Source organism: Halichoerus grypus, chromosome 6 (genome assembly GCF_964656455.1).
Source record: "Halichoerus grypus chromosome 6, mHalGry1.hap1.1, whole genome shotgun sequence".
Classification (NCBI taxonomy): Eukaryota; Metazoa; Chordata; class Mammalia; order Carnivora; family Phocidae; genus Halichoerus; species Halichoerus grypus.
Window position 1 is genome coordinate 5,563,481 of NC_135717.1, and position 71,591 is coordinate 5,635,071.

The 71,591-nt window shown below is 48.1% G+C and overlaps 1 protein-coding gene across 1 annotated transcript; it reads left to right on the top strand.

The window, feature by feature from the left end:
* Positions 1-26,869: 26,869 nt before the first annotated feature.
* NPTX2 (neuronal pentraxin 2) lies at positions 26,870-38,469 on the top strand. The gene is made up of 5 exons (XM_036064891.2): positions 26,870-27,501; positions 29,099-29,315; positions 33,882-34,126; positions 35,986-36,165; positions 37,018-38,469. Exons 1-5 carry the CDS (start codon positions 27,076-27,078, stop codon positions 37,243-37,245), a joined length of 1,296 nt encoding a protein of 431 aa, XP_035920784.1. The 5' UTR covers positions 26,870-27,075; the 3' UTR covers positions 37,246-38,469.
* Positions 38,470-71,591: the final 33,122 nt, after the last annotated feature.

The following is a 71,591-nucleotide window of genomic DNA, read 5'->3' on the forward strand; positions in this document are numbered from 1 at the left end:
ACACACTGTCATTTGCTGATCTAATTCTCTCTTCGGCTTGAAATGTTTTCCCTAAGCTCACACGGAGAAATCTACTAAGAGAGAAGAGAGTTCTCTCACCTACAAAACTCAATCTGGATTCAAGAGCAGACGGATAACACTAGTTCTTCTCAAAAAGGCCCTTATTACTGATAGGATTCTTTCCCCACCCCCTTCCTGCGCTCACCAGAAGGCTCTATAGAAAGTCTCCATAATTTGCTCCTTTGTGTTTCTCATTAGGGCCTGAGAGGAACCCTATTGAGCTTCCCTGACATTATCTCCGTCCACCTGATGCCTGGGTGTTTTGAAATGTCATATTGTTTGAGGGATAATACCAGCCCTGATTATGTCAGTCACAGAGCTAGGCATGGAATAAGTAAGTGAAGAGGGACTACAAGGAAGAAAGTCAAGGTCATTCACACACCTTGAAGAAACTGGGCCCTCCATACTCTCCAGGACGTTTGGGGGCCAAACTGGCATTAGTGATGCAATCCTAGGGTGAACTCTATGTATGCAATTGGCAAAAGGCTTCTTGGCCCCAGTAAGAAGTAAGTTTGAGCCCCTTCATCACAAAGAGGGGGAATCAGGGGCATTGAAGCCTCGTAACTATGACAACCACAGACAGCAAAAGAGAGCAGTGAGCTGGATCTATCGAGGTTGACACCAGCACAGTCAAGGCTGATCTGCTCCCAGGGGAATGGGTTTGAAGACTGCAGGCAGCTCCCACTTGCCTCAGTGGGTAACTGCAACTGTAGACCCTGCCAAAAAGTACAGGCACTTACTTCTGCTGGTTGCTGATGCTTCCTTCCCATAGCGTGCTGACCATTGCTCACAGTCTGTGAATGAGAGTAGAGCCTCGAACCCACTTCCACCTTCCCAGCCAGAACTCATCACTGCTTCGCCCTCCTTGGCACTGTGGACTGGGCACTACTGGGCAAGGCCAGCCAAGTGTCTATGATCCCAGGACACTAAGAACATGCAGGGCCAGCAAACCACTCCAGTTCTCTCACCTACTCTGCCCTCCTAGGGTCTCGCATCTCCTCATGGGATTCCAGGGGGAAAAAAACACAATTGACATGGGTCTCAGAGACGATTTAATCCCAAATCTGCAATCTCAAAAGCCTGCTGAGATATGTGCCAGGTGAGCATGTAAATGTGTAAATCAGGCTTACAGCAATAAGGAGGTGTGGTCCCAGTGTCTGAACTGGTCATCTTAAAGGAATGCAAATTTAATACAACCCCCTGAAAAAACAAATCAAAACAAAACAGTACAGCCTCAAAAGCAAACAAACAAACAAACAAAACACACCTGTGGGCTCCCAGGGTCCCACAGGCCACTAATATGCAATTCCTAATCTGGTCTATGCCCTCTTCTTATGGATGGAGAGACCGAGTCCCAGGGGGAAAAGTTACCTGTTCCTGGGAAGGGCTAGAACCCAGGCCACCTAAATTTCCATCTATGGCTGGTGACCTCACAAGGCCTGCCTCATTATTTGCTGGGGGCCGGCAATGGATATTGCCAGGCTTCCAAGTCCCAAACCTTCAGATGTGTGGACACCAAGCCCTGCCTGAGCAGGACAGCCTGGGAAAGGCTGAGCCGGCCATTGTGGACAGGGTTCCCACACAGACTGGATGGCCTCTGGCTCAGTTTCTACATATGTAACCTGGAGATGAAGCTTCTCAATTTGTTTACCTTCTGTCATGAGAGGTTTCTTACCATTTAGCTTCCTCGCCTGGAGGATGGGGGTTCTTCAGTCAAGGCTGCTGTGAGGATGTAATGAGCTGACCATGGAAAGTCCTGAGAACAGTGCTTGATGCACAGTAATTGCTCATTAAGTGTCTGTTAACATTGTGGGGTTCTTGTATTGGTGTTATTATTTGATGTGGTCTAAAACGCCATTGGTAGATAAATGAATAAAGAAGATGTGGTAATTATACACAATGGAATATTATTCAGCCATAAAAAGGAATGAAATCTTGCCATTTGCAACAATGTGGATGGAACTAGAGGGTATAATGTTCAGTGAAATCAGTCAGAGAAAGACCAATGCCATATGATTTCACTCATATGTGGAATTTAAGAAACAGAACAAATGAGCAAAGGAAAAAAGAGAGAGAGAGAGAGAAACCAAGAAATAGACTCTTAATTATAGAGAACAAACTGATGGTGACCAGAGGGGAGGTGGGTAGGGGGATGGGGGAAATAGGTGACGGGGATTAAAGAGTGCACTTGTGATGAGCACTGAGTAATGTACAGAATTGCTGAATCACCGTATTGTATACCTGAAACTAATGTAACTCTGTATGTTCACTATATTGGAATTAAAATTTAAAAATAAAGAAAATAAAAAATAAAACACTGTTGGTAAAATTGAAATGTTACCCAGACGCCTAACTAACAGGAAATGACTCAAAAGATGCTTCGTATGTGATTCACACAGCATACCAAGGAAAATTACAAGGAGAGAAATTACATGGCCCAGCCAGGAAAATAGAATAATGAGAACCAAGTAGTGATGCTATCCAGAGTAAAACTTTTCACCAGCCAGGAAGATAAGAATTAAGCAAATTTGTTCTCAAGAAAGATATGGCAGAGAGCTTTCTCTGAAAAAGAAAAATTGAACAACCTGCTTACTAAATTCTCTTAGGAAAGAAAATTTATTTCATACTTCATATTCAGAATGATCATGAGCCACAAAAGGCATTTTTCCTTAAGTGAACTGAGGGGCATTTTCCTCAAGTGAGCTGAGATAGAGTTTCTTGTAAATTAAAAACTTTCCAAAAAAAATGGAAAGTGGAGGCAAATTCATTTTGAGCTATTAAAATGAACGTACCTTCCTGACCGTTTTAAGCTGTTTGTCGCAGCCGAGTTGCTGTGTGCAGGACGTGTACTGGGGAGTGTGCACTTCCAAGCCTTTGACTCTTTCTTCCTCCTCTGCCACAGTGGCTCAGACGTTTCTGCTTCACTTGATGTGCACCAGTGATCTCTCCAAGCGTCCATGACCCGTCCTGGCAGCATGCTGGACCTTCTCCAGGGGTTGCGTGTGGTATATGGATATCGAAGTGCTTCCACATCAACAAACTCTCCCTCGTGCCATCTTGTACCCCTCTCCCTGGGTGGTCCAGACCCCCAGGATCCTGTCCCTATGTACTCTTCTCCTGGGGACAGTCACCTCCCTCCTTTGGCAGGCCTTCCACTTCCCCAGCTGGGTTGTATTAAGACTTGACCCCTGATTTTGGTCCAGTGCTGGGAGGGCAGGCAGGGGCACATCCTGAGAGGGGTACACATTGCCTTGAAAGGCAACCCCACTTCTGCATGGTCTTCCAGCTGAGGGGGTGGGCCACCATTGCAGGGTCATGGGGTTTCAAGGGATCTGGGGCTTCAAGGTTTTCAAGTGCATCCACCAGAATGACCCCATCTCAATCCTCAGGGTGCCTCCATCCCAACTCATGTCCTGAGTTGACAAAGCAGACTTGCTGGGGTTGAGAACTCAATCCATTTTGGAGGACTGGGGCTACTCCCATGACAAAGTCCTGAGCCTGACTTTTCCTGTCTCATAGATGCAGGAGATAAGAGTCTCTTTCTATGCTGTTGAGGAGGCCCTCTGACTTTCATACTCTGCTTTTTATAGTCTTTCTCCAAGGCATCAATGGCCCCCATTAAAAAGCATCTCATTTCATTGGGATCATTCATTTCACTATAGTATTATTTTAGGCCCTTAACCTCTCAAGAGCCAGAGATATTGGCCCTGCCAGGACTCCTTCCCCCATCCCAGCCCCATTCTCCTTCACGAGGGTCTCCCAGTTTTACCACGACAGCACATCAGGACCAGCAGATCTCCACCTGCCACTGATACAGCCTTAGGCCACCCCGCCGGTGGGTGACTAAGGGCCAAAGTCCCACTTCAGAGTCTTCTTCCTTGGACCACTCCTGATCCCAGCTGTCTTAGGTGCAGTTCCTCAGGGAACAGGCTCTGAGACTCTGAGATTTGCAGTCAGGAAGTTTACTGGGGAGCCTCAGAGTCCCACACATGTGGGGGACTGTAAGATAAAGGAGCTGAGCTGTGATGTGGCCACAACAGAGGCCTCAGCCTATTCCACAGGAGTTCTGGAGCTGGACAGCCCTTCACAGTCATCCTAACCTGCCTTGAGACAAGGCCCGAACCCTGAAACTGTCCCATTGACCAATCACTGGATGTGGCTGCCCTGGGGAGCAGTGTGACTTTAGATGAGTCGATTGAGGACAGACCCCAGAGAGGTTCTCGGCTGAGAACTGAGGAAGGTCACCTCCCCGAGCAGCTGAGGGACAAGTGTCTTAGCCCTAGGGGACCGGAAAGGTGCATACACAGGAGGTACACACATGGCATACACTTCTTTTTTTTTTTTTTTTTAAAGATTTTATTTATTTGCAAGAGAGAGAATGAGAGACAGAGAGCATGAGAGGGAGGAGGGTCAGAGGGAGAAGCAGACTCCCTGCTGAGCAGGGAGCCCGATGTGGGACTCGATCCCGGGACTCCAGGATCATGACCTGAGCCGAAGGCAGTCGCTTAACCAACTGAGCCACCCAGGCGCCCTCTTTTTTTTTTTTAAAAAGATCTTATTTATTATTTATTTGACAGAGAGAGAGAGAGAGAGAGAGACCACGAGCAGGGGGGAGGGGCAGAGGGAGAGGGAGAAGCAGACTCCCCGCTGAGCAGGGAGCCCAATGTGGGACTTGATCCCAGGACCCTGGAATCATGACCTGAGCCAAAGGCAGATGCTTAATGGACTAAGCCACGGAGGCGCCCCACACCCTTCTTTTATTAATGCAGATGGTGTCTCATCACCTCCCTCCTCCCTGGGCCCCTTCACACTGCAGCCAGAGACCTTTCCAAAATGCAAATCTGATCACATGATGGCTGACCTGCCTAAAACTCTTTTATGGCCTCCCAATGCCCTCAGAATAACGTCCAGTTGCCTTAACATGGCTCATAAAATTTTGCATGATCTGACCTCTGCTTATCTTCGTGGCCTCATCATTTTTCAATGCTTCTCTTGAATGTCTTGCTTCTGACCTTAGGAAGGTCTTTTAATTTTATGGCTGCACCAGGCCTGTGCATGTGTGTGCGCACATGTGTGCCCGGGGTTGGGGGAGGTGAGGGGTGTCTGTCTGGGACACTCTTTCTGCCCCCACCTCCTCCCTTCCCATGACCACTCCCTCAAGCACCTCTGACTGGCTCACTCTTCCTTATCCTTTACTCCCTACTCTCACTTTCTCTTAGAAGTCTTCCCTGATCCCCCAGTGTCAGTTAGGTGTTCCTCTTCTGTGTTCCTCATACTTCCTGTACTTCTCCAGCAACCATGCGGCTCATACTGTTTTAATTGTTTGCTATTCAGTCTCCCTGAGAGGACAATGACCATGGCTGTCTTGTTCACTGTTGTATTTCTAGATCCTTGCAGGGTGCCTGGAGCATAGTCTCCTAAACAAATGAATAAATATATGGCAGCCAGAGTGGGGGGCATGTGGACCATTTAACAGAAAGAAAAGACAGAAATAAACCACTGAAAGTAATTAAACTTTGGTCAAACGGGCTTAGAGAGAGAATGGAACTAGTTTTCAGTGTAGGCTCTCTCTGAGCATGAAGGCCTCTGGTACCTAACAAGCATGCGAGGAAGGTGAACTCACCCAGCAGAAATGGGATTCAACACTGACCTTTACAGAAGAGCTTGGTACCATTCTGGATGCAGGAACTCAGGGGGAAGAGGCCAGGGATCTGGAAGGAATCTCAAAGAAAGCCAACCAAGTAGTCAGGGAATTGAAGTGATTCCTGCAGAAGAAAGAGAGACTGGACAGGTTAGGACCCTAACTTAGAAGGTTTAGACCAAAGGGCACAGGTTGAAGTCTCCAGAAGAATACAGGGTATGAACACAGACTAATGCATGGTGGCTGAAACATTGGAATTAGAGGTATCCTGGGGCCTACATGACACTGACATACAGATGTAAGGAAACTTCACATGGCAGGAAGCAGATACATAGACTTCACTTCCAAGAAGTGCCGGAGGCACAAATGCGCATGCCCACTGCTTTGAGAAGGCCTGGATAGTCAGAGCACTATCTTGCCTCTCCAACAAAGTGGGAGGCACGGAATGGAGGGATCATCCTTCTCTCAGTGGAGGTGATCCTCACAATAGCCCCACATAGTCAGGGTTGCATCCAGCGTAGGCATCTAACTGGTGTTTGCTAAGAAGTCCTTCAGTTACTAAAAAGACACAAATAATTTGGCAAAGTACCTTGGACTTTAGTAGAAAAAAAAAGAAACTCTAAGTAGGAGTTTAGAGCACAGAATGCCTTCTGAATGTAACATAACCTCTCTGGATAGCTATCTATTGTTTCGTACCTGTTTCCTTCTCTGTAAAATTGGACTGTGATGAGGATTAAATAATTTACTATACGTAATAACACAATCTTGGCCAGCCATTTACCTCTCTGGCTTCTTCATCTGTAAGAAAGAAAATGGTGATGCCCCACACGGGGTTGTTATGGGTATCAAATGACAAAGCACCTAAGAAATTTCTGCAGGTGTTTTAAAGTGCTGTCTGTGAATTAGAAGATCAGGGTGTGTGCGTTTGGGGTGGGGGGAGTTGTGGGAGTATATGTGTTCCTGTAAGCAGTTTATGTTGTATGTCTGTGTCTTTTAAGAATAACCTCTCAACACTCGAGCGATGTCTGGTATGTGTTTCCCAAGAGGGGATGAGTGGGTGGTGGAGATGCCAAACTGGTGTGGATGAGTCCATGCACAGACCCCGGGGTAGGGGCAGCATTTCCACACCCTCTGTGGAACAAGGGCATAGAAATCTATTAGAAGAGGAGGGATATCACCTCTCTTGTCTGTCGCCACTCCCAGCCCCTCAGGCCCTCACTGACCCCCACCCGAGGACACCAGCTGTGCCCTGTCATGTGCCTCTGTTCTGACTGACATGGAATCCTTCTCTTCTTACACCAGGGTGCCAGATGCCAAGCAAACATAAAACCACACGCTCAGATGTGCTCACTCTTATTTGGGGTGTTTTTGTCACCTCTTGAAAACAGACGTTTGTACCTGAATTGCTTCTACAACATTAACCAGGTATTTTACCTGAGATGTTTCCATGTTGCAGTGCAGTAAAAGACAAAGCCATGAATTGCCGTGAATGTATAGGATCATCTCCTAACTCAGGCTCCCTCTCTGCTCCTCTCTTAATATATACGCCTAGTATAGACAAATCACGCCTATAAACTGTGTACTTGAATCTTTTCGAGATGCCATAAGTACGATGTTAACAATGAGAAATAGAAAGAGAAGGCTTTCAAACCTCGAAGCTGTGTTTCAGAAATAGTTACAGATAGAGATATAAGCTATTAGGCCTCTTCCTAAGAGAACATGAGTAGAATGAAAAATCTATCTCAGTATAGATGAAAAAATATATATAGGTTGTTTTTTGTCTTTTTTTTTTGAAGAGTATTGGTATAAAAGGGGCTAACTGAACCCTGAGCATGTATACATCTTTAGCATTTATGAACTACCAAATCCGAATTGCTCAATGACATCACTTTATTAGACCTCTTTATTTTATTCCTACCACTACTAGTACTAGTACTAATATTACTATTACTGCTAATAATTAATGAGTGTCGCTCTGTACCAGGCACCATGCCCTCCACTTAACATAGTAATTCATCTAATCCTCACAACCACCTCATGAGAAGATAGTATCCATCTCATTTTACAGGAGAGGAAATTAAATCTCAGCAGTTAGGTAACTGGCCCCAAGTTACAAGAAGGTGGTGATACCACTAGGATTTGAACACAGGCTACGTGATCTAAAGCCAGGATTCTTAAACTCTGTACAATGCCACTGCTGGCTGAGGGCTTTCTTTTTCAGGATCATGTTCATGATTTAACACAGTTATCTTTTTTTAAGATTTGTATTTATTTATTTTAGAGAGAGAGAGAGAAAGAGAGCAGGGGGAGGAGCAGAGGGAGAGGAAGAGAATCTCCAGCAGACTCCCCGCTGAGCAGGAAGCCCACCACAGGGCTCGATCCCAGGACCCTGAGATCATGACCTGAGCTGAAACCAAGAGTCGGACACGTAACCGACTGAGCCACCCAGTTACTTTTCACATTACGAGAGGCGCTGGATTCATGGAGACAGAAAACAACAGAGTCCCCCTGAGAAGTGGAGGTGAGCCACTGGCGGGTCCCTCCAGCTAGCAGACTGCTGTGCACGGGCTTCAACGTGAGCATCAGTCACACTTCTGCCTTAATAAAGCGAGATACATAGTGTTATGGACTTTCAGAGTAAAGTTTTTGTCTCCTCATTCACTTGGGCATTAGCCAATGGGTTTCAGCCATTCTTCATCCTTATGCTAGGTAGAGTTCCAGGCTGGAAATAATGTTTTCCTCAGAATTCTGAAGGCAATGCTTCACTGCCTTGTAGAGTTAAGTGTTGCTGTTGAGAAGTATGATGCCATTCCAATTCCTGATCCTTTGTGTGTGAATTGCTTGTTTCCTTGGGAGTTTTGCTTCTAGGGATTTCTCTTTGTCTCCCATATTCTGAAATTACATGATTATGTGCTTAGTGTAGGTCTATTTCTGCACTGGGCTCTTGGCGGTCCCCTCAATCTGAGCACTGAGATTTCTTGGGACATTTAGAAAAATAGCTTTATTGAGATATAATCTACATACCATAAAATTCGCCCATTGAAAGGATACAGTTCAATAGTTTTTCGTATATTTATAGAGCTGTGCAGCTATCCCCATAATCTAATTTTGGAACATTTCCATCACCTCCAAGACAAACCTTGTGCCCATTTGCAATCGTTCCCTGGTCTCCTCCATAGCTCTAAGTAACCACCCATCTACTCTGGGGGCCATTCTTTTGAATTATCACTTTAATAACCGTCCCTTGATTGTCTTTGTTCTCTCTTTCTGGAACATCTACTACTCAGGTATTGGATCCCTCGGACTGATGTTTTATTTCTTACATTTCCATCTCTCTTTTTCTGTTCTGCTCAAGGGATATTTCTTCAACTAAACCTCCACACCCTTTATGGAAAATTGTATTTCCACCAGAATATTTTTAATTTGTGAGAGCTCTTTTTTTTTTTTAATTCTCTGATCATTTTTTTTTTTTTTTTGGAACATCCTGTTCTTTTTTTCATGAATGGAATATCTTCTTTTATCTCTGAAGATATAATTTACAGCTTTTTTGAAGTCTTCTTCTGCTCTTTGCATCATTTATTTCCTCTGAGTTTTTTCCTTCTGTTGTTTCGGTCTCTGACTTTCATAGTAGAGCTTCCTCAGACATTTGGTGACTGCCAACTCATACTTAGGAGTGAGGCACTCAAAAGTGTTTCTGTGTGTGTGTGGCTATAGCTTATTGACTGGTGATCTGCACTAGGAGTGTTTCTCACCCCTCGCTGTATGTTTTCATCACCTAGGGGCCTTTAAAACCAATACAAATGCCAAAGCCACACTTCTGAAGCATCTGATTTAATTGGTTGAGACTTTGTCATTCATATTTTTTTTTCCAATATTTTATTTATTTATCAGAGAGAGAGAGCACAAGCGGGGGGAGCAGCTGAGGGAGAAGCAGACTCCCCGCTGAGCAACGAGCCCGATGCGGGGCTCGATCCCAGGATCCCGGGACCATGACCTGAGCCGAAGGCAGACGCTTAATGACTAAGCCACCCAGGCATCCCTGTCATTCATATTTTTAAATGCTCTCCAGGTAATTCTATTGTACAGTGGGGAGAACCTCTGCAGAGGGCGGCGGGGGGGAATGATCCCTTCACTGGGGAACCCTCAGCTACCAATATAGGATATATTTTTCCTCTGGGGTAATCAGATCCCTCAGAAAAGAAACGTGCATCTTTCACTTTGCGGGCTAGGCATCTGGCTGCTAGCATCCTGGGACCCTACTAGAAGAAGGGGCTGAGGGTCTCCCAGTCAGTATGTAAGTACTCATATAACTCTTGTTTTCTGTAGAGTGGTTGCACCCTTAACTTTGCCCTGTGTGCCCATGTCTGGAATCAGAGAGGAAATCTCTAGTCCGGTGGTTCTCATTGTATAGTGTCCAGATCATAGAAATTTGTTAGAAATGCAAATTCCCAGGCCCCATCCTGACCTGCTGCACCCGAAGTTCTGGGAGTGGGACCCAGCAATCTCCACGGGATTCTGATGCCTGCTCACACTTGAGAACTACTTCTCTGGGCTTCTGTTGGGGAGGGGGGCCACGCGGTTGTTCAGAGTGGGGACGGGGATCTAATGATCCAGGAGCTCTTGTGCAGGCTCTCATCCTGTCTCGGGTGTCTCCCGCACATTCTCTTTTAGAAGTACCTGGGCCCCTACCTCCGCAGCCTGAGATTCTGAATTAGAAAGCAGTGGTTTGGGGACTTTCTCCGATCTCCAGTTTTCCTTGTTCTGGTTTCCTAAGACATTTGCAGCTCCTCCATTTGCTTTTCAGTTCCCAGATTTTATTGTTCTCTTCTCCTTTGCTGTGCTCTTTATCCTTGCAGCTCATGTCCTTTTTCGTCCCTTGGCTGCCATTTTAAGTGAGGTTGCAGGAGGGTATTTAATCCACCAGGCTTAACTGAAGTCTCATGATATAGGTTAAGTGAATAAAGCACATTGAGGGTGGAAAAAAAAACCCAAAAAACCCCTAGTTTCTGTATTAACAAAGGAAGGAAGAAAAAAAGAACAAAACCATGATATATGAGCTCATATATTTGTATGTGCTTGTACGTGTATTTTAATACATGGTATGGATGGATATACTTCCAGCTATTAATGTTACCTCAGGGGAATTGTGTTAGGGAGGTGGGGAAGTGGAGACAGGAGGATCACTATTATATTTTTATTTATTTACTCCTGAATTATTTGAGTTATTACAAAAAACAAGTATTACTTGTAAATTTTTTTTTAATGTTGAAAATGTATTTGCTTTGCACTAACTGACCTTTTCAAATTTACACAGTGACCTGTGTGACCCATCCAGTGGTTGGAAGGCCTGGGTTTCAGGAAAGAAGTAGCCCTACTCCCAGATGTTCTCTTAGATTTAGGCTGGGCCTGAACAAAGTCACCAAGATCCAAATATTAAGTCCCTGAAGTACCTGCTTCTATCCTTATATTTGGCATGGAATAAAAGAAGTGTTCTCACCCCTAGCTGCATATTAGACTTGCCTGGAGTACTGAAGAATGGGAGCACAGCAGAAAACAACAAAACACCTCACTGCTCCTCCCTTGCACTAATTAAATCCCTAGGCGATTCTAATGTATAGCAAGGGTTGAAACTCACTTATGTAGATATGATTTTAATCCCTTTTTAAAATCAGAAGGATCAGCTCTCTAATGTCACTCAGATCTTAAAAACAGGTTGCTTTACTAGATTTCTTAAAACTCTTCAGCTTTCTGACATCACATAGCACAACACCAGGGAAGTTTTTTAGTCTGTGTCTTAAAATACTGCCTAGTTTCGGCTTTGCTAGAACCACAGTGATAACTGAGCAGTATATCTCATAGCATTTGCAAGCTGGATGCTCTCTCATGGGCCTTAGAGATAATGCAACTCTTCATTTTACAGGTGAGGAAATGTCACCCAAAGGTATTCCTTTACAAATTTACTGTATTGGGGGGGGCGCGGGGGGAGAAAGAGAGAATGTGTGTGTGTGTGTGTATGTGAGAGAGAGAGAGAGAGAGATGGAAAGTGAATGTTGTAAAAGACTTGTATTACTTTTACAAGTTTATGTAACTGGTTTATTCTATATTATGATAGGAACGTTCTCTATGGATCAGTTTTACTTAACCTTGAAAAAAATCAGTCAAGGTCCAAATGAATTGAGAATTCCTCATCTATTCTTCCTTGTAGATTTGTACGAACTCAAGTCCTGGCCTTGGCCTCTTGCAGAAAACAAAGAATAATTTTCTTTAAAAAAATTCTGTATCTTTACCCAATGTGCTTCTCTAAGCTTCTTCTTTGCAGCTTTACTGAAAGTATTTTGTTTCAGAGAGAAATCCTCTTGGCTTAACCTGCAATGTCCCAGAACAAATGGTGGCTATGTGAACAAGGCATTAGATTGCCAGCTTCCATGTCTGAGAGCCATGGAAGGCTTGAGGTCAAAGTGTTTTCCTTATTGAGGTCAAAGTGAGTAAGAAGACAAGATAATTCACAGAAGGAAACTGGTTACTCATGTCATGAGCCAGGACCCTAAGTCCAGGAAGAAGGAAGGAAATTCACACTCACTGGATGAAAATTTATTCTTGGGTTTTCCTCTATTACATTACGTTTCCACGATGGGCCATTACAAATGTTCTATCATGGGATATGTTATCTGAAATGTACATTTATGGTTTTTCAGGTATGTCTGTTAACCTGTATACTTATTTTTCAGGTATGTCTGTTAACCTGTATACTTATTATCAGATGCTTGCACTATTTAGATGTACATATTCCCACATGTACAAAAGTATGATCTCATGGACGTGATCTCACGCACGTGATCTCACTCGTACATTTATTTGTGTTGCATCACATGTATACACGATCATTGGCATATTTATTTTTTATTAAGTTTTACTGAGGTATAATTTTCATGAAATAAACCTCATGTATTTGAACTATACAATTTGGTGAGGGTTTTTTTGTTTTGTTTTGTTTGGGGGGGGAGGGGCAAAGGGAGAGGAAGAGAGAGAGTCTCAAGCAGGCTCCATGCCCAGGGTGGAGCCTGACTTGGGGCTCGATCTCAGGACCCTGAGATCATGACCTGAGCTGAAATCAAGAGTCGGACGCTTAACCCACTGAGTCACCCAGGCACCTCTGGTAAGTTTTTACATATGTATACACCCATGAAACCATTACCACAATCAAGATAATGAAGACATTCATTATTCCCAAGTTTCCTTTTGACCATCTGTAATCCTTCTCAGCCCCTCTCCACTCCAATTCCCCTTGCTGACCTGTTTTCATTTTGCATTTTGTAGAATTTATTATAAATGGGATCATGAGTATTACTCTTCTTTCTCTGGCTCCTTTCAGTCAGCCTAATCATTTTGAGATTCATCCATATTGTTACACATATGGATAGTTCATTCCATCTTGTTGCTGGGTATTTACCACAATTTATTTATTCATCCACTTATTGATGAACATTTGGATTGTTTCTACGTTCTGGCTATCATAAAGCCACTACAGACATTCATGTACAAGTCTTTGTACGAACTCAGCTTTAATTTCTCTTTGGTAAATACCTTGAGGTAGAGTAGCTGGTTCATAAGTTAGGCATAAGTTCAACTTTCTAAGAAACTGTCAAGCTTCCCCACAGTGGTTGTACCATTTTATACTCCTAGAGCAGTACCCGAGAGTTCACCCTTGCCAACACTTGGTATGGTTAGTCTTTTTTAATTTTAGACATTTTAGTGCATGTGTAGAGGCATCCTCTGGTTTAAATTTACATTTCCTCAATGACTAACTGTGTTGTCTATCTTTTCATGTGCTTATTAGCCATCTGTATATCCTCTTTGGTGAAGCATCTGTTTAAATCTTTTGCCAGTTATTAATTAGGTTGTTTGTTGTCTTATGATTAAGTTTTAAGAGTTTTTATATATTTTGGATACAAGGACTTGGTCAGATCTATAATTTGAAAATATTTTCTTCAATTCTATGGCTTTAAAAAAATTCCTTTAACAGTGTCTTTTAAAGAGCACAAGTTCCTAATTTTTGTGAAATCCAATGTATTATTCTTAAAAAATGGATTGTGCTATTGGAGTCATATCTAAGAAATCTCTTCCTAATCCAAGGTCACTAAGATTCTCTCCTATGTTTCTTCTATAAGTTTGACAGCTTTAGGCTTTACATTTAGATTTATGATCCATTTTGAATTACTTTTTAATATGATGTGAGATATAGGTCAAAGTTCATTTGTTTGGGCATAGATATAAAATATTTTTTAAATTTTTTTAAAGATTTTATTTATTTGTCAGAGAGAGAGAGAATGAGCAGGGGGAGCAGCAGGCAGAGGGAGAAGCAGGCTCCCCGCTGAGCAAAGAGCCCAATGCGGGACTCGATCTCAGGACCCTGAGATCATGACTTGAGCCAAAGGCAGATGCTTAACCAACTGAGACACCCAGGCATCCCAGGTATAAAGTATTTTGTAAAAGACCTTCCTAGAGTGCCTGGGTGGTTTAGTCGGTTAAGCATTGGATTCTTGGTTTCAACTCAGGTCATGATCTCGGGTAATAAGATCAAGCCCCGTGATCAAGCTTAAGTTTCTCCCTCTGTCCCTCCCCTCTCTGTGAGTTCTAGCTCTCTCTCTCTCTAATAAATAAATCCTAAAAAAAAAAAAAAAAAAAGACTTTTCCTTCTCCACTAAACTTTGCACCTTTGTCAAAAATCAATTGACTATATATGTGGAGTCTTTTTCTGGACTATCTATTCTCTCCATTGATCTATTTGCTTATCTTTACTCCAAACCACATTATCCTGATTACTATTGCTTTCAAATAAGACCTGAAATCACATAATGGAAGTCCTCCAACTTTGTTCTCTTTTTCAAAAAAAGTTCTTATTTCACAACCAGAAATTCTTAAGCCATATTCCCTAGTCCTTCCACAGGTAACTAGAAAAGATAGCCAATATCGTTAGCCAGGCTCTCCCCTTCATTCTGCCACTTACTTACCCAGTTGCTTTCATTTCTTCCAACAGTAAGGCATGTTGTGAAACTGAGTTGCAGAATCATTCTTTTCCAATCCGTCAGCTCAGATACTAAACATGAAACAGGTCAATGTGTTAGCTTTTAACAAAGCATTTCTGTTTTAGGTTTGTCAAGATAGCCTCCTGAAGGCATGTGTTTATAATGATGATTGATGGATGATTCAACAAAACTTCACTGGGGTCACTTCTATCTCCCAGTTGCCAATATTGGCCCACAGGGTTGGGGGGAGGTCATAGAAATAACTCCTGTTCAACCCAGGTCAACCCAAAGATTCCCCAAGTGCTGTGCTTAAAGTAAACATTATAGCTCTAGAATTATGGCAACCAGGATATAAGCAATGCTGGAGGTAAATGTTCTCATTCTTTTGTTTTGCATTTCCAAGATTCCATTTACAATGTCTGTTACATGTGCATCTATGTGGTTTAGATGATGACTGACGTTCCATAAGGCGTGTTAATTGTAACTGATGTAGAGAGAATAGTTGAGGCTTATCCCAGTGGAAAAGCCTTTTCAGGCCTGTTCTCTGTTTTCTGCTCCTTCTCCTCAAAGGATGTCCTTTTATAGTTTCCATTCTCTGGACAAGGCTATTCTTCCATTCTCTAATTCCCCAAGAGGCAGTCAAAATCAGGAGGGCTTCTGTTTCTGCCGTTTATCCTAGACTCACACATTTCCAATGTATAGTTAAAACTGCAATATAGTTGTCTCGCCTGTAATTTTCAGAAGCAAATTAAGCTATTAATAAACCTCCTGGATCAAGAAGTTAGGAGTCTTTTACTCTAAATTGGTATACCACCTATTCATGTGAATGATGTTTGTGAGACATAGAGCCCCTCTACAACATACATCTTTCACAACAAATACTGACCATTTACAATGTGCCAGGCACTAGTCCAGAGCTAGAGACACAGAAGTAAATAAAAACAAAGTATTTATCCCTTATCATTATCAGTTGAGATAATATTTCCTGGTCAGTTTACTCTGTGAATATAATCTTCAGCAAGACTTGAAGCATTGTGAATTACATTTATGTAATAATTTGAGGATTAACATTGAATTCAATTGCAGAGGAAATAGCCATCTTCCCACTTCACTACCCACCCCGCCATACCACCTAGCAAACACATATATTCTTTATACTTCCTGGTTTAGGTGCTTTCCAAACCGGGACTCAGGCTACTGCTTATTTGTTTAAAAATAAAGATTAAACATCAAAACATTAGCTGCAGTTTCAAGTAGCATACTCAATGCATATTTATTTTGTTATAGGGTTTGGAAATTGAGAGAATTCCTTTTAGTGCCCAAATAGCAAAGAAAAATATGAAACACAGTAAAAAGAAGGAAGTCTAAGCTTTGACCTAAAATGCTACACATTAACTCCAATTCTTTTTGCTTTCATATGCCATGAGAGGTTTTTTCTTTTTTTTTTTTTCTTTTGGCATTAAATTGACCTTATCTGTCAAATCCAAAGGCTCAAGGCTGCAATACAGCATTATGCCTTTGTTCTTTTTTTTTTTTTTTTAATTTTTTTATTGTTATGTTAATCCCCATACATTACATCATTAGTTTTAGATATAGTGTTCCATGATTCATTGTTTGTGCATAACACCCAGTGCTCCATGCAGAACGTGCCCTCCTCAATACCCATCACCAGGCTAACCCATCCTCCCAACCCCCTCCCCTCTAGAACCCTCAGTTTGTTTTTCAGAGTCCATCGTCTCTCATGGTTCTTCTCCCCCTCCGATTTCCCCCCCTTCATTCTTCCCCTCCTGCTACATTCTTCTTCTTCTTTTTTTCTTTCTTAACATATATTGCATTATTTGTTTCAGAGGTACAGATCTGAGATTCAACAGTCCTGCACAATTCACAGCGCTTACCAGAACACATACCCTCCCCAGTGTTCATCACCCAGTCACCCCATCCCTCCCACCCCACCCCCCACTCCAGCAACCCTCAGTTTGTTTCCTGATATTAAGAATTCCTCATATCAGTGAGGTCATATGATACATGTCTTTCTCTGTTTGACTTATTTCGCTCAGCATAATACCCTCCAGTTCCATCCACGTCGTTGCAAATGGCAAGATCTTATTCCTTTTGATGGCTGCATAATATTCCATTGTATATATATACCACATCTTCTTTATCCATTCATCTGTTGATGGACATCGTGGCTCTTTCCACAGTTTGGCTATTGTGGACATTGCTGCTATAAACATCGGGGTGCACGTAGCCTTTCGGGTCCCTACTTTTGTATCTTTGGGGTAAATACCCAGTAGTGCAATTGCTGGATCATATGGTAGCTCTATTTTCAACTTTTTGAGGAACCTCCATACTGTTTTCCAGAGTGGCTGCACCAGCTTGCATTCCCACCAACAGTGTAGGAGGGTTCCCCTTTCTCCGCATCCCCGCCAACATCTGTCATTTCCTGACTTGTTAATTTTAGCCATTCTGACTGGTGTGAGGTGGTATCTCATTGAGGTTTTGATTTGGATTTCCCTGATGCCGAGCGATATTGAACACTTTTTCATGTGTCTGTTGGCCATTTGGATGTCTTCTTTGGAAAAATGTCTGTTCATGTCTTCTGCCCATTTCTTGATTGGATTCTTTGTTCTTTTGGTGTTGAGTTTGATGAGTTCTTTATAGATTTTGGATACTAGCCCTTTATCTGATATGTCATTTGCAAATATCTTCTCCCATTCTGTCAGTTGTCTTTTGGTTTTGTTGACTGTTTCCTTTGCTTTGCAAAAGCTTTTTATCTTGATGAAGTCCCAATAGTTCATTTTTGCCCTTGCTTCCCTTGCCTTTGGCGATGTTTCTAGGAAGAAGTTGCTGCGGCTGAGGTCGAAGAGGTTGCTGCCTGTGTTCTCCTTTACGATTTTGATGGACTCCTGTCTCACATTGAGGTCTTTCAACCATTTGGAGTCTATTTTTGTGTATGGTGTAAGGAAATGGTCCAGTTTCATTCTTCTGCATGTGGCTGTCCAATTTTCCCAACACCATTTGTTGAAGAGACTGTCTTTTTTCCATTGGACATTCTTTCCTGCTTTGTCAAAGATTAGTTGACCATAGAGTTGAGGGTCCATTTCTGGGCTCTCTATTCTGTTCCATTGATCTATGTGTCTGTTTTTGTGCCAGTACCATACTGTCTTGATGATGACAGCTTTGTAGTAGAGCTGGAAGTCTGGAATTGTGATGCCGCCAGCTTTGCTTTTCTTTTTCAACATTCCTCTGGCTATGCGGGGTCTTTTCTGGTTCCATACAAATTTTAGGATTATTTGTTCCATTTCTTTGAAGAAAGTGGATGGTATTTTGATGGGGATTGCATTGAATGTGTAGATTGCTCTAGGTAGGATTGACATCTTCACAATATTTGTTCTTCCAATCCATGAGCATGGAACGTTTTTCCATTTCTTTGTATCTTCCTCAATTTCTTTCATGAGTATTTTATAGTTTTCTGAGTACAGATCCTTTGCCTCTTTGGTTAGATTTATTCCTAGGTATCTTATGGTTTTGGGTGCAATTGTAAATGGGATCGACTCCTTAATTTCTCTTTCTTCTGACTTGTTGTTGGTGTATAGGAATGCCACTGACTTCTGTGCATTGATTTTATATCCTGCCACTTGACTGAATTCCTGTATGAGTTCTAGCAGTTTTGGGGTGGAGTCTTTGGGATTTTCCACATAAAGTATCATATCATCTGCAAAGAGTGAGAGTTTGACTTCTTCTTTGCCAATTTGGATGCCTTTGATTTCTTTTTGTTGTCTGATTGCTGTGGCTAGGACTTCCAATACTATGTTGAATAGCAGTGGTGATAGTGGACATCCCTGCCGCGTTCCTGACCTTAGGGGGAAAGCTCTCTGTTTTTCCCCATTGAGAATGATATTCGCTGTAGGTTTTTCATAGATGGCTTTTATGATATTGAGGTATGTACCCTCTATCCCTATACTCTGAAGAGTTTTGATCAAGAAAGGATGCTGTACTTTGTCAAATGCTTTTTCTGCATCTATTGAGAGGATCATGTGATTCTTGTTTTTTCTTTTGTTAATGTATTGTATCACGTTGATTGATTTGCGGATGTTGAACCAACCTTGCAGCCCAGGGATAAATCCGACTTGGTCGTGGTGAATAATCCTTTTAATGTACTGTTGGATCCTATTGGCTAGTATTTTGGTGAGAATTTTTGCATCCATGTTCATCAGGGATATTGGTCTGTAATTCTCCTTTTTGATGGGGTCTTTGTCTGGTTTTGGGATCAAGGTAATGCTGGCCTCATAAAATGAGTTTGGAAGTTTTCCTTCCATTTCTATTTTTTGGAACAGTTTCAGAAGGATAGGTATTAATTCTTCTTGAAATGTTTGGTAGAATTCCCCTGGGAAGCCATCTGGCCCTGGGCTTTTGTGTTTTGGGAGATTTTTGATGACTGCTTCTATTTCCTTAGTGGTTATAGGTCTGTTCAGGTGTTCTATTTCTTCCTGGTTCAGTTTTGGTAGTTGATACATCTCTAGGAATGCATCCATTACTTCCAGGTTATCTAATTTGTTGGCATAGAGTTGCTCATAATATGTTCTTATAATTGTTTGTATTTCTTTGGTGTTGGTTGTGATTTCTCCTCTTTCATTCATGATTTTGTTGATTTGGGTCATTTCTCTTTTCTTTTTGATAAGTCTGGCCAGGGGTATGCCTTTGTTCTTATAACCCTTTTACTACCTTATGTAGCTTTCAGGAAGCTAGACTTAAAAACCAATCGTAACACAGTATCTCTTTCCACCAAAGATTTTTCCTTCATTTTAAGAGTTTTTAAATATTTTGTGATGAATTCCAACTGGGATTCATTTGAGCTGGGCAGTGAAATAAAGATCACTTAACTGGCTCTTGTTGAAGAGGAAAGAAAATCTTAGTAGAATTTATTTATTTAGGCTGCTTGTATTTAAGGGAAATGTTCTCCACCCCCTTCCACTCAGATGGGCTGTTCATTAGCTAGACTGAATCACATAGCAAAAGAAGAAAGAGTCTGGTTGGAATAAGTTGCCACCTCGGCAACAAAAGCAGCGACGTACATGAAGGGTTTAATTCACTTCATGTGGTCGCAGGCTGAGTGGAGATGGCAATGGGATATCTGGAACACAGATGAACATATTCCCTGATGGAGGCTGGTAATAGTGCAATTCCTCTCTGATTAGCAATCTAAAACATGCAGTCTCTTTGCACCTTTCATTCAGCTAAGGTGAGGCTGTTCCAGGTATGAACATCAAGATTCCAGGGGGAATAAATAATTCAGCTGAGATGAAAGAAGCAATAAGAATTTTAGCTCAAAGCTCAAGGAGGCACTGAACCTAACATGGTGAGAATAAACAACACTGGAGAACTTGTTTTGGCTCTGGCCCTCTATTATCAATTGGTCTTAGGGCTCAGACGTCTGATAGTGCTAAGAGAGAGGTTCATTCTTTTAAATTTCACCTTAACCCCCACCAAATGGTGTTACAGAGCCAGCAGAAAAGAAATGCTAACCCTTCCTCCACCATTTCTGTAACACTTCCATCTGGGTATCCATCTGGGAGAATTTCAGAAAGTCTGGAATGTGTAGACATTTCAGACACAAATTCCCACTTCCCTTTGCTCAATTAAAAACTGAACATTGTTACTACTTACACTTTGTTCATTCTTGCAAGTAGCTACTCTGGTCACCTGGCCAAAATAATGACCCTGTCTTTCCCTATGGAGGCTAGGTGAGTGATATCTTCTACCAGAAATGAGATAAATTTATCTTAAGGTATCCTTGGAAACAGAACAGATTTGGAATAGAGGACTAAAAGTCAGACATTACTAACTGCATATCTTGTTTTTCTCCAATGGCTTCGACTTTTCCTTCTCTTGCCTGCTCCTTCAATACCCACCCAACATTTCCTATCAAGTACACCTTCCACTATCTTCTCTTAGGGCCAATTTAATTCCCAACTTCTACATGAAAATGTCCCCTGCCAATCTAACATAGTGACTTTCTTCCTGCAAAATCACAGAACAAATCATACATTGAGCAAAATCTTCTCTGTTTCTCTTCCACAGTGCTATCACTGTTGTGTACATCCAACAAGATATTTTTTGAAAGGAGAATGTACACCAGACCTAGGTGTTGCTCTCAATGAGCTTGTAGTCCAGTAGAGAAGATAATTATAATACAGACTGAAAGTAGTAAAAGAAATAAAGAATGCAAAGATACACTACTGTCCTTGACTATGTCGTTTCAGATTGAGCAAAATCAGAGTAAACTTTGTGAAGAAGGTAATATGTATGCACAGCTGTGAAGGATGAATGGGTTATGTGGTTCTAGAATTGGCAGAAAGATCATTCCAGATGTAGGAAACAACGTGGGCTCCAAATCTGGAGGATGTAAAGTGTGGATCATGTGTGAAGAGCATCGAATACCTTCCTTGGATCAGTGTGAAGTGATCAAGAAAGATAATAGAAAATGGGGTTGGATAGGAAACTGGGGGGGGGGACACATAATGGAGACCAAAGAGTTACAAATTTGCATAGGGAAACATGGAAGTTTTCTGAGTAGAGAAGCTAAAGGCTTCACAGTTGTGCTTCAGGAAAACTGACATGGCAACAGAATATATGCTGAAATGGAGAAGGTAGAGTTGGGGAATTCAGCTAGGAAGCAGTTGTATAGTTTAGAACAGGAGTCATGACGTTGTAGCAGTGAATGTAGAGTTGACAGGTTGTAGAAGTACAACTGGAACTTAGAAACTGACTAGAATTTGAATGGACTAGGAGGGTGGGAGAGGAGACACAGGTAACTCCAAAGTTTTCAATTTGGATGATTTGGAAAGCATTAATATGTCACAACAGGGAATACAGGAGGAAGGAAGGAAAGAGGGATGAAGAAGAGAACAATGAATTTAGTTGAGGACATACTGAGTTAGAAGTCGTGGTAGTACTTCCTTGACATGTCTGTCCAGCATGCAATTGGTTTATTATGTTCTGGACCTCTGTAGAGATCAGGGATAGAGTTATTAACCTAGAGATCATAGCTAAAAACATAAAATTTGTTAAGGTAGAAAGAATAGTGGGAGAAAGGAGAGAGATAATGACAACTCAATTTTGGGCACATGTATTGAGGGGGTAATGGAAAAAGACCCAGGGAGGAAAGAAAGAGAAAGAGAGAAAGAAAGGAAGAAAGTAAGGAGAGAAAGAGCTCTGAAAGCAAGAAGAAAGCCAGAAGAATGCAATATCATAGAAACCAACAATGGAAAAGTTTTAATTAAAAAAAAAAAAGCCATAGCCAACAATGTTGAATGTTATAATGAGTTCCAGGAGAATTACAGAAAAATGATCATTGGATCTGGTGTGGCAAATTGTTGATTTTTAAGAAAGTTGTTTTTGAAGAGGTCAAGCATTTTAAAGGGTTAATGAGTAAGTTAGGGAGCAGTACAGAGGAAAGAGCCCTTGACTGGGAACCAGAGAACCTGAGTTCCAGCTCGGTCCCGCTGTTAGGTAGCCATATGACTTATTAACCCCTCTTAAGCTATTTCCTAGTCTTCAAAATTCTATAAAATCTCTTCTGACTCTCACTTTCAAAGATTCAAGCAAGCTAACGGTGTGCCTAAACTATATGGAGATAGTGAGCTACAAATTGGCTACAGGTCAATTTCACTACTTGTGAAACTTGTGTAAAAGCAAGGCACTTTCCAAGTGTTTCCTAATATAGAATAATTCAGACTATATTCTTCAAGTATTTTCTCCACGCAAACCTTCCTCCACCCTCCTCCCACCCCCAGTCTACTAGTCTTTACTTTTAAAAATGGAGCAAAGATAGTATTCCTAGTTTATCCAGCAACTTGTTCTATTGCTTGAAATCAGAGGGTGCCACCAAAAGTCTTTTTTGTTCATTGAAATCTGTTGGGTAGCATTATCAATCAATCCCCAAATCATGGCTTTCCAGCCACATGTGATCATATACTCGTATAGGAACACTGTCTGAAACTCAATGTCTCCTATCACATACTCCCCAAATTAAACCAGAAATATGTTATTCAAGAAGAACCCAGATGCACTGAAGAAAGAACATTTGCTTTATTTGGGGGCCTTAAATCTATTGGGATCCCATAGCTATACAAACTCAGAGTCACTGAAATGTTAAAGACTACAAATCTTTTAGTTGGGTTCAGGCACATGGTCTAGTGATATGTTAGTACAGGTGTGAAATAGTTTGGCTGAATCCTATAATTAAGCACAATGCCTTATTTTAACACGCACGCAACATGCACACACACATACACACGCACTAGGATAGGATAACTTTCTCTGAGACACCAGGAAATTTTCCTGAAGTTCTCAACCCTTGCCTTTCCTCCAAAGAGGTTGGCCTGTTCTTTCTCAAGAATTCTTGCTTTCATTTAATTCCAAATGGATATTGTAGAAAATAAAGGAAAAATTTAAACTTTGTTTCTGAAAGAACTTATATAATTCAGCTCTGAATTCAGTGGAGAAAAGGAGAAGAAAAGGACAATTATCATCTATTGTGCACCTGCTATATGCCAAACATGTTCACATACATTATCTCACTAAGCCTGACAATAATACTTTGTAGTAAATTTAGCTTTGGTGTTAGAGATAAGAAAAATGAGGCTCAGAGAGGTTAAGCTATCCTCTCAAGGTCAAATGGCAAGTTATAAAACTAGGATTGAAACAAGAGCTGAAACAAGACTCCAAAGCTCAAGCATTTTCTACTCTACCATGCAGTTAGTTCAGTCTAGTGAAAAATTCACTCTCGAAAAGGTCTTAGCATTTTAGGCATAAAAGAATATTTGGTACAATTCACTAGAGCCTACAAATTCTGTTGTATCTGCACTGAATCCTACAAAAAAGAGAAAAAAGAAAAACAAACAAAAACACCCCAAAAACATCACACACTCTTAGTTCCTCTCCCAATTGAAATTCAGCAGTGAGGACAGTTACTGAGTCATGTTCACAGAAAGCTGTCCTTGGATTCTGTTATTGAGCTCACACCCCCATTCTTGACTTCCCAAGTGGCACTGAGAAAGAGAGGAGGAAATGTAAGAAAGTATAAGATGGGATCCTCTGACACCATGGTGGAAATTAGCACATTTCCCAGAAGACCAAGATAAAAATGCATGTGAGAAGAACAAGGGAACCAAACAGATGGGGCAATAAAATGGAGGCGGAATGAGCTCATCAGGATTTCCAGCACACGGCTGAAGTCCATACTGGGCTCTCAGCTGACCTGGGAGCCAGGAGACATAGTGAATGAGTGGGTGGTTACTATGCTGCAGCATCAGTTACGCTAAGAGATTAGGTGGAGCTGATTCACTGCAGCAGATCTGCACGACTTTTCAAGTGGAGGAAAATCTGTGGGCCCTGGTCTCTGCCACTCACATAACCATCCTTATGGATAGCATGAGTCAGATATGTAGGATCCTTCAGGTAGACAATGTGGTTGTGCTGTGAGTAAACCAAGGACAAGCTTTCATGTCGTCGAGACCAGGTTTCAACCACAGCTACAGCATATCTTTGTGTGAAGGTTTACCTGCTGTGTACACAAATACCCCACCTTCCCAAACTCATCATTGGCTACAGGTAGTTCATAACACAAACAGAAAGGTCAAGGCTCTGGAATGTTCATCACACTGAACAGTGATTCTTTTTCAAACTATCAGCTCTTGAGCATAGCCAGAAGGGTCTCTGGAGAATCTAGTCTAACCCCCTTATGTTATACACAGGAAACTGAGGTCCAGGAAAGAGAAATGACTCGCCCCAAACCACTTAGCTAGTGACAGAGCTGGCATTAGGACTCGGTCCCTCTCTTTCTAAGCCAGCAGACTTTCCCACTGCACCAGGAAAACAAAATCCAACCCTAAATGGCCTATAATACCCTTGTGAGCTAAGCCCTCTAATTACACTGCCTCCAAAGGAAATAACATCTTAAATGCCTCCGTCTCTCCATCTTTGGCAATTTCACCGACCATTTCTCATATTGCAATCTCTTTTGAGAAATTTAAGAGTAATTATTTTGGGATATATGCTTTGTTATTTTTATGTCTCCTTATACACTGCTTTCTTTGTTCAGGAGAAAATTAGAATTCTGGAAATACACTTGATTTTATTTAATTATTAAAGGAACAAGCATCTATTTCAAGTAGTTGCAAATATAAATGTATCAGCCTGTGTCTAGAATGGATATATGGAACAATATAGGCTATGTTACTCTATTTTCACATTCAATTAAGATCCACCTAGGTCTCAGTAAAAAAACAAAAACAAAAACAAAACAAAACAAAAACCATCAGACCTATGAGTGAAAGTTGAAAAGTGAAACCCTTATCTGGGTAATTCTGGACATGTTTGGATTTGGTGCCTTACGGAATCATCTAAAATGATATTTTATAACATGCTTTGCAACCTTACTGCCTTCATCATTGCAATTTGTGTATATAGGGGCTCACTGGAACTTTTGGAGTTTTCAAGGAGCTGAAGTAAGGGTGTAGGAGGAACGAGCCTGTTCAAGGTCATATTTACTTTGTGAAGCGGACACCTCCTGGTGATGCGGACCAACAGTGGCATTAGCCCATTACCCACTTCCCTCCATCCCCACCCCGTATCTTTCCTACCAACGAATATTCTTACCTGAACCACTTCCACTGTCCTCTGCTTTAGGTGTTGTATAGACCAGATTTTCTGTCTCTGATGTTTCTCCATGAAGAGATTTTCACGAATAGAACTTTTCTTGTAATTTAGTTATATTGTCCTTGAAAACCCCACAAGTATTTACATAACAGAAGCTATTGTTTTAAGTGCAAAGCAGGTCAAAATTTGGTTTCTGGAGATTAATCACTGCAGTCTATTTTATATTATCATAATAATTTCATTTATTTTGATACAATTTGTTTTCAGAGTCAACCTCAGCTTCTGTGCACAAGCGACAAATCCATTTGTTTCTCGTATAATGGATAATGTGATTAATGACCTTGCCACAGGATTTCTTAAAAACACAGAGAAAAAATAAAGTTTCCATTTATAATGTGCAGTAACCAGCTCGGTCTGCGGCTGTGCATCAAAATCTCTCTGAACTTGCTGGCAACCCACAGCCAAGATTCTGAAACAAATTTGCTCCCGCCTTTTGGGGTTTCTGTCCATATCTGGGCTCTCCAAGAATGTGAGGACAGCGGCCTCACACCGGGAAACTGGACCTGTGGGCAGCGGCTTACGAGTGGGGGGCCCGGCTTTACTACGCGGTGCCATCGCGATGGCCGCACTCCGATGGACCCACGGAGCCCAGGTCTTGCTGAGTAAGGCACCACCTGCTGGGCTGTCGCCGGCCCCAGCACGGGAGAGCTCTGCGGGTGGCCTCGTGACGCCGGCCCCCGCGCCGTGGCCCCGGCGGAGGCGATGTGCGGGCGCCCCCTCCGCGCAGTCGGCGTCTGGCGCGCGTTTCCGGTCCCCGAGGACCTGAGAAGTCTTCCCACGGCGGCGGGTGGCGGCGGGGGCCGGGGAGGTGCACGTGCACGCGGCGGGCGGCCCGGGGGCGGCCGTCGTGCGTCTCCTTCCCGCTTTCAGGGCGAGGCGGCCGCGGCCCGCACGAGGAGGCCCGCGCTGTCCGCGGGGGGGCTCTCGACGGCAGCCCTGGGTTCGAGTTCCCCCTGGGGCTCCTCCTCACTTTCCTCACTTGGGAAGTGGGGGTCCCTCCCCACGGGGGCGGCGGTGGCCGCGGAGCGAGGCGTCGCGCCGAGCCGGAAGCTCAGAAGCCGCCACGGGAAAGCCGCCGGCTTCTCTTCAGGCCGCGACGCCCGCGTCTTCGGGTGGGTCGGGGGACGCCGGGACACGCCAGCCAAGGCTCGCGAAGGCACCCGGGCGGCCTTCTTTTTTCTTTCTTTCTTCTTTTTCTTTTCCTTTTTTTCTTTTTTTTTTTTTACCTCAGTCCTCGTTTTCTGGGGGCCCCACAACCCCGCACTAGCGCCCCCGACTCGGGCCCACACGCGCGCCCGCCCGCCGGGAGAAGGCGCCCCCGCCCCGCCCCCTCGCTGACGCGTGCCCAGCCGGGCCAATCAGAGCTCGCGGCGCTGCGCCCCACGCGCCGGCCCCCCCACCCCCAGCTTAAGAAAGGGCGCGCGGGCCGGCTCGGACCAGAGCGCTGCGCCGGGCGGAGACAGCGAGCTACGTGAGGCAGGCGGTTCCGTTAGCTCCCGCGCTCAAGCTGCCCTCGAGCGGCGCGCCCGGCTGCAGCCCGCAGCGGAGGCGCCTCCGCCGCGCGCCCCGACGGCGCCCGCCCGCCTGCCTGCCCGCTGATGCTGGAGTGAGCGCTGCGGTGGCGGGATGCTGGCGCTGCTGGCCGCCGGCGTGGCGCTCGCCGTGGCCGCCGGCGCCCAAGACGGCCCGGTGCCCGGCAGCCGCTTCGTGTGCACGGCGCTGCCCCCGGAAGCGGCGCGCGCCGGCTGCCCGTTGCCCGCGATGCCCATGCAGGGCGGCGCGCTGAGCCCCGAGGAGGAGCTGCGGGCCGCGGTGCTGCAGCTGCGCGAGACCGTCGTGCAGCAGAAGGAGACGCTGGGCGCGCAGCGCGAGGCCATCCGTGAGCTCACGGGCAAGCTGGCGCGCTGCGAGGGGTTGGCGGGCGGCAAGGCGCAGGGCCCGGCAGCTACAGGCAAGGACACTATGGGCGATCTGCCTCGGGACCCCGGCCACGTCGTGGAGCAGCTCAGCCGCTCGCTGCAGACCCTCAAGGACCGCCTGGAGAGCCTCGAGGTAGCCGAGCGCGGCGGGTTCTGGGGGGCGCGGGGTGGTGGGGGGGCGCGTGGTCCTGCCCGCCAGGCTGTGCGGGACACAGCGAGCTGGGCTTGGGGTCGGGGGGGCTGCTTCTCGGTCGGGCTCGCGAACTTACTTGCGGGGCTTTCATCCCGCCCCCCACCCCGCTTCTTGCTGGAAGGAAAGGGTTAACTGCCCCCGCGCGCCGGGACTGTCCGCCGAGTGGCCAGTCACTAGCCGAGGTCCGGGTGAGCGGACCGGGACGGCCTCTTCTTTCTTGTAAATGTCCGAGTCTCCCGGGGCCGGACGCGCTCCCAGAGGCTGTGCCGGGTGACGTGCGGCTGCCGCGTGCGGTCAGCTGCCCCGGGTGTCCCGTGTTTCCTTTTATAAATCAGGTCGGGCTGGACCAGAGCGGGCGGCGACCCCAGGGTCTCGGCGGGGAGGCGAGCGCGGGCGGGTCCCGGGCCACACACCGGTTGGCGCCTCGGAGGGAACCTGGTTTTAACTTCAAAGACGCTCTGTCCGCGAATTGCGCCGGTTCTGAGGTGCCCTTCCAGGCTGCTCTGGGGGAAGGGACCTTATTCCGTTTCTCTCTTGGAGCGTGTATGCCGTTTGGAACTTGGCAAGAGAAATCCTCATTTAACTTCCATCTTTACTTTCGAACCCTGTTTAAGAAGTGTGGACGTTTCTGTTAAAGACGTTTACCAAAATGCTTATTAACAAAACTAGGTTTCAATTACAGGTGGTAATTACTGAAAAATTATTTGAGGATTTCCTGTGGATGATAGCTAAATACAGTATTTCCAGCATCTGTATATCCCTTGATTCATTATGATTAATAGCAGCTAACATTTCTAGTTTACTAAATATACACCAGGGGTGTTATCTCATTTTAACCATTGCAACAGTCCTTTGAGGCAGATCCTCTTGACTGCATTTTACAATTTGGAATGCTTAGAAAGGGGGTAAATAGCTTGCCAAGGATTCATGGCTAGCCAGTAGCAGACTTCCTCCAGAGCCAGCATGATGGTAGAGGACTAAGAGACATGGGAAGTGAGGATTTAGAAACAGCATTCACAGCAAAGATTCCTGGAATTCAGAACTGTCATGTTTTAGGTCTCTCATTTTCCAGTAACATCTCTGCAAGCATAGTTATTCACCTTTGTGCCATATCGGGACTTGGGGGCTGTTTTCACTTATAGGTGAAAGCTCATCTGCTTTGAGTACCATTTGGTTAACTTTTTTTTTTTTTTTTAAATCTTCACTGTGTTGTGGCCTTTACCCAAGCATGGTAGATAGTGATTAAAATTTTGACTTTTTAGCAAGAGGAGGAGAATAGCTTTCTGAGAGAGGAAAATGAAATTTGTAAGTTTCAAATATTGCAGCAAGGTAATTCTTGTTTGACTTTGAAATCCTTTCCATACAAAAGAGAAAAAAAGCATCCGTGAAGTGCTCCCCTTCGTGCCATTGGCACGATTTAATACTCCCGTTTTGAAGCTTCTCCCTGTGTGGTTGGGCTTTTAGAGCTACATTTCACAATTTCTTTTTAAATGGCCTTAATACTTCTCCCTCATGTGTCCCTCTCCCCATCTAAAAGCACCAGCTCCGAGTGAACGTGTCCAACGCAGTGCTGCCCAGCGACTTTCGAGAGGTGCTCCAGCGGCGACTGGGGGAGCTGGAGAGGCAGCTACTGAGCAAAGTGGCGGAGCTGGAGGATGAGAAGTCCCTGCTCCACAATGAGACCTCGGCTCACCGGCAGAAGACCGAGACTGCCCTGAACGCTCTGCTGCAGAGGGTGACTGAGCTGGAGCGAGGTGAGTTCTTGGCTAGCTTCTCTGTCGCCCTCTGGCTGACATCCCTCTCAGCCCCCCCACCCACCCCATTGTCTTGGTGTTTGGCTGCAGTGTAAGGGAAGCTGGGCTCAGAGCAGGCAGAGGGGGGCTGGCCCACAGCCACCCACTTACAGACAGGCAGTCACTAGGGCCCTTGAGGGAGTGGTGACCTCTGCTTGCTGACTCTCAGCACCGGCCTCTGCTCCTGTTTGCTGGGATCGGCTCTGAGGCTGCTCTTGGGTCATCTCCGAACCTACCTGTCCTATGTGCAGAAAACCACAGCACTCTTTACCAATCCCCAGCTCTCCACTTTCCCTTCTCTGTTTCTCAAATGAAGTGTTGCTCTTTCAACTTGAGGCATCTCTCATGGTGCACAGGGGTTTAGGGTTTCTGCCGGACAGTTGCCCAACTTAACGGCCTTGTTGATACATTTTCCGACCTAGTGGAGACAGAAGGGGCCGATTGCTGCTGGGAGCAGCCTGGTTTCCATCCCTTGCAGATACCCCCCCCGGGGTGTCTGCAGTGCCTGACCCTGCATGGAGATAGCTCGTGGCTGTTTGAGCAAATGATAAACGTGATTGAGGATGGTTGTCTCAGGAATTAGCCCCAACCCCAGCCCCCTGGCGTTATCCATGGGAAAGCCAGTGCCCTCAGGACCAGCTTGGACAAACCACCTAACCCCGTCCTTCTGCCATGTGGGCATTTCAGCCGCTTCTTAACTCATCCTTCGGTGGATTCTGAGTATCTTTCTCTTCTCGGCTCACACTGTGGTGGGTAAGTTTCTCCCATGGGGCACAGGAAGGGAAGGGATCTAGGGCCCTAAGTGATTGAGGCCCAAACTGCCAGGGGGCCTGAGAGTGAAGTTTAAGTTTGCCGATAGTGGAGATGAGATTGTAATCTTCTGAAATGCACCAGCCTGACAAAGACAGTTTCTCCTTACTCCATTTCATGAACTGATAGGAGTACATCCAGTTATGCCTTTAGTGACACCTGTGGGGGCGGGCCAGATGATCAAGGGGATGGTGTCTCTGTTCCATTTTACAGCACCTCCCCAGAAGTCACAGGTCTCCTTCATCACTCTCTGTTTTCTTCCTTATCCTTCTCCGTAAGGGGTGGGTGACTTACCCGTTAGACTTGGATTCTGGAGTTTCTGAAAGAATGTCCTCTGCCTCACCTCTGCTGGGTGACCTCAGGAAGCTCCTTAGGTCTCAAGAGCCTTCCCTGAAGGCAGAGCAGCTGCAGCCTTTCTTGCGGATAGGATGACAGAAAGGCAGCATTAGGTCCAAGGTGAGGGTGGCTTGCCTTCCCTTTCCCCAGCCTCACCCACAGTGGAACCTGGGGACACCACAGTCACTTAGTATCTCGAAGGGGGTAGCTGTAGCACGAAAAGAGAGCACCACCAGAGACCTTGGTGGCTGAGTCTTGCTTGGCTCGGTGGCTGAATTGCTACAAGGATGTAGGTTAATAGAAGCCTGTTGGGTTAGTGTGTGTTGAGCCCATCACCCCTGTGAGATAGGACTTCTCTTATACCCATTACACAGATGAGAAAAATGCCCTGAAGCTTTCGGCCAGAGGTGTGTCATTTGGGGAGAGGGGACTGAGGTGGGATCTGGGCCACCAGCTGGTGAGCAGCAACAACATGGCTTTGACCGCCCAGGAGCTGCCACTTTGTGACTGTCCTTCGCATCCCCAGCCTGATTCCAGCACCCACGCTCTTGATACCTAGGTTTTACAGGAAGCCCTCAGAGCTCATCTGGCACAGAAAGGTGGTGTCCATGTCCTAGTTAGCGCCGTGTTCCACAGGGCAGGGGCCCCTGACTGGCCTTGTTGCAGAGCCCCCAGGACCTGGTACTGACCCATCAGGAGAACTCTAGAATCCTTCTCTGTGCTCCACCCAGCTCTGGTATGAGTCTTGGAGGAAAATGATCGTTTGCCAACCAGTTTGTCTTCCGGCTAATTCTGAGTTTCTGTCTGTCCTATTTGTGATGAGAATAAAGGGATATATAAACTCCCAGCCCCCAAGTAGACCATGAGTGGAAAATATACTCTGTTCCTCAAAGCATCCTGTTGAGCCTGGAGGAAATGGACCTCAAGCATACGCAAAGTAGGGGGCTTTGGGGACTCTGGCCCTCGGTCCATCATCTCCTGCCCGTTATGGGCCTGTTCTGGGCCAGACACCAGGCTGTGACTTCCACATTCTGTGTCTTCTGTAACCCTTACAACAACTGTGTGAGGTAGGCATTAGTTATAGATGAGGGACTGACTGAGTCAGAGAGCTAAGTGCATTCACGGGTCCAGCAGGTTGCAGAGCTGGGGTTGAACTTGGTGGTGACCCCAGAGGACAAGAGCCTGGAGCGGTGTGTGGGCTCCAGCCCCACTGAGCAGGAGGCTCCCCAGAGCCCAGGGGTGAGCATCCAACGCTGCATGCACATGCTCGTGCTGCCTGATCCCACGGATGCTTGTTTTCTCTGTCGTGGGATCTGCTTGTCTACAGGGGCCTCTAGGTTCTGGGCCAGCCGGCCAGGCACAGCCCACCTTGGAGGTGAAGTAAACATTGCCATGAGCAGACAGAGCCCGTCGCTCCTTGGCCCCAGCTGCCCCCCATTTTCACTTGTCTGCCACCTGCAGCCTCTGATTTATTGGTCAGGCCTTTTAATGCCTTAATTGGTTTTAATGAAGTTTCCTCTAAACCTCTAAGCTGTTTGATATAAATAGAGGGCACCAGCTTTTGGGGTGTGGGCCCCTCCTTTGCCCTTTGGCTCTCCCAGGTCTAATTAAACCTATCTGTTGTCACCTAGCTAACGATATTACCGACACCGAGCCTTATTAAATCAGCAGGCCTGCCCACCTGCAAGGATAGAAGCCATTTCTCTTTATTAGCTAATCATGCCTTGTGAAGAACACGGCCATTTGCAGATTAAGGACTAGTGGCTGCACGTAGTTGAGCGAGGGACTTCCGCTCCCTGCTCTGTCCTTCATTAGCTGTGTGACCTGGGGTAAGTCCCCTCGCTCCTCCAAGACTCAGTGCCTCAACTGCACAACCCGCAGAATCGGGAGGTGGGGCTTCCTAGCCTCAGTTTTGCTTCAGCCTAACGCAGGCTCAGTCCCAGCCTGTACCCGGCCTGGCCCCCCTCGGCTTCCCCGGGTGACCAAGTCTTCCCAACCCTCGCCGGGTACTCAGCAGCTCCGCAGACCGGGAGCTCGGGACGGACTGGGCAAGACTGCACAAGCCGCAGATTCAAGTAAATAGTACCTGTGAAGCCCAGAGGCTAGTCTTTCTCTGCTGCCTGTTCCAGACAGGTTGAAAGGGTGATGCTGGGCCCTGTTGCTTTTCTTTGCAGGTCTTCCATTGGTGGGGGTGAACCATGGCCCCAAAGAGCTTCTCTCACGTGTTATTTTCTATGAAAGCAAAGGAGTTTGGGAGATTGCAGGGGAGAAAGGCTCATCTGTTCTGGCTTCTGTTCTGTGGAAGGGGCTGATTCATGCACTCGAGACCCAGGCAGTTTGGCTCCATTGGTTCTGGGTCCAGAGAGCCTGCCTGTTTTTCACGGTGACCGAGTCCATCTGGCCCCTCGTGGATACCTAATAAATACTTGTTGAATGAGCGAAGGGTGTTTAGGCTCCTTCACCAGAAGCATCTAGTCCCCAAATAAGAGGGAAGTTTCTGCCATGACAGCTCACAGAATCGGGTGGGACCCTGCAAACTTCAGAATCTGTGATAACTCGAGACGGGGACTTGCTTTTTGTGTGTTTATTTTTATTGTTAATTTTGAGCTTAAATCAAAACTATTAGAAATTACTTAGACCCATTTAAGAGTACCAGTGGCTTTCAAAGATTTTGGAAGCACCATTTACATGAGGACAGTCAGGGGGTTCTCATCAGTCCCAGGCGGGTCCCAAGGGCTCAAGGCTCTGGCCAGGGCATTAACCTCAGCGGGGAGGGACACCTCTGTATTTCTCTGCCTCTGACTGGCGCCAAACCACAGGAAATGGTCGACAGATGCAATCTTCTCTCTAGGAGGAAAGGGTGAATCATGAGCAAAGTGGTTCATGTGAGGGATTTAGTTCAAAAAGCCACTTCTGAGTTAAGCTGTAGTGTCCAGTCACTAATGTGGACTCCTTTGCTTGGGTGCAAGGATTCTGTAGGGTGAGAAGTGAGGGGCTTACTGGCTTGACAAGTGTCTATCGAGTGCCCAGGTCCCTGTTAGGACTTCCTGCCTCTAAGCCCAAGTCCTGACCCCGCCCTTGCTGAAGGAGCTGAAGAGGTCAGGATTTCAAGAAAAGAGCTGAAGAAGGGTTTTCTGGCTTAATTTAACCGGAAAATTAAATCCAGCTTGTCCCTACCCGCTTCCTCAAGCTTTCAAGAGCAAGGCCACTCTTGTTTACTCCTGGGCTGGTAGCACTTTGCACCACGGCTTCCTGGTAGCGGGCGCTCTGTTGCTTGAAGGACCAACATGGGGGAAGTTGGGGCCCGGGTGAGCCGTGGCTGTGGGCTACGCTGGTGGGGAGTAGGCTCACGCACCGCCACCTCTCTTCTCCACCCCCCAGGCAACAGCGCGTTCAAGTCTCCCGATGCGTTCAAAGTGTCCCTCCCGCTCCGCACAAACTACCTGTATGGCAAGATCAAGAAGACACTGCCTGAACTCTACGCCTTCACCATCTGCCTGTGGCTGCGATCCAGCGCCTTGCCGGGCATCGGCACCCCGTTCTCTTACGCGGTGCCCGGGCAGGCCAACGAGATCGTGCTGATAGAGTGGGGCAACAACCCCATTGAGCTGCTCATCAACGACAAGGTGAGGCCTGCTTGGACACCACCTGCCCCCATCACGGCGGCCGCGTCTGACAGCCGGCCTCCTCGGTGGGCTCTCCTGCAGGGCTCTCCTCCTCGCAGTGGGGACAGCTCTGCACTGACTCAGCCCCGCTCTGGCCGGCTGTCTGGGTGGGGGGCAGGGGCAGGCAGCCGTGGCTGGTGGAGATCCGAGCTGTGAGTCTGGCCTAGAAGGGGCACAGGCTCTAAGCCAGACGGTGTGGAAGGAACAGAGCTGGGGTCTCTGTGGGCCAGCCTGAATGGTCACAGGCCCTTGGGCCAATGAGTGAGGGCTGTTCCCCAGGGCCATATTGATTAGGGGAGGTGGTATGTGTATGTCTCTCTGTGTAGAATATTTATCAGCCTATCTTTTGGGGGTGGTCTATTGAGATACAGTTTACAGTAAAACTTACAGTTTTCAGTCAACAGTCCGACCAGTTTTGACAAATGTCTGAGGTTGTGTGACTACCACAATTGAAATATGGAAATGTTTCATTTCTTCCCTCCTCCCTCCTCCCCTCCTTCCCCCACCAAATCCCCTTTGTGGTCCGCTCTTGCCCCTACGCCAGCCCATGACAACCACTGATCTGTTCTCTGTCCCTACAGTCTTGCTTTTTCCAGAGTAAATATCCCTTTTTAATAGACTGGCTGGTTTCGACATTCAAGAGTGGATCTTCTCAAGAACTCCGCTCTGGGCATCTGCGGGACCTCCAGGAACCCCACTTAAACTTCCATTCTGAAGTCAGACTCAGCGTAGCCAAAGAATTGTGTCCTCACGTCCTTGCTGGAGCTGAGCGTTCGAGTGGCTGTTCCAGCTCCCTGTTGCCTCTGCCCTGGCCCCTTACTCTGACGTTACCATTGAACCATCCTGGGGGGAGTTTGTTTAAGTGGCAAATGCTGTGGAATCTCCCCGCTGGACTTCTTCTGGCGGTGACCATGTCCCTGAGCAGGGATTAATTGTTCTAAATAACGCCCTTGGACACAGCAGGGCCCAGAACCTTGTTTACCTCTTGGGTTAGGTGGCACGTAAACAGCCAATTCCTGGGAGGAAGCAGCGGGTTGCTAGGAAACCAGCAGTAACAACAGGATGGTACCTGGTTGGGCTGGTCTGCAGTGCTCACGGGACTACGGGCAGAACAACGTGGGTCAAAATGACCTTCCTCCGTTTCCATATGGGGGGGTCCCTGTGTGCACCCCCCAGCACACACTCCCACATAATTGTAGGCCTTTGGTCTTCTGCATAGGAGTGTACACACACACACACACACACACACACACACACACACACAGGAGTCCCCACTCACACACACACACAGGAGTCCCCACTCACACACACATACACACACACACACACACGAGTCCCCAAGTGCCATGATAGAATTTGAGCCCCTGCCTAGAGTGTAGATGCCTGGTCTGACTGTTCCCCAAAGAAGCTGGCCCAGTAGCACCCTGACTTCCCTTCAGGCCCTCCGGCATGAGGCATTCAGGTCCAGGCATGGCAGGGAGGGGGCTTGTCCTTCACTTCACATCTGCTCAGTCTGCGCAGCATCCTGGACCCTCAGCCAAACCTGGGACCCAGGGTATCCCCTGGAAAGCCGGGCCACCCTGGGGTTAGGGGTTGTACCCAGGCTGCCTGCCCCTTTCCTCTTGGCTGTCTGTGCCACACAGTGTCTCCCCCCACCCCAGGCGTTCTGAGGGGCAGAGTTGCCCATGTCACCCACAGTGCAGAGGAGGGGAGACGAGCCGGGACCCTGCATGATGGGAGCAGCAGGACCTCCAGTCCCTCTGCAGGTCAGACTTGTGCAAACCCTGCGGGCACCCTCACCTGCATGTTGCTGTCCACAGGTTGCCCAGCTGCCCCTGTTTGTCAGTGACGGCAAGTGGCACCATGTCTGTATCACTTGGACGACGCGGGACGGCATGTGGGAAGCTTTCCAGGATGGGGAGAGGCTCGGCACTGGGGAGAACCTGGCCCCCTGGCACCCCATCAAGCCAGGGGGTGTGCTGATCCTCGGGCAGGAACAGGTGAGTGCAGGGGGTGCAAGAGGGGAGTGCGCCGGCCAGCCGAGCAGCACAAGGCCACACTTGCAGGCTGCCCCCGGCCCCTGGGGCCCCTGGCCGCTGAGGCCTGACAGCAAGCTCACCCCGTGCTATCTTGTGGCCTGAGGGGCAGAGGGCGGTCGACCAAGTTGGTGTGATGGGTCAGATTCCAGAATGGAGTCCAACACAGGTGATCAGGAGTGTCCCTGGGGTCATGTTATCAGGAGGGGACTTCGGGTTCTCTCCAGGTGTTTGGGCTCTGCCAGGCACAGCTTTGATTCAGGATGCCAAGGGCTGACATGGCATCTTCCAGGAGCTGCTGGCTCAGTGTTTTGGGGCACTTAGGGCATGCCTGTGGGGTGCTTAGCCTCCTGAGGGAGATGGGGGTGGGAAAGTGACTTCAGAAGCTGCCCTCAAGAAACTCACCCTCTGGGAGAGGGGAAATGTAAGCTGCTTGTCTGCTCCTGGGCAGATAAGAGTTGATGTTTCAGCCTATGTCTGAGGTTTGCTGACAGCCCATTCTTCCCCTCACTTCCCTGGGAGAGGCTGGGAGTCTGGAGACCTAGATCTAGTGCTAGCTTTGGGACTTTGGGCAAATGTCTTTCCACTCTAGTCTCGAGGTGGTTTCACATGCCCTGGAGCTCCGGGATGTGCAGGAATCAGGGGTCATGGGGTGTGGCCAGAGTTGGAGGGAGTTGGGAAAATGGCCCAGTCTCCCCATCTCCCTCCCAAGTTGGCATCCCTTCCCGAAGGCCGTTCACGGTCCAGGAGAATTAGCAGGTGTGTCTGCTTTTTGAACCTGCGCCGATGTGGTTCTGCTCCCCTGCACCTTCCCAGGACACCGTTGGGGGCAGGTTCGATGCCACACAGGCATTCGTGGGGGAGCTCAGCCAGTTCAACATATGGGACCGCGTCCTTCGTGCACAAGAAATTATCAACATTGCCAACTGCTCCACGAACATGCCAGGCAACATCATACCCTGGGTGGACAACAACGTCGATGTGTTTGGAGGGGCTTCAAAGTGGCCCGTGGAGACCTGTGAGGAGCGTCTCCTTGACTTGTAGCTGCCTCCTGCTCTGTCTAGGAGGCCAGGGCTGGGCTGTTCCTGTCGGAAGTGCAAGGCCACCTCCTCCCCCAGCTAAACTGTGTAAAAGCCCCTGCCAGAATGGGCTGGGGCCCCCAAAGCTCATTCCCAGGGACCCTTGGAAGGCCGAGGCTCTGTAGCAGCCCTTGTCACTGGATTCTTTGTTCCTTACCAAGATTGTGTTGTTTTGAGGGGGGAAGAAGCCCTGAGCTTGCAGGTGGGCAAATCTGACTTCCTGCTGGGGACGGGGGGATTAAGGCCCTTGAGGCCCCGTGCAGAGCCCCTGTAATTGCTAGCACACCGCAGCCTTGCCCACCCTCTTGGATCCTCGATGTCCCGTGTGCACCTTCTGTCTGTCCCCTTTAAAGGCTGTGCGGCCATCCTGCTGGAGTATCTGTGTCCCTTGTGTATTGAGTATACCCTGCTGTCCCCTGAGCACGCAGCAAAGCAGCCCCCGCCGCTCACAGAAGGGCCTTTCTCTTGGTGTTCTTTACTATGCTCTGAGGAACTCTTCAGTTCGCGGAGGAGGGCAGGCTGCCCAGACCACACCCTGCCTTCTCCAAGATGGAGGGGACATCCGGGCCTCCAGAGGGGGCTGGGAGCGGGAACGCAGAAGGGAGTTCTGGAGGAGGGCTGTGGCAGCTGAGCCTCCCCCTCTGTCACCTCTCCCTCCGATCGATGCTTTGATGGACTCGTCGCTGGGAATGGCTTCTTTGCAAAGCCTCCTTTCTCCACCGGTGCCAAAAGTTCAGTTGCAGCTTCTACAACCATTTGGTGTGGTCAGGGGGGATTTATTTTTTCCCAACAGAGAAGAACAGCCATTAGCAGCCTTCCATTTTTGATGTCTCGCCCCACTGTGAGGAATGTGCTAGTTTTAATTCATGTTGATTACTGTAAGCGTTTGACTATCTCAAGTATTTCCCCCAGAACTTTTTCAGGAAATGGAAGTCATTTGGCTGATATTTGCTCAGTGACTCCAGGCTGCTTAATTTATTGGACAGAGGTAGTAACTTATTTTAAGGAGAGTGATGAAGTGGGGAAATTTATAAAGCTAAATATTATATATTTTATTTTTCATACATGTTTGAAGTGCAAATCTGTGGAAATTCCATTTGTAGGACCAAGTTGACATGCCCATCCTAACACTGTATGCTACAAGAACTCTTATGATGACGGAATTTTGATTAAAGTGCACTGGAAGATGCCTCCGTATCTGTTTGCTCCCTGTCTGGGGCTGAGGGTAGGGGGGTGGGGCTTTGCCACAGTCCATGAGTCTGGGGCCTGCGTCTGGCAGACCCAGGGGCACCGAAATGCTTGGAGGTAGGGGGGCAGTCTCCAGCCGGCCCCTGTCTTCTCAACTAGGACTCAGACTTACCTAGATGACACTCACCTCCTTGTCCCAGGCGTGACACCTGTTGGCCACCTACTCTGTGTTCTACCGTACGTCTCCTTCACTCCTCCTAACAACCCCGTGAAAGTGAATCCCGATTTGAAGGTGAATGCGTAGAACAATTAGACAGTGACTTGGATCACGTGACTAGTTAAGGGCAGAGCTGGGGTCAAGCCGGCCTGTGGCTCTGGAGGCCCTGCCCTGTTGTGAATTCCCTCGTGATCGTGATCGCATGGCTGACTGGGAGCCGTGGCTCACTGCCACTGCCCGGCATCCCCAGTGTCGTCCCGCATATCACTCACCCAAGAAAAATCAAACTTCAAAACTCAAACTAGGTTCTACTGAATATGTGTTGCTTTCACACCACCACGAAGTCAAAAAATTGTAAGTCAAGCCACTGTAAGTCGGGGATCATCTGTACACTAAAAACTACAGAACGTTATTATTTTTTCTTTTTCTCTTTTTATATCTAGAACATTATATAGAGAAATTAAAGAGGACCTAAATAAATGGAAATATATCTGTGTTCATAGATTAAGACTTAATAGCGTCAGGATTGCCATTGTGGACACATAGTGGGGAAAAATTTGGCTCAGATGTCCAGATGATAATACCACACACTAAGAGGGTACGAAAAGGTTGATCATATAATGAGACTTTCTGGGGGAGATCAGGGTGGCACCCACACAGGTCTGAAAATGGCTTGAGAGAGCAGAGAAAGAAGACTGGCTTGGTTTTTTTTTTTTTTTTTTTTAAAGATTTTATTTATTTGACAGAGACACAGCGAGAGAGGGAACACAAGCAGGGGGAGTGGGAGAGGGAGAAGCAGGCTTCCCGCCGAGCAGGGAGCCCGATGCGGGGCTCGATCCCAGGACCCTGGGATCATGACCTGAGCCGAAGGCAGACGCTTAACGACTGAGCCACCCAGGCGCTCCCGTGCATTGCAGTTTGCACAGATTCTAGAGTCTTTTGTTGTGGGGCGATTTGCAAGTAACAACATAAGTGAGCTTTAAAAGATTTGTAAATGCAGAATGCCCGGCTTCCAGAACCCAAAGAAGTCCTAGAAGATGTTAGGCTTGTTTAAATGTTGTGGATGCTGAGAGAGATGATAACTCTTTTTGGGCCGTGTCAGAGATGGAGTGGCCTTCAGTTTACCAAAAAATTCTTAGGGATTTAGCCGAGGTTTCAGGGTCTCGCAGTGGTGGGGGAGAGGACACACTGATCTGCTAGAATTGAATCAAGACACAGGATTTGGGGCAGCTGGGTGGCTCAGTTGGTTAAGCGTCTGCCTTTGGCTCAGATCATGATCCAAGGGTCCTGGGATGAGCCCCACATAGGGCTTCCTGCTCAGCAGAGAGACTGCTTCTCCCTCTCCTTCTGCTGCTCCCCCGGCTTGTGATAAATGATAAATAATTTTTTTAAAGACATAAATAAAATTTGTTTTAAAAGACACAGGATTCAGTTTGACACACATGGATAAGTCTGGGCCTAGACCTATGACCCAGGACCACTTTAAGGAGAGCCCCAATCCCACATTCCTGTCTAAAATGCCAATTATCTAAACTTCCAACTCAGATCAGTTAAATCTATAACAGTGACTCCCAAGCTGGGCTGCACCTGGCTTGAGGGCAGGGAAAGGACACTAATTTGGGATTTTTATGATGGGTAGAATGTGGGACTGGGCTGGGGTTTCTGTATAGAGTTTGAACTTCCCACGTGCACCAAGGGAGAGAGCACCTGGGCTTTCTCATCAGAGGCGGGGAGAGGCAAATGTCAAAAAATGGATTCAGAGGACTTATTACAATGAGAGTACTCCCCAAATGGATCTGCAGATTAAACACCATCCCTATTAAAAACCCACCTGACTTTCTTCAGAAATTGATAGGCCAATCCCAAAATTGGTATGAAAATGCAAAGGATCCAGAATAGCCAAAATAATCTTGAAAAGAAAGAACAAATTTGAAGTTTCTTGATTTCAAAACAGACTACAAAGCTATACTAACAAGACTGTGTGGTCCTGGCTTAGGGAAAGACGTATGGATTAATGGAATAGTTTCAGAATCCAGAAATAAATCTATACAGTTATGGTCAATTGATTTTTGGGGGGAAAAAAGTGCTAAGACCAGTCAGTGGGGAAAGAAGAGTCTTTTCAGCAAATCCTGCTGGGTATGCACATGCAAAAAAAAAATGAAGCTGGATTTCTACCTCACCATATATAGAAATTAACTCAGTAGACCAAAGACCTAAATTTAAGTGCTAAAACTATAAACTCACAGAAGAAAACATAGCTATAAATATTTGTGACCTTGGATTAGCTCGTGATTTCTTAGATATGACACCCAAAACACAAGCAACCCAAAGAAACATTGATAAATTGAACTTCACCACAAGTAAACCTTTTCTGCTTCAAAGAAGACTGTTAAGGTAAAAAGTCTATCAGAGAATAAGAGAAAATACTTGCAATTGTATATCTGATAAGAAACTTGTATCCGGAATATGTAAAGAACTCTTAACCACTCAATAACAAAAGTGGACAAATAATCCAATATAAAAATGAACAAAAGATTTGCATAGATCTTGCTCCAAAGGAGATATACAAATGACCAACAGCACATGCAAAAGTACTTGGTATCATCAGTCATCAGGGAAATGCAAATTAAAGCCACAAAGAGATACCACTTCATATCCACTGGAGACAGTTCAGTTGTAATTTAAAAATAAGTAAATAACATGTTGGTGAAAATGTGGAGAAATTGGAACCCTTATACATTGCTGGTGGGAATGTAAAATGGTGCAGCCACCTTCGGAAAGCATTTTGTCAGTTCCTCAAAAAATTGTAAATAGAGTTACCATATGACCCAGCAGTTCTACTCCTAAGTATATACCCGAGAGAATTGATAGCACATACCCACGCAAAACTTACACACAAATATTCACAGCAGTGTTATTCACAATAGTGCGAAAGTAGAAACAACCCAAATGCCTATCAATGGATGAATAGATTTAAAAAGTTGTGATATATCCATACAGTGGAATATTATTCTGCAATAAAAAGGAATGAAATACTGATAGATACTATAACATGGATAGACCTTGAAAACACTATGCTAAGTGAAAGAAGCCAGGCACAAAGGACCACATATTGTACGATTCGTTTATATAAAATGTCCAGAACAGGCAAATCTATAGAGACAGAAAGTAGATTAGCGGTTGATGTGGGCTGAGGGTGGGTGTGGGGTTAGAGGGAAGTGGGGAGTGACTGCTCATGGGTATGGAGTTTCTTTCTAGGGTGATAAAAATGTCCTCAAATGAGTTGTGATGGTTGCAAAAGTCTGAATATTTTAAAAACTACTGAATTGTACACTTTAAAATTATGGGTGAATTTTATGGCATGCAAATTATATCTCAATTTTAAAAAGAAAAAAGTGAGGTTTTGAACCTGGGCAGGTGATAGATGCCATTTCCTGAGATGGGGAGATGGGGGAGGGCAAAATGCAGGTTTGAGCAGGAAGAGAATCAAGAGTTCTGTTTTGAACATAGATCTAACATGCCTACAACACATTTTTGTGGAGCTGTCTAGTGGGCAGTTGGATTTTGCAAGAGGTCAGGGGTGGAGATGAAAATTGGGGTTAAAAACATGGCCCCCACCCTCTAGGCACTCCCAGTGTGATTACCTGGTCTCTGCACTTTTTTAGAGTAAATGTAAAGAAACATAGGTGTGCTCATCCTTAAATGACGACAGGCTCATCACTGGTAGGAACCATACTCACGCACAAGCCAGTTTAATTCAACCTGAGGTTATGGATCCTGTTGTGAGTCATATTTAGAAGGATGGAACATGCACATGTTACGAGACAATTAAACCAATTAAGCCAAATAAGCAAATCATTGTCTCCGAAAACCCATGGGTGGTCAATGCTGGGGAAGGGGCATTTTCCACATTTCAACTGCAAACTGAACCAACCCAACCATTGCCCTTAACCTCAGTGGCTCCTAGAGCAGCCAGTTGACTCTGCCTGGGGTTGGCGTTGGGCAATCTTACAGAAGGGACTTGAGCGTTAGTAGGGATTTCAATAGGATAGGGAAGCTTGTGAAGGCCAGGATTTCGCACGTTTGGTTATAGGACTTTGCCCTTGACAGGCTGCTGGCTTCCCATTGTTTTCTCAAGGAAGCACAGCGGCAAATTTACCAGGTGGTTTTACTCTTCTCTACAAAGCAGTCCTGCTCTGTGTAGTTGTCAGTGCAAATATTCACAAGCACATTTTAAAACCCTGTTCAAGCAGAAATAAAACACAGAAGACTGCAGCTTGTGGGTAGATTGACATTTCCTTGTCACTCATCATCACGCACCAGAGAGCACATCCTGAGGGAATAATGCAGTCATATCCTGGCTTTCTGTGCTTAAGGGAATAGCATAGATCATGAAAGGTCTATCTCCGCTCAAGATTCAGGTCTTGCAAGAAATACCACATCTGTTTTCCTCCAAGACTATTACGAGACATCCTATATACAACAGACTAGGTGAAATGCATGTGCACAGTTTAAAAATAATCATAAATGAACATTAGTGTACCAACCACTCAGTTTAAGAAATATCTGGGGGCACCTGGGTGGCTCAGTCAGTTAAGCATCTAACTCTTGATTTCGGCTCAGGTCAAGATCTCAGGGTTGTGAGATCGAGCCTCTCATCAGGCTTCATGCTGGGCATGGAGCCTGCTTAAGATTGTCTCCCTCTCCCCCTGCCCCTCCTCCTCCCTCGCTCTCTCTCAAAAAAAAAAATTTGTTCAGGGTCTACTTTGTGCTGGGTACGATTCTAGATACTTGGTGGATATCAATGAATGAAAGAGAAGAAAATTCCACCCTTGTGGATCTAATGTTCTGGAGGGAGGAAGTTGACAATAACTACTAGAGACATGAGTAAGGAAATTATATAATTTGTGAGAAGTTGATAAATGCTCTGGGAAAAGGACAGGTAGAGCAGAGTAGGGTGAATAGGAGTGTGGTTGTGGAGCATGGGCTTTACCATCAAGGTTGGTTGATGGGGTAGGCTTTATTGAGAAGATGATGTGTGAGCAAAGACTTGGAAGGAGGCAGAGAAACTGACCACTCAGATCTTTACAGCATGATCGGACTACAGGCTCTTCTGGGACTTGTTTTTTTTTTATAAGTTAATATGATGCTTTTGCTCTTTCTCCAGGATGGTGTGTGTAGCTGTAATTCTCTAATTTTCACCACCGTGTATCTTTCTTTCTTTTTTTTTTTTTTTTAAAGATTTTATTTATTTATTTGACAGAGAGAGAGAGAGCGAGAGCAGGAACACAAGCAGGGGGAGTGGGAGAGGGAGAAGCAGGCTTCCTGCCGAGCAGGGAGCCCGATGTGGGACTCGATCCCAGGACCCTGGGATCATGACCTGAGCCAAAGGCAGACGCTTAACGACTGAGCCACCCAGGCGCCCCCGTGTATCTTTCTTTAATGCACGTACTGCATCCATCTATCCGTCCTTCTGCTGATGAACTTCTGGATGGCGGGTATCTACTAGGGCAACCTGCAAGAATTTTCTCTAGGGCTAGTGCCCAGGAGCACAATGGCTGGGCTGAAAGATAGGAACATCTTCATGTTGAACCAAGTGTTATGGTTTGAATTATGTCCTCCCCCACCAAAAGATGTTGTAAGTCCTCACTGGCAGGATCTGGGCATGTGACCTTATCTGGAAATTGGGTCTTTGCAGAGGATGGAGTTGAAATGCGGTCATTAAGATGAGCCCTAATCTAATACGACCGGTATCCTTTTAAAGATGTTATTTATTTATTTATTTGTCAGAGAGAGAGCTAGAGAGCACAGGCAGGGGGAGTGGCAGACAGAGGGAGAAGCAGGCTCCCCCCTGAGCAAGGAGCCTGATGTAGGACTCAATCCCAGGACCCTGGGATCATGACCTGAGCTGAAGACAGACGCTTAACCAACTGAGCCACCCAGGCATCCTATGACCGGTATCCTTATAAAAAGAGGAAATTTGGATGCGGAGACAGGCAAGTGTAGAGGGAAGACAATGTGAAGACCCGGAGAATGCCATCAGTAAACCAGGGGACATCTGAAGCTTCCAGAAGCGAGGAGACAGGCCTGGAACACAACAGCAATCACAAGTCCCACATTGTCAACTGTACTTCTGGCCGACAGGCTGCAAATTGTGGTCCCTATGACCTGCTCCTTGGGTTTGGTAATTTGCCAGAATGGCTCCCAGAACTCAGGGAGACATTTACTTATATTTACTGGTTTATCATATAGGATACAGATGAACTGCCAGATAAAGAGACACGGGGAAAGAATCCCAAGCTCAGGAATTTCTGTCCCATGGGGTTGGGGTGCACTACCCTCCCCACACGTGGATGTGTTCACCAACCCAGAAGCTCTCCAGACCTCACACTTTGGGGATTTTAATGGAGGCTTCATTACATAGTCAGGACTAATTATTAACTCTATTTCCAGTCCCTCTCCGGGGTAGGGGGGATGACATTTCCAAGCATCTAATCAGGACTTGGTCTTTCTGCGACCAGCCCCATCAAGGGGCCTCATTAAAACAAAGAATTGCCTCATTAAAACAGAGGATGCTCTATCACCCAGGAAATTACAAGGGATTTAGGAGCTCAGTGTCAGGAAGTAGGGTCAGAAACCAATGTGTGTGTATATATATTATTATTTCATAATGCCTCACTTAGCTTTTTGGACATACAGAACAGAAAAACTTTGGGGACATACTGAACAGTTATAATAATTGTTTTAATGTCCTTGTCTCTTTGTTTTACCATCTGTATCACTTCGGAGCCTGGCTTCCAGGAGCCCTGCCCCACAAGTCCTCAGTAGTCTGGGAGGAGTGTGGTCTTGTGCATCTCTGACTCTGTCTGTCCCTCTGTCCAGGGACAGTGTAATGACTGAGCTGTCTGCCCAAGGAGGGTGGCGGGCCTGACTGGGAGGAGCTCTCTGATGTCCTTCCTTTGGGTACACACTCCATGAGGCCCCGTAGCTGCTGCCTTTTGGGAGCTGGCCCCGTGTGGCTGGGACACCACACCCCTGCAGATGTGTTCTTGCCCATGACTTTCCCCGCAGGAAGCTGTCCCCCGGGGCCACTGGGCTGCTGCACACACAGCCTTTATTGTCCCCAGAGCAGCGCTTCAACTGGCTCCCAAGCCGGGGCCTCTGGCAGAGTGGAGGGGAGTGGGGGTCATGTTGTCCTGGGCCCAGGCCAGGTCTGTATCGGGGTGGAGGGATGAGCTCAGGTCTCCCCACTCTGTGGGCAGCAGAGCCCCAGCTGCCTCTCGGCCCTCAGAGAGGAGCTTCTGCCTGGGACCTCTGCTCACGACCCCACCTCCTGTCCTATTTTAGGAGTGTCCAGTGCAAGAAATAGGGAAATGGAATAAATACATATATTTGTGTTCCATCTGAGAGAGGAGGCAGAGTGTAGATGGCTGCAAGGAGACTCTGAGAACAGTGTCTCCTGAGAACAATCAGACTCCCTGTTTACATGGGGGAAACTGAGGCCCCGACCTTCTAAAAGAGCCAAGACTCGATTCTGGACCTCTTAGTGGTATTCCACATGCTGCGTCGGCACACCTTACTCTCTTAATAATAGGATGTAATCTTTTTCACTCCCTAGAATGTAACTTAAAAATAAACGCAGCTTTTGGCTTACTTGTAAGGTGTGTATGTGGACCAGTTAACCCGCGACCCCAGGTGATGGGGACGGCCCGCAGGGAGAGCCCGGGGTCCCTTCCTCAGGCTTCTGCGGGAACGTTCGGCCCCTCCCTGGCAGTTCAGGGCTATAGGCTCTGCTTCCCTGCCAAGCTGAGACACACTTGGCAGCTACTGTCCACGCGCCTGGCACAGCCCGAGCCCTGACCCAGATTGTGGCTAAGCCCTGAGTACATCCACGGGGCAGCACACTGCCGCCATCATTCACGGCCGCTCAGCTGGTCAGGGAGGGCTTCGTGCCCTGAGATTACAGCAGGGCTGGGTGGCTAGGTTCTGGGCTCAGCTGCACTTGCCATGCGGCCTTGAATAAGCCACTTCCCTCTCTGGGCTCTCTGGAAGGTGGCCCGGAGATCTTGACATCCCTTTGTCCTGGAAGCCAGCTGGGGTGGGGGTGGGGGGATCTTTACAACAATCCCTGCTAAGGATGTTTCAGGGGGTTGGAATTCATTTAAGCCACGTGACATCCCTGAAAAGGCAGGCAGGTTTGTTATTCCCATTTCACAGATGAGGAAACAGACTCAAGCAAAAGAAGGGGCTTACTGATGCAGAGGAGGCCCTCCCCCTCAGGATCTGGCCTTGGACATGCTGTCCCAAGGGCACGTTTCACGCAGAGACTCAGGAAATGGGGGCAAGAGGTGGGGCACGTACCCCCAGGTATTACTGCAGGCATCTTAGAGTCCCCCCGGGACCTGGGGATGGCCCCCAGCCATCTGCAGGCCCCCAGGGCAAAGCCCCATTCCCATATCCTCAGGTCTCTTTTCCTTCCTACCTGGCTCGCTCTCTCCTTCTGCAAATATTTGCTATTGCTCCGTGAGGTGCTGCCATGGTTACAGGCATCCCAGGAGTTAAGGGTCCAAGTTGGACTTTAAACCTCTTTAAAATTCAAGACATAGAGTAAACAGCTGCTTCTTGAAAACTCAGTCCCACAGGTGACAATGTACCCATCGCTCCAGGCTGGGAGCCCTTTGCTGGCTGAGGGGTCGAGAACGGTGGAGGAGGGGCTTCCATCAGGCCCCACAGCCCTGGGCTGGGGAAGAAGAGCTTGAGGCCACACAGGCCTCCTTAGGGGGACACCCAGGGTTGACTTCTTCTTTGAAGAGGTGCCTCCTCTGGGCAGGAGGGATCCAGCTTCCAGTGACCCCAGGGGGCTGGGGACTCGGGCCTGAGTTCTGATTGCGCACCCTCCCTCCCAGCTGCGTGAGCCTGGGCAAGTCATGGTTCTCTGAGTCTCAGTTTGCTCGTCTGTAAAATAAGGGCAATTAGCTCTCCGGGGCTTATTTTGAGGAGTAAAGCCCTCAGATGAGGACATGCTTTCTGAGGAGGAGTGTGCTTGTCAGCAGACGGAAAGCCTGGAGGGCTGGTTGTATCAGATGCAAACACCCAAGTTGCTCGGCACCAACGTCCCCTCTGGGTGACTCGGGGCCAGTGACTCCACATCTCCGAGCTGCCGTGTCCTGCCCGGGGAATGGAAGAACAAAGCACAGCACAGAGTTGTTCCGAGGATTGAAGGAGCCAAGATGGGTGTCTCAGTTATCTGTTGCTGTGTAACAGAATACTCCGAAACTTAATGTCTGAAGCCAGCAACTATATATTGTCTCGCAATTTTCTGTGGGTCGGGAATCCAGGAGTGGCTTAGCTGGGTGGTTCTGGCTCGGGATCTTTCATGAGGTCGTGGATTCAGACTCTGGCCGGGCCTGCAGTCTCTGAAGGCTTGACCGGGCTGGAGGGGCCACTTCCAAGATGGCTGTTGGCAGGCCTCAGGTCCTCACCACGTGGGCCTCTCCAAAGGGCTGCTCACGACAGGGCATTTGGCTTCCCATAGTGAGTGATCTGATGGCACGTGGTATCTGTTGTAACCTGGTCTCAGGGAGGTGACATGCCATCACCCCTGCTGTGTTCTATAGGGCACACAGACCAGCTCTGGTGCATATGTGGCCAGGTGGGGGTCTACTCAAGGCTGTGCATTCCGGAGGCGGAGATCATGGAGAAGGGGGCATCTTGGATGTAGGCTACCACCCCAGGAAAGGACTCACCCAGAGCCAGCACATAGTGTATGGGAGGATGTCATGCAGGATGAACTCTCTCTCTCTCTCTCTCTAAGAAGTCAGAGGAAAGATATATAGCATCACACACATAACCTATGTAACATAACAGGGCATGTTAAGCAGAGACATGGTAGATAGAAAAGCAAAGACCTAGACTTTCCTTTTACAGATAAGAATCACAAGGTCTGAGATAAACCATGAATTCTCTATCCGGTGCCTTCGGGAATGAAGGGGAAATAAAGACATTCTCAGATGCAGGAAAACTAAGAGAATTTGACATTAGCAGACCTACTGAGAAAGACTGGCTGAAGGAAGTTCTTCAAGGAGAAAGAATCTTGGAGCCTCTGGGAGAAGGAGCACCGGAAAGGACATATGGGTAATACACAGTAGACTGGCTATGCCTCTCCTCATGAGTTTTTAAATCATATTTGATGATCGAGACAAAAATTTTAACACCATCTGATACGCTAGGTAATGATATCTAAAAGCAGCAAAGGTATAGGGACCGAAACAGAAGTAAGGTCTTCACGCCTCACTTCCAAGTGGCAAGCTGTCGGTACCAGGAGACTGTTGTAAATTACACATGTGTATTGGTTTTTTTTTTTTTTTTTTTAAGATTTATTTATTTTAGGGAGAGAGAGAGCAGGAGGAGGGGCAGAGGGAGACAGAGAGAATCCCAAGCAGACTCCCCACTGAGCGTGGAGCCCGACGCGGGGCTCCATCTCATGACCCTGAGATCACGACCTGAGCTGAAACCAACAGTCAGACACTCAACCGACTGAGCCACCCAGATGCCCCAAATTACACAGGTATATTATAACGCCAGAGCACCAACACAAAAGCTTTCCATAGACACTCAGAAGCACTGCGAGCAAATCAAGATGGAATATTATGCAGCTCTTCAAAAACAATCTGATGCATCTGTAGGTGCATGGACATGGAACAGACACGTGATAGTAAAATAAAACAGATTTCGAAGCAACATATATAATCCCTTTTGTGTAAAAGTCACATCTGTGTGTATGTGTTATTTTGGGTCCTCTGAGAAACAACAGCAGCATGGGATTAGACAGGATCCAGGTGCAAGAAATGTATTGGGGACATGCCCGTGAGGGAGGACTGGGGTGCTGGCTGACCCCAAGGAGGAGTGGGGGGAAGGAAGAGAGGTTAGGTAGGACAGGGGGTTGCATAGTGTCCCCCCAAAAGATACACTTGGTACCTGTGAATATGACCTTAGTTGGAAGTTGGGTCTTTGCAGATGTAAGGAAGTTAAGGATCTGGAGAGGAGATCATCCGGGATTAAGGGTGGGCTGTAAATCCAATGACCAGTGTCCTGCTAAGAGAAAAGAGAGATCTGACACAGGAGGAAGGCCATGAGAACACAGAGGAAGAGGTCGGCGTTATGCAGCCCCCAGAAGCGAGGACACAACCATGGAACAGATTCCCGCTGGAGGTCTCCAGAGGGGACCCACCCTGCCCACACCTTGATTCCGGACTCCTGTCCTCCAACCTAGGACAGAGCAAATCTCTGTGGTCTTGAGGCTCGCAGTTGGTGGCACTTTGTCACTGCAGCCCTAGGAAGCAAGTACAGGTAGGAGAAGTCTCAGATGAGCAGTTTCCCCAAAGTGGATGGGGTGTCCAGAAGCCGCACAGCAGGCAAGTGGGAGTCCGGATCTGACTCCCAGAAGATTACTCTTGACGTTAGAGAAGCTTTCCAGGATGATGACAATCCCTACGACCAAACTGTGTCCCCATGCCCCCACCCCAATTCATGTGTTGAAGTCCTAACCCGAAGTGTGGCCATATTTGCAGATGGAGCCTTTAGGAGGTAATTTAGGTTAAATGAGGTCATAAGGAAGGGGCCCCCATCTGTTCAGGTCGGTGTCTTATAAGAGGAGGAAGAGACACCAGAGTCCTCTCTCTACCATGTGAGATCGAAGAAAGCAGGTTTCTGCAAATCAATGAAAGAGGCCTCAGAACAAAACCTATCTGGCCGGCACTTGGATCTTGGACTTCTTGCCTCCAGAACCATGAGAAATAAATGTCTGCTGTGTAAGCCACCCAGTCAATGGTATTTCGTTGTGGCAGCCCGAGCTGAATAAGACAGTGATGACTTCAGCTAACATTTTGGGACACTCACTAGGTGCCAGGCACTGTTTAGATGCTGAGGATGCAGAAGGAAATAAAATAAGGAGAAATCCCTGCTTTCATGGTGTTTATATTCTAGTAAATAGGTAGAGCAATATATATACAGAATCTATATGGTATCTGTCTATCTATCTATCTATCTATCTATCTATCTATCTATCTATCATCTATCTATCTTTCTACCAGTAATATATACAGTAAAATATATATGGTAACTACTCATCAGTGTTCTCCAGAGAAGCAGAACCGACAGGATACACAGGCAGAGGGAAGGCAGGTGCATTGACCCAGACGGGAGATGTTCTCAGCGAAACACAGGGTAGGCAGGACCCGTGTGGCAGGAGGAGGAGAGTGGTGAGACACGGTCTCCTGGGCCACAGCCTCTGGGGCCTCGCCGCCCCAGTAAGGACTTTGGATTTCATTCCAGTATCATGGGAAGCCACTGGAGTATCCAGACGACAGCACTGTCCGACTTCGGTTTTAAAGGGAGCACCCCGGCTGCTGCAGGAACAGGCGATAGGGCCCCAGGGAGAAGGCAAGAAGGACGGGGAGCCTGTCTAGAAATTCAGGACGGAAATGGTGGTGGCTGAGCCCAGGGGGGTGGCAGTGAGAAGGGCTTAGCTTCCAGACTGACTCCGAAGGTTGAGCTGCCAGGGTTTCCCCCGAAGGTTGGTGGTGGATGCATGAGGAGGGGCAGTGAGGTTGACTCAGGTTTGGGCCAGAGCCGGGGCGTGGTGCTGCTATGTGCTGACACGGAGAACAGGGGCAGTGGGTTTAGGGACGTGGCATGTCCGGTGTGCGCACTGGAGCTGGCGGTGTTTGTAGGCATCTGGTGGGGGTGTGCGTCTGAGTCCAGAGACCAAGAGTCAGGTTGGGGATAGGAACGTGGGAGCCGAGGCACGGAGATACAACACACCATACCCTTAGGGTTGACCGTTAAATACAGGATGCCCAGTAAAATCAGAATTTCAGATTAACAACAAATAATTTTGTAGCATAAGTATATCCCATGCAATATTTGGGATATACTTATACTATAAAATTACCTGTTGTTTATCTGAAATTCAGCTTTCATGGGACATTTTGTGTTTTTATTTACTAAATCTGGCAAACTTTCATTTGCTAAAGCTTGCTTCCCACACCTAGGATTTATGGCCAGGTCTTAGGAAGAGGCCATCCAACCACCTCTTGGCTAGAGAAACACGGAGTCATCCCCTCACCCACCTCACCTCTCTCCACTCCCACAATTTGGTTCCTTGTCTGCCATGTGCAGAACAGTCTTTCCTATTACACCTACGTCCCCAAATATGAGGAATCAATAACAGTTTTAGGGAGAAAATACAGTTGGCATGGAAAAAAAAATGGAGTGAATTCAGAGTTCATTCGGCGAGTTAATCAAATTGTCCAGCCGTGCCTTGCTGCTTCATGGAGCCATCTGGCCCTCCTGGATCAATGCTTGGCCCGGTGGGAGGTGGTTTGTAGGGGAGGAGGAGCCAGAGATGCCAGCAGGTAACAGGACAGGAGGTCCTGGCAGAGCTCGGGGGGCCCTAGGGATGCGTCATCCCACGCAGGGCAGGGAAGCTCTAGTCAGGATCTCCCACCAACTCCCATACTCCTTTTTCCTTGAGCTCCATGTGCAGAAGAGGAGCAAAGGAGTGCCATTGGCCGAACAGCGTCTGCTCTCCCACCCATGTTTCTTGGGCTCCTGATCTAGGACGACCGGCCGCCCTTCCATGCAGTGAGCCAGCCGGACCAGGTTCCTGGCCTCACAGGCCTGATATTCCAGGCCAGGAGAGGCGGTCAGCATAGGAGCAAGGACTTGCAGAATGACCACCTTCTTGAGCTGCCGGGCTGCGATGCCCCCCCACCAAGTGCCCTGGCGGGCCCACCCCCCTCATTCATAGGGGCGAGCCATCTGCTATCTTGGTGGGTGCCAGCAGCAGGAAAAGCCATAATTTGCTTTGCTCACATGTCAGACCCCAGGGTCAGAAAGCAGGCTCACTTGTCCGCCAGATCTCCCCTGCTCTGGATTCTCAGGAATCCGCTCCCACCCCCCTTCTCCCTGCAGAGGCTACCGTCTGGACCCAGGTGCCAAATGGTCACCCAGAAGTGAAAGCTCCTCTGTCACCATCCTGTGCTCTCTTATCTATATGCATCTTAGTTTGGGTTCCCCAGAAGCAGACCAGGAACAAGGGCTCAGGTGCAGGGGGTTACTGGGGAGACGCTCCAGGAAGCAGGGATTAAGGAGCAGGGAAAGCAAGGCGGAGAAGGCAGGGAATCCGAGAAGGACGTGTTAATGAGCAGGTTCCCATGGGAACTGGGACTCACGATTGTCCCACCAAGAGATGATTTCACCAGGCTATTCAGCCACCCTTCCCCATTCCCCCACAGCTGATGCTGAGTCCAGGAGTGTTAAGTCTCCGGATGTCTGGGCGTCCCTGCTCACAGGCCAAGCTCCCCGCCCCCAGGCACCAGAGGGGAAGCTGCCAGCGTGTCTAAGGGCTGCCCCTGGGTGCAGGTGAGGCCAGGATCATCTTCTCAAACTGAAATTCTGTCACCATTAAACGCTAACTCCCCTTCCCCAGCCCCTGGCAACTACCATTCTACTTTCTGTCTGAATTTGACGACTCTAGGGCCCTCATAGAAGTGGAACCATACAGTATTTGAATTTTGGTGACTGGCTTATTTCACTTAATATAATGTCTTCAAGGTTCATTGTAGCAGGTGTCAGAATTTTCTTCCTTTGTGAGGCTGCATAATATTCCACTGTATGTATACCACGTTTTGTTTATCCATTCATCTGAGTCTACACCTGGGTTGCATCCACGCTTTAGCTATTACGAATAATGCTGTGATGAACATGGGCGTACTCACCTGGGATTTTTTTGAAGTGACTTTTGAATGAAGGGTCTGTTTACGGAGTTAGGGGCAAGATTGAAGAACCAACAAAAAATGGTGATACACCCAGAGACTCTTAAGAGTGGAAAGTCATTACCACCTCCAGGCCTGATGGACAAGGTCAGGGAAAGGTGTTAGCAGAATCCAGGGAGTGTTTGGGGTTGCCCAACAGGAACCGGGGCTTCTAGAACCACAACAAGGCAGAGAGGGAGCAGGGCCGTGAAGGGGCAGTGATATCCTGACATACTTCCCCCAGCTATCAGATCTGGTGGGTCCTTCCGATGGAGCCTGGGTGTACTGGTCAGCTCCTGTCATTATCATGCTGGTAACAAACAACCCCGGTATTCAGTGGCTTCAGACAACAATCATTTGTTCTCATGTTCAAGGATATTCAGATCAACTGGGCAGTTCTGCTCCACCTGTCTCATATCTCCTTCTGTGGCCCAGGCTAGAGGGGCCACAGCTGCCCAGGGTGGGTCCTTGTCACGGCTGCGCAAGCACATTCGAGCCTGTGTTCCTCATGTCCGTTAGCCTCCCATTGGCCAAGTCAGTGGGTGGGGAAAATCACTCTGCCTGCCACCAAGCCATGGCAAGGGTAGGGAGGTGTATTTCTGCTACTGGGGAGTGAGGAATCATGACCAGTAACCCATCCACTAGGGAGGGGGGATGGTCTTCAGAGTCAGGCTCCGGATGCCCAGGGAGGGGTGGAGGTTGAATGAGCAAGCTGAGAGTAGCCAGCAGGCCCCATCCCTCGGCAGCCTCATCCCACCTCCTCCCCAGGTGAATCTGCATCGTCCCCCTTCCCTGCCACGGGCACACACGTTCCCCAGAGGGACTTGGCATGTGATGCGCTCAGCTGCCCTGGTCAGAGGCCAGGAAGGGTTAACTGGAGAGGTGCAGCAAATCATAGTCAGAGAGAGATTTTTTCAAAGACTTGATAAATAAATCACCACTCATGTTTAATTCAAAGGCCCCACTGCCTACAGAGAACACAGGGAAGAAGCGATCTTTCAATTAAAACAGCTCTGAGGGGCTTCTCCTGCTCTCCTAGGGCTTCCTGGCCTCCCCCTCTGGCTGGAGGCCCCGGCAGGGAAGGCCAGCATGATCCTGCAGAGCTCCCAGGACAGCTTAGAATAGAATGCAGATCCTTCATCCAGGCCAGCGGGGGGCCCAGCCTGCGCTCACCAGCCACCCCCCTCCCTGGCCTCACCATCCCAGATTCCCCTTTGTTTCTCCATAGCTCTTTCCTTACATGAAATTTGTGTAGGCTTTGCTGGTTTCTCTATCGTCTGTCTCCCCAGTTAGGATGTCATCTCCATGAGAGCAGAAACTGGGTTTGTCTCACTCCCTGCTAAATCCCTAGCATCTAGAACCATGCTTAGCACACAGTAGGTGCTCAATAGTTGTTTGTCTGTTTGTGGCTTTCCTCTTCGAGGCTAAACACCCTCAGCTCCTACGGTTTCGAGCGCGGGGTGGGAGGCGGAACATCGGCTTGCCCCCCTGTATTTCTCAAGAGCTTAGGTTTCTGAGGAACAGCGAGAGTGCCAGAGGAACGGGGGAACCCATGTTTACAAGGGCCTGCAACACGCCAGCGCTACGCTGAGCACTTTGCATGGATGGTCCAGCTCATCTTCACCAGAGCCCATTTTACAGATGAGCAAACCAAGGCACATTGAGATAAAGTCACTTTTGTCAGGTGGCGCCATTAGTAACTGTGGTTGAGGTGGGACGTGAACCCAGGCCAAGGGCTTCTAGAACAGGCCCCCTGAGTCACTCTTCTAGAAGGTGAGAGCTTTTTATATCTACTGGGTGCTGTGAAGGATGAGTTGCCACACACCTCAGGAAATCCCAGGTGGCAAAAGTCAGGCTCAGTGACGACAGAAAGACCAACTATTCTTGTAGGCTGTGCTCAAAATAAACTCTCAATCAATATTTTGGGCTTAAGACCTATTCTTTCATATTTGTCAAAAAGATATCCTGTTCCCAGTATAGCACTCTTTTTTAGGAGTAGGTCTAGGTGCCAGCATTCAGCACACCTTGGGTGATTTATCTCAGCAATATCATGCAATTGATATTTTTAATCTCTACTTTCTCTATAAGAAAACTGAGAGTCCCCAAAAGGCTGAGTAACCCAGTGACCCTGCTAGGGAATGCTGGAGTTCTGACCTCAGAATCGTGTTCTCTCTACAGCAATCCTACAGCGACTGTGCTGTTCTTTGTAATCATCATCACCAACATTGAATGGACGCTTACTATGTGCTGGGCCGTGTGTTCAGCAACTGAGCATTGGTAATGCAATGTAATAATGGTAATAAATGAGTTATGAACTCATTTGATCCTCATTGCAACCCTAGGAGGCAAATACTATTTTTATCCCCATTTTAAGGATGAGGGATTTAAGGTCCAGATGGTTAAGGAACTGAAAATGTAGGTTGTATTATCATTCCGGTGTGGTGAGGCCAGCAGATCAGGACACAATTGTCATTTAAGAGATAGTTTGTTACTCATAGTTCCCAAGAGGCAGGGGCATGCCCTGCCCCGCCCCACCACGCCCCGCCACGCCCCGCCCCGCCACACCCCACCGGTTACACACGGAAGTACCAGCATCAGTCAGGAGGAAGAGGGAGTCGGGGGAAGACGGGTGAGAGACTTGACTGTGGTTTGTGCAGGAAGGCAGGCTTAGGACTGGCTAGTTTGGATAATTGCAGAGGGCTCTGGAATGTAGGGGCTGTCGCCAGCTGTCTGGCAATTAGGGCAGGGGGTAGTGGCCCAGAGGGTGAGAGCCTGATTGAGAAGGGAGTCGAAGGTATGAGCTCCGGATTGGTTGGTCTGCAGGTAAACGACACACTTGCAAGGTGAGCACTTTACTTACTGTGTCAGGGAATTGGCTAGCCCTAGGAGGGGCAGTCTCTCCCGGGTCAGCAGGTTCCAGATGTCAAAACGTCAGCAACTCATGGTTTCCCCGGGTCACCCAGAACAGGACTGGAAACCTAGGGCCGCTCGTTCCAGAGCCCTTGCTCCTAGCCCCTCTACAATGAGATTTCCTCTTTGCTGCAAATATTGTGAATACAGCATGGGAAGAACTCAGGGGAAGTTATGACAAACACCAATGTCTGATTGAGGTGAGCCCGGGCGGAGGCGGCAGGTGGGACCGGGCAGGAGCCAGGAAGGCTGTTTGGGGCTTTTCTTCAGCCAGACAAAGAGTCCCCGAGAGGGTGGTTATGAGCTGGCATCCTTGTTGATTCCATTGCCATTTCCATTTGGGAGAAAACCAGTGCCACCTGACGAGCTTGACTCCCACCCCCATCGCAAAGAGCCCACATTGGATCCAACGGTCCCCACTGCGTGGCTGGGCCACGTCCTGATTGTGTTCTGATGCGGGAGTGCCTCCACCCTGCATCCAGATTATTGGGATAATATGCCTTATTTGGGTTAGGCAGCTGGAAGGGGAGGCACAGCCTGGATGGAAATAGCAACATCTGTTGGAACCTCCCAGGAGAAAAATTCCCCTTTTGTTGTATATTAAGTCATTAAAACACAAAAAAAGAAAAAGGGACATTAATTTCCCCACCATATGCAGACAATATTTTAATGCGAAGGTACCAAGGGAAGTGCCACCTGCCTTGGGCTAACAGTCTGTGGGAGGAGTGTCAGGCATGGGGTGGGGGGGGAATGGAGGGGTGACCCTCCACAGGAGCCAATCTGTCCCCTGCAGGGAGGGTCCAAGGAGCCTGGACTGGCTCTGCTCAATCCCATATTCCGAGTTTCTTTCTGTTTCCCAGGCCTGAGCTTGGCTTCGAGCCCCAGGGACCACACTGGGGTCTCGGGCTTGTGCTTACATCCCTGTCCTAGATCTTTCTAGAGGCCACGGTCATTTCCCTGAACCTGGGTTCCCAGCCTCCTGGGTCACTGAGGTAGGGATTCCCCTACTAGCTGTCCAGCCTGATGCCATCCACCCCCTGCAGGACCTCTGTGAGTCGTCTGCTGGAAGGAGGACAGGTTTTGGGTCCAGCAGTCCTGCATTGGAAAGCCTGTTCCCACCCCTTAACTGGCCATGTGACTTTGGATGGAACTTGGCATCTCAGGCCTCCATGTCCTCTTCTGTGAAATGGAGGCTGACGTGTAATACCTGGACCGGAGGGTCTAGAGCTAGCGCTAGAGCCTACACCTCACGGGTGGTTTCCATTGCTGGGGAGCCGGGTGGAGTGTGCAACTGTTCCCTCGCCTTCTGATGGATAATCGGTGACGCTCCTTCTTCCTGCGCCATCGGGCTCACCTGGGATCACTGCGGGCAGAGTATGCAGCAGCGCCATCCAAGCTGGCTCACGAAGTGTCACCTTGTCACGTGACCCCTCGTTGCAGGGCCTTTTCGCCCCACTGCGTCTGATACCCGGCTTCAGGACGCCCCGGCATTCTGCACGGTGAGTGTGCCGCACACCCAAGTGAGCCACTGCCTATTTCTGTATCGAGGGAGCAAATTACCTGTGGGCTCTTGCTTTGTCTTCTGCCTTCCCCGACCTCCTGTGCGGACAGAGCATCCTTCCCACTTCATCTCCTTAGGCACGAGGGCCCCATCTCTGCCCTCAGCTGGACATCTGCCCATTGGGTTTGGATGCCCAGAACAGCTTCCCCGGATAGTGCCTTTCCAGGCCAGGGCAGCCCTAGGCAAAGTCCGTTTGCATCTTGCATCTTGTGCACAGCCACTGTCTTTCGTGTGCCTGGGACGGCCCTCATGAGTGGGTCAGAACCAACATGCTGGGCCAGGGTTGGTGAGAATGTGGTAGGCTTCCAGCTTCCCCAGAGTAGGAGAGGGGCAATTGTGGTAGCAGCCCACCAGGACACAAACTGAAGTCAGCACAAGACCCCCAACTCTCCTGTGGGGAGCAGCTTCCCTGCAGAGACTTCAAAATCTTTTACCCCAATAATGAAGTGGTTGGCCCACTGAGGAAATGGAAATTTCCACCTCTAAAATTCTCTGGACACTCTGGTGGTGTTTTGTGGATCAGATTCCTTGGCTTTTGACAAATTGAAGTTCATTCTAATGTTGTTTTCCAAGGCCCAGTCCAAAGCCCCCTTGATGGGCAGCCTCAAAATTGTGTAACACCATGGGCTTTGAGGGAGCCAGGTGTCAATTATTTTTGTTTGCTAGTAAGAAACTACAAACCCAATAAATGGTATATGAAATAAGTAAGAAATGTTTCTGCTTCATGAAACAAGGATCCAGGGGACGGCAATCCACTAATGTCATCAGAAGCCCACATTATTTCTACCCTCCTACTCTGCCATCCTTGGCATGGGGATTTGACCTCATGGCTACAATACGGCTGCTGTGCCTCCAGGTATCATACCTGAACTCCAGACAGAAGAAAGGGCAAAATTTGAATGGCTGAATTTGCTCTAAGAGCTTCTGCCTGGTCCTTTTCGCTTACATGTTGATGGCCAAAACTGGTCACTTGGCCATTCTAGCTGCAAGGAAGTCTGACAAGATGAGTATTTTAGCTTTCCATTCTCTTTAGAAGAGGGAAAGCAAGTTGGGAATGGCTTTGGGCATCTGATCCTGTCTGGTTGCCAGAGACAGGCAGATCTGGCAACATCACTTAGAATGACCTTGCACAAAGTATTTATTTGAACTTCTGTTTATTCATTTGGAAAATGAGGACGCCAACAGCACCTCCTTCCCAGGGTTGCCATGCCTGGAATATAGTACTTATTTAATACATGGCAAATATTATTATAATGGGAAAACAATATTTATGTAAAAGGCGGGCAGCAGGCCCAGTTAATGTATTTCTGGAAAATTACTGAACTATCCCAAATTACACAGAAATATATTCCAGAAATCCCTGTAGAGGTAGCTTAGAGTTCTATTTGAAGAGGCCTGAGGGGTGAGGGTGGAAACCGCTAACCTGCTTTCCTTCGCTGCCTGTAGGGGAACAGAGCTGGGAGGAAGCAGAGGGAGAGTGTGCCCAGCGGGCTCATGGCCACAGCCACGAGCCTGCCTGGCTCACGCGGGACTCGGAACTGGACCACAAGACGGGGTAACCCAGCCGCGTGCCCAGCCCATCCTTTTCCCCACCCCCACTCCCACTTCCTGGGATGCATTTTTTTGCTTCGAACAAATGAATGAAAGATGAAAGCAAGCTGGGGGCGGCCGGTCTGCCAGTGGAAAGATCTCTAAGCAGGAAGTAGCAGTTGAGCTGATCGCCCTTTGGAAGTGCGAACTGCTGTGCGGGCTGCCCCGGCTTCTGAGGTCCCGTGAGGGTGAGAACCAGGGAATGAGAAGAGCAGGCCAGCAGAACTCCTGCGTAGGAGAGCCCTGGTCTTTGCTCCTCTGGCCCAGCGAGCCCCCAAGGGCTTAAGAGTGGGAGAGTGGACGGGGCCGACTGTTGGGACACCCAAGACCATTCTGGTTGGGGCTGGTCTCCTAGGAGCCCGGGCAGCCCCTGGTCCTGAGGAAGTGATGGGACGTGGCCTGGGGTCGTGTAGAGGCAGTACCCACAGTCCATGAGGGCTGAGTGGGTAAGCTCAGTATCTGGGACATGGTAGGTGCTCCAGAAATCCAGGCTGGGGTGGGAGATGCCAGGTACCACTCCAGGAGACACAAGAAGCCACACTTGGGTTGGCTGGTCACCCGGCCTGACTCACTGTGATGAGTGGCTTCTGTCTTGCAACCTCCAAGCTGGCCCACCTCCTCCAATGTTCCTTTGCAGCAGGAAGGCCTGGGAGGGACTAGACAGAGCATCCTGACTGGTGAGGTCATTCATGCATATTGAGCATACATTAAGCACCATCTTTGTGCACGGCCCTGGGCCAGACAAGGTCACCGCTCAGCACTGGAGGCTGCCAAGTGTCTGTATGCAGCTCTCGGTTTTCACTTAAAAATCTGCTAGTTTTCACCTCCAGCACATTCTTCTTAGAGATGACTCGTGGAGTTAGTCATTCAGAGAGACACAAAGGAAAAATTAAATTAGGAGTATTCGTGTCCTAATGGCAAACAGACACCAGGCAGCTGGCTGTCTTGGGGAATCAGCCGCCCCATGTGGGGTTGGATTTGGGAAAGTCAGAGGCTGTTGCCTGACACATGTGTCCTCCTTCTGGGACCTGTGGGCTAAGCTGGGATGGGGAATAGCTGTCCATTATTCCATCCTCCCCCTAGCAGCTCCCACCCACCCGCAGAGCCTGACCTATAACCAGATTTGACTCATTTATTTGATCTTCTCTTTAACCTCCAAGGTCATTCCTGCCTCAGGGCCTTTGCACTTGCTTTGCCCTCAGCCAGGGAATGGGTTCTCCCCCAGATCTTCACTAGGCCCTTTCTCAGGCTTTAGCGGTCAGCACAGACATCATGACGTCCTAATGAGAGTGGTCACTCAGTCTCTCTTTCTCCTGTTTTCTTCTTTACCAGCACTTACCTTGAAATGTCTCCTTCTTAACTTCTTACTTGTTTACTATCCTTCTCCCTTCACTAGGGGGCAGGTGCTGTGACCTCAGTATCTATGAAGGAACGCTGCACACAGTAGTGCTCAGTAAACATTTTTTTTAAGATTTTATTTATTTACTTGAGAGAGAGAGCAAGCACAGAGGAAGAGGGAGAAGTAGGCCCCCGCGGAGCAGGGAGCCCAATGCGGGGCTCCATCCCAGGACCCTGGGATCATGACCTGAGCCAAAGGCAGATGCTTAACCAACTGAGCCATCCAAGCTTCCTGTGCTCAGTAAACATTATCGGGCAAATGAAAGGACCGCATTTGGCAGATGACATAATGAAGGGCCAGAGGCTAACAGAGTTGTCAACATTCACAAAGTGGGTCAGTGCCAGGATTCAAATCCAGGTCTTGAGTCTCCACGCCTTGAGCTCCCTCCATCTAGACCTGCTCTCTCGCGGAAGCTCTGGGTTTCTTCTTGTTTCTGTCACAACTTACCCCTCCTGCGTCCTGTTCCCTGGAGAAAGGCAGTGACCTTGAGGCTAAGCATCCCACCTTCCTGAAGTCCCTGAAGTCAACCAACGAATGAATCACGTCCTCCTGGTAGGAATGCCTTCTTCCTTGGAAAATCGCTCTCCACGGTTGCCTCCTCCGAGAAGCCTTCCTGCATTCCTGCGGAAAGACATCTGTTCCCTTTGAGTCCCAGTGCCGAGATAACACTGGAGTGACACCACAGGGAGGCCAGGTGGCAGGGAACCAACTCACAAGCTCCGTGGAGCCATTTTAGAAGCCAGTCGTCCGGCCCTGGGTGAGACTTGCCACCGGAAGCTCCCTTGCAACCTCCTGAGATCCTAAGCCCGAACCACCCAGCATCGCTCCCCAGTTCCCGAACCACAGAAAGCAAGATCATTAGTGCTCTCGTTTTTTGTTTTGTTTTGTTTTTTTTTTTAAAGATTTTATTTATTTGACAGAGAGAGACACAGCGAGAGAGGGAACACAAGCAGAGGGAGGGGGAGAGGGAGAAGCAGGCTTCCCGCCGAGCAGGGAGCCCGATGCGGGGCTCGATCCCAGGACCCTGGGATCATGACCTGAGCCGAAGGCAGACGCTTAACGACTGAGCCACCCAGGCGCCCCAGTGCTCTCGTTTTTAAGTTAAGTGTTGGGATGACTTTTTAGTGTAGCAATAGATAACTGATATAACATCTAAAAACCCCGCCGGGTAGCATTGCGCTCTGATGGGGTAACGGTGAGGTGGTGCTCCACACTGGGTCCTGGGGTCTGCCCATGGGATTAATTCCCATATCTCACTTTCCAACCCCATCCCTTCCCCTCCCAAATAAATCACTTGTCCTCAAATTCTTGTCTCTGAGTCACCTTCTAGAAGCCCCAACCCAAGACACAGGGAATGTCAGAGCTCTACTGTGTGGGCTGGCCTCCCCTCAGAGCATCACCACTACCCTGGGTTACCTACATCTCTGCACAGAGCATGTCTGGGAACAGCGCATCCAGCCCCAGGGACCTGCTTCTTCTATGGGTCTCAAGCCTCCCAGGAAACTCACGTCCTCCATCCTGGGTGGAAAAATGCCTCCTGAATCCAGGCTGGTGTCGGCACTCAAGGCCTGGGGATCCCAAGGGCATTCCAGACCCTTCCCTCTCACCTCCTGCTCCCAACATGCTGCTGAGAGTTCCCACCAGGGCTTTCTCAAACCTGCCCTCCAGCTCCACTCTGCAGCTGGCACAAATACAGTCTCCCCACAATGGATTCGGTTTCAAATGTATGGAGATGCTGTGATAAATCACTTGCAAATTGTTTTTTAAATGCGCCTGAGTTAATTCAAGTTGCTGTTTGTCCTCTACTGGTGTCTCCAGCCGCAGACGCTCAGAGCACCACCACCATCCTTGGCTATGTGGATTTTTCTGACGTGACAAAGGGCTTCTACCACTGATTGAGGTTGGGACCCCCTAGTGGCACACAGGCCATTAACCCAGGGTAGCAATGTGGTCACGGCTGTGGGCGGCGCTGGGTCAGGAAGGGAATTGGGAGGTGGGGGACGTCCAGGTTTTCCAGCACAGCTGAGACTCCAGACGGGGTTGAGTTTTGTTCTGAAGATGAGGTCACCGAGGCCTTGGTGGCACTGCATTGGCTGTGCCTGTCAGGACTTGCCCCGTCCTGGTTGTTGGCTTTTCTGCTCTTGATCTGGGGAGCTGCACATCTGGAACCCCCAACAGGGCTGCCATCCTACAGTGGAGCAGGTTATAGACACACGGTCCTGGAAGGCTCCATGCACAGGGAGGGTTTCGTCCTGTCTTCCTGCTATTTTGATGCTTGTTCATTTGCTTGTCTGTGTCCCCCCGGCCCCCAACCAAGCGCCCATGAGAGCTGAGACCGCATCACCCCCGTACTGAGTGCCTAGCTGAGCCCAGGCCATGAACACTGCCACCAGAACCATTGCACGAGCCACACGTGTGATCGAAATTCTCCAGTAGCCACATTGAAACAACAAATGCAACAGAGAAGGTAAACTTTAATACTATATTTTATTTAATCCCAAATACCCGAATGTTTGTCATTCCAGCGTAGGATCAATATAAAGATTTATTAATGAAATGTTTTACACTTACCGCATATCTCAACTCAGACCCCTAAATTTTCACCAGAAATACCTGATCTGTATTTAGACTTCATAAAACTTGCCGTTGAAAAAGCAGATTCAAACGTCCCAAGTTGTTCCAAACATCCTTGAGAGTTTTCCAAGAACCGTGTCAAGCATCTACTTTAAAATGTAAATGAATGGAAAACAAACGAAATATTTAAATGAAAAGTTCAGCTCCTTGGTCACACCAGCACATTTCAAGTGCTCGGTAACTGCAGGGACCACTGACCACTGGGCAGCTCAGATAGAGAACATTCCACCGGGCAGAGACTTCTGTTGAATGGAACAGATCCCAGCCTTTGTGTGCTTTGGGCAGAGGCACTTATTAACAATGAATTAGGACCCGTCTGGACACTGCCTCGGACCCTTCCCTTACCCATGAGGGGCTTGGGGTGGAGGCATACGCTCCACGTGGCCCCCAAAGGCACCCCCCACTCCTGAAACTTGTAATACCTTTGCAAAAACCCAAACACGGTTCTGCAAACAACGTGGGCCAAGAAGCCCAGAATGAGAAGGCAGATTGATTCAATATTCCCCCTAGACCTTTGTCTTCGAGATGGGGACTTGAAACCAAAAAATTTCAATAAGCTTTTCAGAGACAAATGCTTCCAAGAACATGTGGAAAAGTGAAGTCTGAGACAAGCAAATCTTTAAGCATTTCCCGGGCGGGGCCCATCGAGTTCATTTTTGGTGACACTTAAGGGCGGCGAGGGGCTGTCAGCACATTAAGCCGGCCACAAGCTGCCACTTTAATTTACTTTCCGCGATTCCAGGGCCTTTGTCTCCTTGTGCGGATCTCCTCTTAGCCTCCAACAAATAAATAATTCATCCCCAAAGTGGCACATTTGCTGGTATTGCTTAGATTAAAATACCTAAAATATGTATTTAATTCGGATTTTGGTGGGGCCATTATCAGCCTCAGATAGCACCGAAACGAAAATAAAATCTGGAGCTCTTGTGAGATAACCCGCAGGTCAACTCCGGACGTTCTCTGCAACTGGACTCTTCTCGCTGTGGTCTCTCCTAATGACTGGTCTGCAGACGGCGAGTGGCAGTATTTTTATAGTTGAGGCTGGTCTCTGGCCGAGGCCACCTAATTACCAGATGGAGTGTGTGTTGCACCTGCTTCCTGGGCTAGCAGAACAGAGGAAATGTGCTATGTAATATTTATGGTTCCTGTAAAATTCGCGGAATAATTTGTGGTGCTTGGCATTTGGTGTTGTTTTCAAAAGAGGCTCCCCGTCTCAGCAGAGACGCACCCTCCCTGCCACCTTCCCTGGGGTCAGGTGCACACGCCCGGGGACGGTCCCCTCCTCAGAGTCGTGCGCCAGGCTCTCCCGGCTGGCCCTGGCCTGGGAATTTGGGTCAGTGGTAGGATTCAAACCCCATTTAAGGATGCTCAGAAACGTATTAGCGTTGCGCAAGCTCATGTGGAGTCCTCACTACTGTCCTGTGCTGGCCTGGTAGAAGCCAGACGAAACCAGGGAGGAGGGGAGGGGGTACCCCAGGAGACCCAAGGTTCTGCCCACCTTCCTCCCTCTCTCCTGCCCTCCCTCCTTTCCTTGCTGTAACATGTAATAAGCACCTAATATGTGCCAGACACCCATAAAGATGCCAAATACCGCGGACGATGGAGCCATGTCCTTGCCCTCAGGAAGCGCACGGCCTAAGGGACGACAGGAACCATCCTCAGGAATTGCATGTGTACATTCACAATGGTGCCAAGCGCTACAGAGGAGCATCCAAATCATCCTGTTTCTCGAACATCTCAAAGTCCAGGGAGGCACCAGCTTTGGTCCTCACTGGCCTGATACCCACGTGGGTGCAGGGTGAGGACTCTGGACTTGGGGCATTCTGGCATGGCGACACCAAGCCTATAGACATCCATGTCATTTGTGCATTCATTCATTCCCGCCGCCCACAAGCGTTTGCCGGGGCGGGCCCTGTGCTGAGTGCTGGGCAGGCAGATGTGCTCACAGGTGACTCTAACTTGCCAAGAAGACACCAGTGACAGAGGTGAGCTGTGGAGGGTGAGACCTTGCTCTCAGGGAGGAGGAGGGGGTCAGTGTGTACATAATTGAAGGCCACCCGAATAAGGACAAGCCAATGCTCTTTATCCAGAACCTCTGACAGCAAGTAAGCCCCTGTCATTTGTATTTGGCAGAGACCCAAAGGCGGGCTGCCGGTGGGCCACAGGGGAGGCTCAGACATGCCCGGACCAGGGGGGGCCTGAGGAAGTTGGAGGCAGGCTCACTAAAAGTGGGACATCCTGTGTGGTTGGTTAAGGGAGCATATTTGGTTTTCTCTGATTTGTCCTAAATTGGAAGCAGGAAGAAAGACTAGAGAAGCTGCCGGTCGATAAAGTCCTGACCATCTGGGGCTGGTTGCAGCGGGTTGTGGATTCAGGTTCTATCTCCATATATGGTCTGGCCTGTGGTTGGCATTTTAGTCTCTCATCCTGAGTGCCCCTGCTCTGTGCCATCCTTAGGACGAGCTCTTCTTTCCATGTCCTCAGTCTTGTCAGGAAAGCATCACAGATGTGGATACATGAGCTGAGCCTGGAAGGGAGAGGAGAGATGAGTCGTCCTGGGGAAGGGCACTCAGGGCAGAGGAAGCAGCATCGGGAAGGAGCACAGGACCCAGGGACTAGGGAGCACCTGGGAGCAGGAGAGGCAGGGAGATGGGATGAGGACAGAGAGAGCAAGCACTGGGTCATCCGGAATCTGAATGTTAGGGAGCAATAGGGAGCCACCCAAGGGCTTTGAGCAAGAGCAGGCCACGATCTGAAGTAGGTGCTAGAAAGCCAGATGTGACAGCAGGGGGACAATGCACCATTGCAGGGTTGAGGGTTGAGGGGGGTGGCGGTGCTCAAGAGGAGATGGGACCTGTCCAGCCAGGAGACGAGGAGCCTGAGCCATATCAGGGACAGTCAGCGGAGACAGGATGGACAGGGAGCCATTCCCGTGGGGGATCCTGGGTGCGGAGGTGACCCGGAGCAGTTCCTGGGTTCCACACAACAGCCTGGGTGTCCCTAGGATCAACTCTCAAGATGTGTGTTACCATATTCTCTAGCTTCTCCCCATCAACGTTTACGACAACATTTCTCATATTTAGTTGACAGTAAGCTCCCAAAACTCATTTGGCTGAATGCAAAATGCAGGTGGGGCCAGCAGACAGGCTGGGATGTCTCTTAATGGAAATGTTACAGTCTAGCAGCTCATTGGCTTGCACAAATCACCAAGGAGGCCATAGCCAATCCCTGAGCATCTCCAATTTAGTATTATGAATGAATGAATGAATGAATGAGGGAGGGAGGGAGTGAATGAATGAATGAATGATATAACAAAACTCCTTCATCCAACCGGTGTGCCGCCTTGCAAAGCAGGAAGCCAGCTTCCTCAATGACTAGGATGTAATTTAGTTCCTGATGAGCCCTTGAGAGTGTATCATAATTAGGGAGCTCTGTAGCAGACCAACCTGTCGGCCGAACAAACCACTTCTTTGTTGAGTTGAGCTAGGATGGTGATTTACCAAAGTGAAAACTAATGAGATTCCACAGTCAGCTTTTATGTGCAGCCATATAATACCGGTGTAATTAGACGTGTGCATCCATAAATTGGACACAAAGCTGCAGAGCAGGCTTTTGGTATTGGTAGCAAATGCAAAAAAAAAAAAATAACAAAGCCGTAAAGGACACACAGTGCCCACTGTGTGCATGTGAAAGCAAGCCGCCATGGTGGGGTGTGTGTTTCCACAAACTTGGTGATCTGGGGTCTCTTTTGTGATTCTGCAATCTTGCCCTTTCTTGCCGAACTCAGGCAGTGCCCCGATCTTGGTGGCCTCCCCGCGTCTCGACCGCAAATGTTGGTGAAGGCTTTGGACTGGCCGCGAGCATTTCTTGTACTTTGTGTGGCTTCCAGCCATGCTGTTGGTTAATCACGGAGCTTAAAATGCGATCAGACAAGATCTGACTTTAGCCTTTCTAAGCTGGCAATTTTGCAGAAGGCCCCCGGAATCACATTCATTACATTAATTGTCAAACCCTTTAACTACTGGATCTACCTGCAAGCAGAGAGAGGCTGCTGGCAGGCTTACAATCCTGCTCCCTCCTCCAAGCCATTCCTTCACCTGTAAATGAGGGCTTTGGTCCAGGTACCGCCTGGTAAGACCCCCCTACAACTCAAAAACCCTAATTACGCCCTAGGACATGACTTCTGTAGTTGTCTTAGGCCCACGTTGTATGAACCAGTCTGGAATTTGGTGAAAAGGTCGAGAAATAGACACCCAGGACTTTTTGGCCGCTTTGTGCTCAAATGACTCTGGGGAGACACCCTTGTAATATTCATTTGCAGAGTCAGGTTGATTCAGCCTGGCCCTTGAGTAGTTGCTTTGCAACCCTGGAGGGAGAGCCCGTTTGGGGGGATGAGCTGGGATTTTGGGGGGTAGCCTTCTGTGCAAAACTCCCAGTGATTTTGTAGCTGATCCTATTGTGTCGGCTGCCCTCTGGGGAGGCTTTGTGGGTGTGTTTTTGGGGGGAGGATCCAGGCTGTGGAAGGCCCCTGAGGAGACAGGCTATAACCTCACCAGCTGGGGCGGATTCTGTTGGACAGATAGAAAGAGACAAGGCATTCTGTGTTTTCATCTGGGTGGCTACGACGTGTATATATGTGCAAGAATACATTGAGCCCTTGGAATGTCCCGCCTGATAAGTGTCTTTGTTTACCTGGAGGCCTTGGGCCATGGCAGACAGTCTAACTATATGATTTAGGGTGGGGGCCTTGGGTCACACAGGGTCAGCTTGACCTCCAGAAGGGCTAGAGACTGAGCTTGGCCACATGGCGAGTCAACCATGGATCCCCAGTAAAGACTCTAGACACCAAGGCTGTGTGGCTTGCCTGCTTGGCCGTGCTCCATGCATATTGTCACGTGTGGCTGGGGGACATTAGCACAGCCCTTGACTCCACCAGTGGGCAACAACTGGACATTTCCATGGAAATTTCCGTGGAATTCCATGTTTGGATCTTGTCTACACCCTCTCCCATGAGCCTCTTCCCTACACTGATTTTAATCTGTATTCCTTCACAGTCATAAACCCTGACCCTGTGTGTAACAGCTCTTGGCGAATTCTCTGAGTCCTTTTAGTGAATGATCGAACCAGTGGTCTTGGGGACCACTGGGGTCAGAAGGGAGGGTGGTGGTCTTGTGGACTGTTCCCCTAACTTTGAAAGTGGCCAGCCCCACAGTTGGATTTTCCACCATGTGCAAAATACACCCTCAAAATACACCCTCAGTCCAGCTCACGTTGGCCACCACACCTGGACCTCAGGAGGGAGGACCAGGGAGGAGTCCCTCGAGGCCCTTTCTGGAAGCTGCTCCTCTTCAGAGAATAGGTCACTACCATCTGGGTCCCCTTGCAGAAACCCCCACTTCCCTGTTTTGATGCCAGCAAGCAAACAGACACACTTCTGATCTACAGAGTTACGGACCCTCCTTGGGACGCGGCCTCTATCTCCTCCCCAGTCACGTGTCCCGGGAGGGAAGCAAGCGTTTCCAAGAACCTGCCACCCATGTGAGGTCCGTTTCTTTAGATCCCATTGGACACTCATCCTCTGGTACCCACAGAATCTGAAAAAGCAAATGAGTTCTGGAGATAATTTATTAGAACAGTAGATAGCAAACAATTATGTGTATCTGTTGGTTTGTTTTCCACATCTGGTCACCAGGCCAAAGAAATATAATTAATTTTTTGGTTCCAAAGAGACAATTCCACCAATGATACACATCTTTAATTAGCCCAGCTCAACAATTGTGCTCCAGCACTTTATTTCGGGGAGCTCCACGCTGACAGTTAATGGAAGACGGTGCCAGGCTCCAGGGTAAGAATAAAAGTGATTGCATGGCCTGAGATGAAGGTGGTTGCTTACACAAGATAAGCCCTGGGTTTCATTCTAGAAGTGATCTAATCAGCTGCGCATCTAAGAGAGAAATGCAAATGGGCGAAGAGCAGTGTAGAATCCATTAGGAAAAGAGGGGGAAGGTAAAGCGGTTTAGGGACTGTCTTTAGTAAATCTCTTGAAGGTAATATTTTGTAAATGGTGGAAAATCCAATACAAACTAGCTTGAGCATACAGAACTCTTTGTCATCTTAGAAAACTAAAGAGTCCATGGGGTGCCTGACTGGCTCAGCCAGGTAGGCGTCCTGCTCTTGGCTTTGGCTCAGGTCATGATCTCAGGGTCATGGGATCGAGCCCTGCCTCTGGCTCTGTGCTCAGCCAGGAGTCTGCTCCCCCACCCCAAGGAGTCCCCCTGCCCCAGCTCACACTCTCTAAATAAATAAATAAATAAATAAATAAATCTTTAAAAATATAATAAATAAAGAGTCCTGTAGGAGGGCTCTCTGAGCAGGCTCTGACCCAGTTTCTCTGCTGTTCTCTCATCTCCCTCCCTCTGCTTGTTGGCTTCTTCCTCACACTGGTTTCCCTCATGGTCACAAGAGGGCTGCCAGGAGACACACAGCTGCAGGCTTCCTCCTTCTCATGGTAGGGGGGTGAGGAGGGGAGGGGAGGGTGAGCAGGAGAATAGCCTCCCACAGCCATCAAAGAGTCCCAGAGCAGCTTGGCTCTGAATGGACCAACCTGGTCGGGGCCTGATTTGCTTTGGTGGATGACCCACATATGTACCAAATTACCTAAACTTAAGGAACCACACAAAGAGAAGCTGAGTGTGGTTAGAAAGGAGGGATGTGTTGATACCAACAGCATGTAGGAACACCAAACGATAGGATAATTTGAGGAGAGCGTACTAGAGACGTGTCAGAGGTGTGAGCAGGGGAGAGGAAAACCACGAGGCTGAGGCAGTGCCCTGGGCTCCATGACTGGGGTGGGGGGTGGGGGGCAAGGAACAGGCATGGCCACTGAGACTGGCATCAGAGGGACCCGAGGAGAGAGAGCCATGTAATAGGACCTGTGGCCCTTGTCAGATGAAACAGCCAGCTGGTGGTGATGAAGATGGTCTCTGATGAGAGACAGCTGAGAAACAAATACCCAGACCCCACTCTCTTCCCTCACTTTATCCCCTACTGGGCTCCCCATTGCCAAACCTAACCAGAAGGCAGACAGCAGAGAGCCACAGGGTATGGCCGGCACAGGGCAGCCCTGGGAAGAGAGCAGCTTGGAGGAGCATAGAGGAGGGTCCAGAGGGGAGGAGAGGGAATCCTGCACACGAGCAGCATGGCCCCGGGTGTGGGGTGGTGACACAGTTCCTGGCTCCCTCTCCGTACAGGACCGGGCAGGGGGCATCAGCAAGGGGTCAGACCAGGTTCCCCAGCGAGCCTGTTGGTCCTGATGGGTGAGCCCTGTCGGACCAATAGGAGAAGTTTGCTCGCATAATCAAAAACTTGCAGTGTAAAATATAAAGAGTCAGACAGATCAGTAAGAGACTGCCGAACTGTTTTTCCAAAGTGGTTGTAGCATTTTACGCTCGGGCTGACAACGTATGAGAAAGTTCTAGTTGCTCCAGATCCTTGTCAACATTTGGTGTTGTCAGTCTTAAATTTTAGCCCCTCGAGTGGATGTAGAGTAGCATCTCACTGTGGTTTTAGTTTGCAATTCCCTGGCAAGTAATGCGATATTGACTGTTTTTTAACGTGCTTGTTGGCTATTCATGCATTTGCTTTTGTGAAGGGTCTGTTCGAATCTCTTGTCCACTCCTATGAAGTGTGCCTTCTACATAAACAAACAAACAAACAAAAAAGTCTGAGTGTCACTTTCCCAGCTTCCCTTGCAACTAGGCTGCAGTCATGAAATCCAGGCTTGCCCAATTCGATGCACCCAGCCCCATCTGTACATTGTGAGCTGTGACTGGAATGAGTCGGGCCAGTAGAGTCCATTTTGGCTTTAGTGGCTGTCATGGTTCCAGTGGCCACACACGTTGGTCAGTGACCTGTATCGGTGTCAAAGTGAAGTCCCACCCACTGGATTTTTTAGGGCTCAGCAGCAGGGGCCTCACCAGGCCAGACCTGTGGCTGG

Bases quoted from the DNA above. Each gene is read 5' to 3' on its own strand.
- NPTX2 (XM_036064891.2), top strand. From the start codon at position 27,076: ATGCTGGCGCTGCTGGCCGCCGGCGTGGCGCTCGCCGTGGCCGCCGGC. The intron at 27,502-29,098 runs GTAGCCGAGCGC...CCCATCTAAAAG, and splicing joins ACCGCCTGGAGAGCCTCGAG to CACCAGCTCCGAGTGAACGT. The intron at 29,316-33,881 runs GTGAGTTCTTGG...TCCACCCCCCAG, and splicing joins GGTGACTGAGCTGGAGCGAG to GCAACAGCGCGTTCAAGTCT.